The sequence below is a fragment of the Brassica napus genome, chromosome A3 (genome assembly GCF_020379485.1).
Source record: "Brassica napus cultivar Da-Ae chromosome A3, Da-Ae, whole genome shotgun sequence".
In the NCBI taxonomy this organism is placed as follows: domain Eukaryota; kingdom Viridiplantae; phylum Streptophyta; class Magnoliopsida; order Brassicales; family Brassicaceae; genus Brassica; species Brassica napus.
The window spans coordinates 563066-615160 of NC_063436.1; the positions used below are offsets into that span (position 1 = coordinate 563066).

Genomic DNA, 52095 nt, shown 5'->3' on the forward strand with positions numbered 1-52095 from the left:
AACACCAAACGTAAAAACCAAAACCAAAACGATTATAATCCAACATCCCTAGCGTTTGTTGTAACAATTCAGTGTCATGCATTGCATTAGTCACTAAAATGTACATCATAATTTCATTAAATTTACTTATTTTCTAGATGTATGCGTAAATGTATTATTTAATTATTATTTTTAACGGATGTCCTCGAAGGGACTAAGAATTTTTTTAATAAAAAAAAGGATTTTTTTTAACACTGGTAGCACATTCTGTGTATTATTCATGCGTAAATGCATATACTCTTCGCTTTATATATGTTGTTTGTTTATTGTGAGTGTATAATATATCTGAAGCACTTTCAAAACTCGCCAATTCCAAAACAATACGAGGATATGTTAAACCTTCACATAATTCTTGAGAGGGGCCTGGCACGATTCTACGACACGTAAACCAATTAAATTTAGACAGCGTTTATATATTACAAACCCCTAAAAGTGTAATGTTTGTGTTGATGCGGACCAGTGGACTTGGTCCAAGGGATAGTATGTCCCTTTTTTTTTTTTTTGGGATAGTATGTCCCTTGCTTCTTCTTTTTTCTTTGTTATTACATGAAACATGGCAGGTCGTCTCTTTTAATCGCAAGGTTATTGCATGTTGGTTTGTCCTTGAGATTCGTCCTAAACCGAAGTTGGCGGCTAGTTATTTGCACTGCTGGTTAATCACAAGGTTTGCGGTTTCGTACCGGTGAAACTGAATATTTCGCAGTGTACTTGTAGATCTATGTACCGGTAGATATATTTTTCATAATCAATGTGCGATTTGAATGATGTGATTTATGTGTACCGAATTCATGTCTTAAGGAAAAACGTTAGCTAACATTTTTAGGTGTATGACCCGACCCATATATAAGCGAAGTTCAAAATGATTTATATCCAAACACTTAACACTGGTACAATTTTTGGTAAATGACAAATAAATTTAGAAAAACCAGGGATGGAACAGAGCACGTGTTGATTTGAAAAACAAAAGAGGGCCGGTCCTTATACAGATAAACATACTATTGAAAGATGTTTTATCTTGAAAAAGATCTAGCTATGAAAATAACCATAAGTGGCTAAACACAACAGAGGCACACTGTGTCTTCCACTCTTACTGATACCCTAACACTCTATGTAACGTATAGTTCAGTCTCTTTTTCAGGCAAATACTAAAGTCTCTGCATCCCCTTGATTTGGTAGTGAATCATTTACCGACGTAGGTGTACTGTGTATATCCTTTTAAAAATATTTTTTTAAACGAACATATTAGCCTTGTGATCTTAGTTTCTAAAGTCTTGAAAACAATAATTGCATGCATGAGATTTGTTATGACACATATGTAGGTATTCTTATCCATGTAGCTCTTAAACTATATATACTTATGATAATTAATTTCTTAAGAAACAGACATTTCATAACGTATTATATACTCCACCCGTTCCATTAAGATAGACTTTTTTAAAAAAAAATTTGTTTCACAAATATGTATTTTTGTGTTTTCTATGAAATAATTATAAACTCCAAGAAAATTAATTGATTTTATTGAATTACTATTGGTTAAAAGTTATTGAAAATTAAAAATAACAGAAATCGATATATTTATTATGGTAGTTTAATGTGTTTTCTTAATATATATGAAAATATTAAAACATCTATCTTTGTGAAATGAAAAGAATATTAAACATCTTTGTTTTATTTATAAATGTGATTCATCAGCTAAACCAGACTGAAAAGACAATTTTTTTTTTTTTGAGAAAGGGCTTTAGCCGAAAAACCGATTAAAAACTATTTTTTACAAAAAAGTTATAGAAAATATTGAACACTAACTTACACATGCAAAATTGCAAACAAAACCAGTATATTTTTTTTTTTCAAACCAAAAGGTCCAAAACTGAATTAAAATCTACTTCGTATCATCACCCTTAATCATCTGGTGAACGAAGATGATATACTATTTAGTATTTTATTCATAAACAAGAATCCAAACTATATAGTAATCTAACAAAGTCCAAACAGAGTAGTAATAGTTTGCTAGATTTGTTGATATGATAGCGAATATACATGTAGAGAAGTAGTTGCTATGGGTTGAGGATACGTGTAACAGTACTTAGTTGCAAACCACTCATTTAACAACACGTTCTCTTTCTTGAGTGTACCGTTGAAACTAATTTATCCCACATGCATCTCTTCAACATGAAGCAATCATATCCATGCCGCAGTACTACTATGCACCCAATGACCCAAAATGGCCAATCCATTTTAATATTTCTTTTCTTTATTTGAACACTGGATGTAAGATGTAAATTAATCTTTACGTGGAATTAGTAGAAACTTTACATATATATATAACCATTATTATATATATTTTTAAAGCATTTTATGATTCTAATTTTGTAATTGCGTTGTCACCGCTACTTGTTTTTTTTTTTTGTACAAAATAACCGCTACTTGATTTTGATTAGTTGAAATTATACGTCCCTTATACCATGCATGTTACTTAGGCATAATAGTGACATAATACTAGGGCCGTCTAACAGTATGCGCAAGTAGAGCGGTCGAACATGATCCAAAATATAAAAATAAAAAATTTAAGTTTTTTTAAAAATATATTGATAAATTATGGTAAAAAACTTTAAAATTTTAGATATAATACTAAATTTAGAACTTACAATTAAAAAAAATTGGACAAAGTTATTAAATTTTAAAATGACTTAATAAAATGTACGATTAATAATTTTTTTGAACAGAATTTAAAATTAATTTGAGACGGCCCTACGTAATACCCAATAAAACTAAGAAAATACGATATTGAAAGAAAACTATTGTACTAGGACCTTGGATAAAGTCAGTACATATACCCATTTTCAATATATACACAAGTTTGCACTAGGCACCGCGGACACAGCGGACTGAAACACCGGCTTAGGGCCCCCAAATTTTTTAAAAAAATTTACATAAAAAAGGGCCCCTAAATTTGTAAAAAAAAAAAAAATTATAAAACCCTTACTAAATTGTTTTAGGCCTCCAGCATCTCAGGGACGCCCCTAGCACTAGCATCAACGTATATATTTGTATATACATTTTCACAATATCAAACACTGAACATATATATGATATGAATATAAATGGTTTGCTTCACGATAGATATTTGGAAGAAGTTTCAGTAGTTTTGAGTTATTATTTTTCACAAAACCAAGTCACACAAATTGTAAAAAAGTTTTTCTGATCTGAATAAATTTAACAGTCATTCAAAAAAATATATGAACTATGATAATATCACGTTCGCCGAGAGAGAAGAAGCGTCCAATTTTAGGCGGTCATCAAACTCTTGTCAATTTGACCAAAGAACTAAAAGTTATTTGTCCTTTTATAATTTCTTCTTCTGTTTCCACGTTTATCATAATATATCATATAAGACAAGCTAAATCAACTCGACGTGACCTATTAAACCATAAATAAGGGTTTACTGTATACTGTGTATACAATAAATCATGTTCTAATAAAGATTATACTTTTTCGGATTCAACTCATTTTTGTCAGTCATTATTCAAAGTACAGAAATTCAGAACATAAAAACAAACATGGCTAATTATTTAGAACAGAAATAAACATTTTATTAATTTTTGGTTTTTGCATTTGATAGGCATAAACGTGATTAACGTCTTCGAGCTGCAGTTTCTCTCTGGGCGTTAAAGAAGACAGCAGCGACAGGAAGACCAAGATCATACTCGATCGCAAATTTTCGAGTGTTGAAGTTATCTCTCGAAGGAATGTTTGGGAAGATAACACGTCTTTGCTTCTGCTTGAACAGAGCAAACACGAACCTGTGTATCCCTATGCTAGGCCTTGGCAACTCATAGCTCACCACCTCTTTTCCTATTATTTCAATTCAAATGTCTTTAATGAATATATGAAAATATTTTACTAAAGTATTATGTATCGCAAAATTCTTGACGAGTCCGTACCAAATGTAGCATCGGTTGTACCGGGGATGTTTGTTACTATCCTGTTTAAACATTTACAAAAAAAACATTTACAAGAATTAATTTCTTTATCTTTCTACTAAAAAGTTTAGGGAAATCCCCGTGTTGTGATGGAAGAGATTTTGACCAAAATAACTCAAGTTCATATAAAATCAGTCGAGAGACAAAAAACAAAAACATCATTAGGGTTAAAAATTCTAATGAAATACATATTGAATATTGGCCCAAAATGAAACGACAAACGAAAATGATCGTACCAATGCAGGTGCTCTTTTAGAAAGGGGTCACTAGGACCTGGAACATCAGGGTCTATCATCACCTGTTTTCGATTAAGTTGTGTTTACCATCAATTAAAATATTAAATAATAATGATAAAATTTAAATAACAGCATCATGTTATTTACAAAACATGTAAAAAATATAAGATAAAAAGAAAGAGACTTTTATATGTTTTGTCTTTTGACCATAACAACCAGCGTTCCAACATTAGTGATGATTTCAGAATAATCTTAATATATGCATATATACCAAGGTGAAGAAGGATCTGAGATCACCACCATGGATCTCAACCCTAGGCTTGGAGGAGACAGAGGAAGGCAAAAGCTCATGGCCGTTGGAGACTTGATTCTTGTTGTAGCTCACATTCATTTTAATTGTTGGAGTGAAGAAATCAAGAACATCTCCTACCACTCTTCCCATTATCAATGGCTCTATCACTCTAACTCCCATATTCTCCATTTTTAACTTATTAAGTTTCTTTCTGCTTCTAACTAAATGTGGGATTTAAAGTGAGCTAAGGGAGAGATTTGTAGTGGTGTGGGTTAACAAAGATGACCAAGACATCTATTTATAGGGGTTTTCCAACTTGGGAGAGAGAGACACTTTAGGGGAAAGCGCTCTCTCTCGTGTTGTATTAAGACATTTATAACTAATACTCCCTCCGTTTTTTAATATAAGTCGTTTTACAGCTATGAACGTAGATTAAGAAAACCATTAATTTCTTATATTTTCTAAACAAAAACATCATTAATTATTTACCTAACCACAATTCAACCAATAGAAAAATATAAGATATATTACCATTGGTAATACAACATTAATTATTAATAAATTTTACATAGAAAACCGAAAACGACATATAATTTGGAACAAAAAAATTTCTCTAAAACGACTTATAATAAAAAACGGAGGGAGTATGGTTTATGTTACTAGTGTCTTAAACCAATCAATAACTGAGTCCATTAATTTACAGAATCATATAATCTTTAGCGGCGTCAAGAACAAAAACCATTAAAAATTCGACCAAAAAAATCCTAGCTAGATATCTCTCTTAATAAATGAACTCAGGAGCTCTTTTCACTCGTCCATGATTAAGAAATTTCTATACTAACATTCTTATCGTACATGATTCTATTACAACTACGGATAAAATTATTGCCCAAAGGTCACTTCATTGTCCTAAGGTGGGATTTTGTTGTTCTTTTGCATTAAGAATAAACATAATTAAAAACAGATGGTAACTATTATGAATTTTTATAATACCAGTAATCATAGATCGTATAAGGCATATTTTAATAAGATGTAAACGTATGGCAAAGGAATATTAAAAAGTAACTAGATTCTGACCCGTGCTTTTGAAGCGCGGATTTATTTTGGTTATAAACAAATTTTGATACAAATTCGATATTTTGAAATTTTGAAATTTTGCATATTATTATGTTATAAAATCGTATAATTATTATTATTGTTATTATTGTTGTTATTACTATTTTAAGTCGTAATGTCGAGTAAGGAATTTTTTTAAAAAATTACATAAATTTTGAATTAGTTTATTTAAGATTTTTGTATGTACACTCTTGTATCTTATATATACCCAGACCCAAAAACTGAACTAAAACTAATACAAAAAAACAGGTTTAGGTTCTGAATGGAGCAAAAATTTATTAGGTGTTATTTTTGGACATGTGGATCTCTATTCGAGTTCGGGTATCCAAAATACCTAAAATATTTTATGTATATTTTGGTATTTCATATATGTTTTCAGTATTACAATTTTTTTTTTTAAGTTTCTAATGTGATTTTTGGTTATAGTTTCGGGTTTTGGTAAACTTTCAAAATTGTTAAATTATATTTTTGGTAATATAATAATTTTTATAAATAATGTGTAAATTCTGTACGTTTATATTAAGCATAAAATATGGTGTATAACAACAAAGCCGGATGTAGGTCTATTTTTTTTATTTAAGTATTTAGTTCAAATCTTGAGTTTTTTGAAGTAATGAGCTCAAATTCTATGATAATGCCCCATCAACTTTATAAGTTTTTAGTTGTGCTCCCAATTAAAAAATTTCCAAGATCTGTCACTGTATAACAATATTTCATAACAACCATAATGTTAGAGGTGTTAAAATATTTTAGAAAAGAAGTGTATCACATGAAGTCATTTGAAGTATTCAAAATTTTGTATGGTTAGAATAATTAGTGGTAGGATAAACATAATAGAATAGTTATACATTGGTTCAACAATCTTTTTATAGTAGATTTTAAGAATGATTCATTTTTATTAGTATAGATATATGTACATAAAATTTTATATGATTATGTCTCGATATAATTTTGGTTTTGGTGATGTATTTAGCTGTCGATTAAAATTAGAATGAAAACACTATAATTCTCATGAAATACTAATGTATTATATATGGTAACATCTTTTTGTTGACATATGGCAACTATTACGTAGAAAAATAAAAGTAATACTATCAATGAATATTTATGTAGTTGTCGTAGATGTATATTATGATATTCTAAGGATGTTTATGATGGTTGCACAAAAAAGGATATTAATGATATTTGAATTCAGAATTGTACATATGATAATTATTAGGAGATATTTAGGGAGATTATTTAGTTGGTCTACAAACTACTAATGAAAGGGTCCAACAACCTTTCCATAGGTAGATTTTTAAAAAATCATTCCCTTTTAATAGTATAGATATACCAATGCTTAAAAGAAAAAAATCGATCGCAGAATTTGGGGACTTCCCCACTACTGGAACGACAACGCATTGGATTTTCAAAAGAACACTAGTTATAAAAAACATTATCATTATAACCAAGACTTTACGTGAAGAAACGATTCTTAAAATGGAGATTGTACTGAATGATTTGTACATGTATAATGTAATTTTGTAAAGCCTTAAGAGTTCCACCAAAACAACAACAAAAATCGTTAGAAAATCATACAATGAAATAACAAGTCTTATGGAATCAACATAAAAGCCGTATAAAAATATAATTGTTACTTTTTTAGTGGAGACTCCAAATAAGAGTTTATATATACTTTTCTTATAGAAGCAAAATTAGATTGAGAATTTAATCATATTGAGAAATTGATCAGAATAAAGGCACAAAGCAGAATGGATGGCTTATATAAGCTTTGCACAGATCATGACATCAGATAAAAACAAAACATATATTTCAAAGAAGAACATCAACTAGACTAGTGGCCAACGTATCAATTAGCTTGATGAAGATTTAAACCAAAAGATGTAGCAAGAAACAGAGAATGCATTATAACCCCAAAACTACCAACTGAATCTTCTCCGTCACAGCGAAAGTTTTTGCTGTTGCATCTTCGACGGTCATCTGAAAATGAACAAACGGTCTTTTTGGAAATCTCGCATCTAATGTTTGAGTCACAAAATAAAACACAAAGCGTGGGGGCACTTCCATGACAAGTAATTATATTTCGGTAAGCCAAAAACACTTGTATACGAACGTCAAAAAAATTCTGTTTGGAAAGTTCAAACAGACCCGTTTCATGTCTAAGCGCATATGGTCAAGACGAACTCCACCCAGTGGATAAAACCATGGCCAGGCTTAAAATGGATCAAGCTAAAAGGCTACTTTGAAGCAGAGATTTGAAAATTAATACAATAGATAATAAGTTGGAGAAAATTAATAGAAAATCATATAATCTAAAAAGGCTTAGAACTTTCTATATCATTTCGGTTGATTAATCCAAGAGATTTTGGAGAGTGATGATGTACTGATGATTTCAAACAAAAATATGATGAGACGAGAACATAAATCAATCCATGAAATGTCTTATAGTAAAACAAAATTCAATTCGAAGGCATAATCACTAATCCAGACACAGAAAACAGAAAAAAAGAGAGATAAAGCAGACATGGTTCTGTCTTCTTGTTTCTACTGGAGAAGGAACAAGAACAAGACGAATCAACGAAGTCTCCTAGCTTCTCTCTCAGACTCGAGCAAGGTGAGGATATCGCCTTCTCTCACTGGTCCCTTAACGTTCCTCATAATGTAACGATCAGAGTCTGTAAACTTCACTCGTACCTGGGTCACCTGACCCCTGGATCCAGTACGACCCATCACTTTCACCACCACGGCGTGCTTAATCTGAGAATCCATTCTGATTCAATATACAACAAACATGAAAAAAAAAAATCAAAATTCACATTTGCTAGGATATCTTCAATCTGCTGATTATGAATTAAGACAAAACAAACTAACAATCCTTGTTTCTAATCGCTGTCTGAAGCGAAACTAAGTTCCGTAATCTAACAAACAGAGCAGAGTTCACTAATTACAGATTCGAGAGAAATGAAAAAAAGAAGACGACAAATCTCGTAAAGATTGCAATAATCAAATAGAAGATGAGAATCAGAAGGTTGAGATACCTAAAGACGACGGCTCAGGGAGAGGCGGCGGAGAGAGAACTTAGCGGCGATGCAAAAACCCTAATTTCTAGAGAAGCGAGAAAGTGTGTTCTTATCGTGAGGTTTTATAGGGGTGTGGATTGATCCGATATGGCCCATACAAAGCCCACTTAAATTTGTATGGGCTGGGCTTTATAGTTATTCGGGTTACACAACGTCTCGCTTGGCTCAGTGATTCTAGCCGGTTCTTTTAATTCAACGCGTGTTTTTAATTTAATAAAGGAAAATACGAGTGTAAATAAAGCAGATGGCGACGAAAAAGGCGAAAAAAAAACGGTTATTGATTCTACAATTTCTCACCACGCTTGAAGTGGTTGATGATGATTTCGTGGATATCGGAGGGCTTTCTGGAGTGATTGTAATCACGATATCATCTATCTCCATGATGGAAACTACCCCCCATCGTGATGTAGTGGTTTACTGGAAGTTTTTGGAAGAAGTTTGTTATAAATATCTCGATTTCATTGAGGATTTTTCAAACTTTTCCAACTTTCTCTCTAATCTCTACCATATTTGGAGAATTAAAATTCAAACTTTCCTTATGGCGGATTCGATTCGAAGAGCGATGCAAGATATTGATCTGGGGTTTCACGATGCTCCGATCTCCTTACCGGTTGAGGTGGTGCGACAGGCGGCTGAAGAGAATCGTTTTATCCTTATAGGAAGGCCGGTGATGCCCAGAAAGCAAAACTTACGCGCTCTTATTGCAACTATGCCGCGTAATTGGGGACTTGAAGGTTTGGTTCGTGGTCGAATCATCGAAGGGCGTCGATTCCAGTTCGTGTTTCCTTCAGAGGAGGCTATGGATACTGTGGTACGTCGGGGTCCTTGGGCCTTTGCGGATCGAATGTTGGTGTTGCAGCGTTGGACACCATTAATGGATATGGCGATGTTGAATTTCATTCCTTTTTGGGTTCAAATACGCGGAATTCCTTTCCAATTCATGAATCGTGATGTCATCCTTCATATTGCTCGTGAGGTGGGACAGTACATCCAGATGGACTACAATGAAGAAGCAGGGAGTCGATTGGAATTTGTTCGTGTGCGACTCAACTGGAACATAGGGCAGCCCCTGCGCTTTCAACGTCACTTTCAGTTCACTCCTGGAGTGAATACTCTACTGCGATTCCATTTTGAAAGGTTACGAGGTTTCTGTGAGAGTTGTGGAATGCTTACTCATGACTCAGGTGCTTGCCTCATTCACAACGGTGGCCAAGGGAATGATGGAGATGATGATAGCGAGGATGATGCTCCGGAAAATGATGCTCCGGGGGAGCAAGGTATCCCCAACCAGGGGGTTATTATTGAAGAAGTTCAAGATGGTGAAGCAGATCAGGAGGATCCAGTGCAACCAGAGATTGAGGGAAATATTGCGGGTATGGAAGAAGATGCTGATGAAGAGGATGAATGGAATGGACCGGGTATGCAAACAATGTACTCGAATGAGTTCCTTACTGATGAGATGTATAACCCGATCAATCCTTTTGGTGGTTCTTCTGTGAGAGAAGTGGGTATTAAAAGGAAAGCGTGGCTTACTGAGGCTAAGGGTAACAGTGGCAAGTTCCTGAATGCTGAGAGGGGACAAAGTAGTAGGAATGGGGAAACGAAGAGAGCAAGATCAGAGTCAAGAGTGCTGAGTGATCCGACTGAGGAAGATGGAGCAAAAGATGGGGAAAATGCAGAGGTGAGAGGCGCGGTGGGCCCAGAACCACCTCTTCCACCATGAGAGTAACGGCTTGGAACTGTCGAGGTCTAGGCATTGACTCGACAGTTCGACGCCTAAAGGAGGTAAATCGTAAATACCTCCTGGACATCATTTGCCTATCGGAGACAAAGCAGCAAGATGATTATGTCAGGGATGTGGGAGCTCAGCTTGGGTGTCTTAGTTCTGTAATAGTTTCGCCAGTTGGTATTGGAGGAGGTCTTGTAATCTATTTTAAGCAGCATGTTCAGCTTTCAGTACTTAGTGTTTCAGCAAATCTTGTAGATTGTAATGTTCATTATAATGGCAAGAGTTTCTACTTTTCTTTTGTGTATGGCCATCCTAATCCATCTCTACGCCATTACACGTGGGAAAAACTTACTAGACTGGGACTTACTAGACAGAATCAACCTTGGTTTGCTCTTGGTGATTTCAATGAAATATTAGGGAATCATGAGAAAGATGGTGGAAGAATAAGACCAGAGGCTTCTTTTTCTGAGTTCAGAAGTATGATGAGGACGTCTGATTTGGTGGATTTGCCTTCAATAGGCGATCGGTTTTCATGGATAGGACAGCGCAATCATCACTTAGTAAAATGTTGTCTAGACAGAACAATGGCAAATAGTGCTTGGTTTCATGACTATCCTGCTTCCCAGACGGAATTTCTTGAAATAGGAGAATCAGACCATCGTCCTCTGATCACATATATACGTTCAGATAGACAAGAACCCCGCAGAACTTTTAAGTTCGATAGTCGTATGATTGATAAAGAGGGTTTTCAGAACTCGGTGCAGCGTGGTTGGACTGGTATGGGACAGGCTCAGTTAATAAGAACACCGTTGGCTCAGAGGATTAACAGATGTAGACAACATATCTCTAAATGGAACCGTCTAAACAGAAGTAACGCAGAGGAGAAGATTGCATTACTCCGAGGTCGACTTGATAAGGCTGTAGGCTCAGTATTGACAACACTAGAAGAAAAGAATGCTCTCCGGGAGGAGCTAAATGAAGCCTATTTAGAAGAAGAAATTTATTGGAAACACAAGAGTAGGGTTCAGTGGTTGAGATCTGGTGACCGGAACACAAGCTATTTTCACGCAGTAACAAAAGCTAAAAGGATTCGCAACACTATAACTTCTATTCAAGATGAGAATGGCATTATCTGTCATGGACATCAAGAGGTGGCTGAAGCTGCAAGGAAATATTTTGAGAATCTTTATGCTTCAGAGCCGATAAATCACAATCTATATCCTGAAGTCTTTTCAGGTTTTAGACAAAGAGTTACAACAGAAATGAATCTTGACCTTACCCGACGTGTAACAGAGGAGGAGATTTATGAAGCTCTATTTGATATGGGACCTCATCGTGCTCCTGGACCTGATGGATTCACTGCAATTTTCTATCAGAAATTTTGGGAGGATTGTAAGCATGATTTGGTAGAAGAAGTCAATGGTTTCTTTGATACTGGAAGTTTCGATCAACAACACAACCACACAAATCTCTGCCTTATCCCGAAGGTTTATCCTCCTACTGGTATGAAAGACTTTCGACCTATTGCCCTGTGTAACGTCTCTTATAAGATTATATCGAAAGTGTTGGTAAATCGGTTGAAGAAACACCTACCAAGCATCATATCAGAGAATCAGAATGCCTTTATACCGGGAAGGCTCATATCTGATAACATAGTAATTGCTCATGAGATATTTCATAGTTTGAAAGCTCGTAAGAGACAAGCCACATCATATATGGCAGTAAAGACTGACATTACTAAAGCCTATGATCGTTTGGAATGGGGATTCTTAAGAGAAGCAATGAGACACATGGGCTTCGATGATCAGTGGATAAAATGGATTATGGCGTGCATCACCACTGTTAGCTATTCAGTTTTGATCAATGGTGCACCAGAAGGAAACATTATACCAGCAAGGGGATTAAGACAAGGAGATCCACTCTCTCCATATTTGTTTATTCTATGTGCAGAAGTTTTATCACATATGATGACAAGAGCAATGGAAACACGAACACTGATGGGCATCAAAGTAGCTATCAGAGCACCAGCTGTTAATCATCTTTTGTTTGCGGATGATTCTCTCTTCTTTGCTTTGGCTAATGATAAAGCTGCCAAGAAACTAAAAGAGATTTTTGGGAAATATGAAGAGATATCAGGGCAAGCTATCAACCTTGGAAAATCATCTATTACTTTTGGAAGTAAGGTACTTGCAACTACTAAGACTCGCATGAGGAATTTGTTGGGGATTCATAATATTGGAGGGATAGGAAAGTATTTGGGTTTACCAGAGCAGTTTGGGTCAAAGAAAAGTGAGATGTTTGCATATATTATTGATAAGGTGAAGAAGGTCACTCAAGGATGGAAGCAAAGACACTTATCACATGGAGGAAAGGAAATCCTGCTCAAAGCAGTGGCTATGGCTATGCCAATATATTCAATGAATATTTTTAAACTCCCCAAGGAGGTATGTGAAGAAATCAATGGTATTTTGGCACGGTTCTGGTGGAGTTCGGGTGAAAATAAAGGTATGCACTGGTACTCTTGGAAAAGAGTTTGCTTGCCAAAGAAGGAAGGTGGACTTGGTTTTCGAGATTTGGAAACTTTCAATCAAGCGTTACTTGGTAAACAAGTTTGGAGGATAATGCAGAATCCAAACTGTTTGATGGCACGCATTTTGCAGGCTCGGTATTTCCCTGAAGGAGATATACTAAAGGCTACAGTTAAAAGGAAATCCTCATATGCATGGAAATCTATCATGTATGGCAAGGAGTTGATTGTGAAAGGAATGAGACATCTTATTGGTGATGGCTCTTTTACAAATATGTGGACGGATCAGTGGTTACCGGTACATCCCCCACGTCCACCACGACCAATCACTGAAGTGGATGAGGCAGAGAAAGTCAGTATGTACCTCCATAGTAATAATACTGGTTGGGACTTGGACAAACTGAGACTAGTAGTTGAACCGGAAGATTTTGAGGTTATTGTCTCTCTGAAAATCAGCCCGGTTGCGCAACAAGATCTTGTTGGATGGCACTATACTCAAGATGGTATTTATACTGTTAAATCAGGTTATTGGGTGGCAATGCACTTACCTGAAAACACAGTGATTCAACCTACAAATGGGAATCAGCTACTGAAACAAAAAATGTGGAGAACAAAGATACCATCGAAAATACAACATTTTCTTTGGAAGTTATTATCTCGTAGTCTAGCTACTGGTAATAATCTCAGGAGGAGACACATTACAAGGGATGTGATATGTAAGAGATGTTTTCAAACAGAGGAAACAGAATCTCATCTTTTCTTTGATTGTGATTATGCTAAGCAAATCTGGCGAGCCTCTGGAATTGCAAATACAACGATTGATAATTCTAATGCAACACTGGAGGAGAGAATACAGGCTTGTCTATTTGTTAGTTCTTCAGTGCGGCTACAACATTACAATGACCTACCAATATGGATCTTATGGAGACTATGGAAAAGTCGGAATAGGTTAATTTTTCAACACAAACATACAGCATGGAACTTTATTCTTGGATATGCGAGGAATGATGCAAATGAATGGAGAAATATAGGAGCACATGCTATGGCAGACAGATCAAGATCATACCAGCGAAGAGAGGTAGAGGCTCTTAAAAGATGGGCTTTACCGCCCTCAGGATATATGAAATGTAATGTTGATGGTTCTTATATAAGTTCGGAACGAGAAAGCACTGCTGGCTGGGTAATAAGAGATGATTTTGGAACTTATAATGGAGCAGTACAAGCGGTGGGAGCAAAGGTTGGAAATGCTTTGGATGCAGAATTACAAGCTATATTAATGGCGCTTCAACACTGTTGGATGAAAGGTTATAGGAAAATAATCCTGGAGAGTGATTGTTTAAAAGCCATTCAGTTTTTGAGAGATAAGAATTTGTATTTCTCAGGCTACAACTGGATTAGAGACATCACATGGTGGTCCCGAAAATTTGAAGATGTTCGATTTAGTTGGATATCAAGAGAAGCAAACAAGGTGGCTGATAAGCTTGCAAAGACAAGCTCACAAACAATTTCTTTTATTTTTCATAATTATGTTCCTGTAACAATAACAAATCTTCTACATGAAGATTATGTAAACGTACATTTATGATTAATAAAGTATGATGTTATAAAAAAAAAAAAAGGAAAATACGAAAACCATTAAGGATTAGGATTCTTTTTTTTTTGGGTGCAAAAAGGATTGGGATTCTTTAAAAAGGAAATCTCCATACAGATTTTTCGCTATAAATATAGATATCATCGCACAACTTATTTCATAAACTTCTTTACATCATCATTCATATAGTTTTCATTAGAAAACAACAATGTCTTACGTTAAGGTTTTTGAAAGCATCGACAAAAACAAAGATGGTAAAATTTCATGGGACGAGTTCTCTCAATGGATCCGTGCTTTCTCTCCTATGATGACGTCTGAAGAAATCGATGAGATGTTCACAGAGCTTGATGCTGATGGTGACCGTCAAATAGATATTGTAGAATTTGCCAAGTGCTATGTGGTTGGCGAAAAAGAAGAAGAAGAAGAAGCTGTTCTGAAAGAAGCTTTTGATCTGTATGATCTCAATCGTGATGGGAAGATTTCACCGGGTGAGCTTCATGTTGTGTTGAAGCGTCTTGGAAGGAATAAGTCAATGGAGGAATGTGCTAGCATGGTTGGTGCCGTTGATGCAGACCAAGATGGTCATGTTAGCTTTGAAGAATTCAAGACAATGATGAATTCTGACAACAAAACGTTACTATGATTTTAACCTAGGTTTAATATAGTTATGCTTTTCTTTATCTGTTTATTAATTTGATTTTTTAAGCAACGACATCGTCGTGCATATGAATGATTTTGTTTAGATTTGAGTCGATCTCTTTTTCATCTAAAAAGAGTTCACATACTTATATATATACCAAACTAAACCTTCATCTTAACTTTGAAGTTTAAAGCTATAATGAGACGATGCTTTTTTTTCTAACACAGAATGAGAGGATGCTATAAAATTTCTAATTCATATTGGAAATAAAAAGAACAAGTTCTGGTTATTACAAACAGACCAACGTATAGAAACTCTGTAGAGAAAAAAAAAACATCTGAGAACAAACACATAACAAAAGCACGAAGTCATATCTCAATACTTAGCCATGTGGCCTGTGAATGCATGGATTGTTTCCCTTGTGGCCTGTGAATGCATCCATGCAGATTGGGATGAGTCCTGGATGAGCCGCCCATGTCCCATCATGTCCTGCTCTTACTTCTCTTAGCTTGTCTTTCCTCACTAGCTCTAACGCCATCTCATTCGCTTTCGGATCATCTCTTATCGGAATCTGAGCAGCCTGAGCATTATATAAACAAGCAAACTCAACATATATCAACTGGTGCATTCAAGCATTAATGTATTGACTTCTTATCTTGCACTTAATTCATATTGTAACATCGAGTTTTTTTTTTTCTGTTCTTTTGCCAATCCTACCAACAATCATGTCATGACTATAAATAAAAGACTCTATGTAAGATAAACATATTTTGCATATTTCCAAATTAATTCTTTCAAAAAGTGAAGAAAATATTTTCAGTTAAACTTAATGTAAGCAAAGCAAAGAAGAATCATAACTAAACTGTATCTCTTAATTTTCTTTTGTTCGTTTTATTCATTAATATAATTCGTTTGTATTATTTAATTTGTAATTCAAGCTTTGTACTGCAAAAGTGCAAATTAAACCAAGGAGCAATACAAAAAAAAAACAATCGAATATGTATGTGGTCTGTCAAATACTAACTAGTCCATTGAAGTGATATTTAAAAGGCTCTAAACAGAATGAATTGAATATTTGATTAAAAAAAACGTTTACAAACACTTAAAACAGATCTCATTACTACTAGTTCACACCCCAAGAACCCTAAACCCAACTTTGAAAACTCTGTAATCAAATCATTACAAACCAAAACCAAGTCAAACCGAAAAATAAAAAGCTCTTCTAAGAGCAAATTGGACAGAGAACCAAACCATTCTCATTACACACCAAACACTTAACAGTATTCTTCTTCTTCTCCACATCCCTAACCTTGCAGCTTCCATTACAAACATCACACATCACAAACCTCATCCCACCGCACCCACAGCAGCAGCCACCTCCCATCCTCTGCTTAGGCATACACTCAAGCAAAATTCCCAATCTACCCTCCTCCTCCAACCTCATCACTTCCTCAACGCTTCCTACCATCCTCCCCTTCACGAACACCGCCGGTATCTTCACCTGCCTCGTTCCCAAAATGCCCCTGATCTCCTCCTTGAAAACAGAGTGCATCGACACGTCTCTCTCCGAGAATCTAACCTCGTGCGAATCCAGCACCGATCTCACCTTATTGCAATCCTCGAACGTCTTCCTTATCCCTCGTAACGTCGTTGTGTAGACCACCACCGAGTCTTCTCCTCCCGGTGGACATTTCTCCGGGAAACTCTCGAGGATTCTCTCTGATCCTCTGTTTTTTTCCTCTGTTTTTATCACCATCTTGATCTGCTCCTTCTCCTGAGAGAGCTCTCTCTCGTAAGAAGCCACGAGCTCCGGATCGAACATTGGACTGAAACTCTTCCTCCTCTGCCTAGTAACCGCTAAAGGCTCTTCTGATTTGAGAGGGAAACTCAAACGCATCACGCCTCTCTTCGGAACCTGGTTCGGACTCTGTTTCTCTCCTCTGTTTTCTTTTCCTCTGAATCTCTTACTACTACCGTTCCTCTTCGGAGACTCCAGGCTCGATTTCGCCGGAGTCTTCCACGATTTCCCGAACACTCCACGAGATTTGGGGCTGATCTTTGTCGAATCTTCGAGATCTTTCATAAGCTCCCATGTGTTGATTATCTCTGGATGATCATCTCTCTGTGTAGTAGATAGTCTTGGTTTGATTGTTTCGGATTCGTAAGTGAGTTCCTGTAACTTAGGAGAAGTCGTTTCTGCTCGTTGGTCGAGATCGAGATGACCGTAAGTAGTTGAAGTAAGAGAGACAATGTGATCGCCGCCGTTGTTGACTCGAATCTCTCTTACCAGTTTCTTCTTTACTAGCTTCGAAGAAACACAACCCATCTCTCTCTTGATTTTTTACTGAGGGAAGAAACAGAGATTGAAGTAGAGGAAGGCAGTTTATTATTTCTGAATTTATTTACTTTCAAACGGTCATATTTTTTCGAACGGACATTGTGGAAGTGTTTTAAGTGGATCGATAAGACTTTTGTCGGAAGACCCTGATATTTATGTTTTGTTTTTTTTTGTAACACAACCCTGATCTTATGTTTTATTTAGTTTTTTACCGTATAACCTTTTCAAGTTACTAGCTAGCCCTCATTAAACTCCTATCTTATTTCATTTTGCCTCCTAAAAATATTTTTGTCTTCGAATTTTACCTGTAAAGTTTTTTATATATTTTCTCTTTGCCTAGATTTCTGCAATTGCAGACTGCAACGGTCTATTATTGTACGTTAAGCGACCGTTAACGCTTTCCAATTGTTTGTAGCAATGTGCATATGAATTTAATATATTGAAATTATAATAGTTGACCACCCTTTGGTTTATCAATACTTTGGTTGGGAACTTGGGACTACAGCCACATTTTTTTTTTTTTTTTGACAGCAATCTAGACATACCCACTCACTCACCATAGATTGCGCTTTAAATTAAAAAAGACTGAAATGATATCATGAGAATATATATATAATCAATTGCATATCTAATTCATAATGCCGCCATACAGAAAGGACCCGTGCTTAGCCTTTTTCTCATGTATATTACTCTATTGAGAGCAAGAGAAACACTCTATTGAGGGCAAGAATACTAAAAAAATAAAACATATAAAACTATTTTAGCTCCATTTATATATAAAGATGATTGATTTAACGTGCGATATCTATACTATTATTTGCGAAGTAAATTTTCACAATGGAACTCTCACGTTGAAAGTTATAGTGGTTAATATCGTTTATACCCTTACTGAATAAAATGTATAAATAAATTAAAAAATAAAAACGAAATTTAATTGATTTTGATTAGATAATTGATTAATATTAAGAATAGTAAGAATTATCCAAAATCTGAAAATATAATTTTTAAAAAAGATAACTTCTGTATATATTGTATTGTTATCTGAAAAAGTCTTTAAGTAAAAAGTTAAAAACATAAATTCTATAACTAAATATTAATTAAATAAAATTATTAATTATATAATTAAAAATAGAATATTGAATTATCTAAAATCTAAAAATATAATTTATATATATATATATTGTATTGTTATCTGAAAAAGTATTTTAGTAAAACGTTTAAAACATAAATTATATAATTAAATATCAATCAAACAATTTTTTTTAATTATATAATTAAAAACTATTATTTGCAAAGTAAATTTTCGCAATTGAGCTCTCACGTTGAAGGTTAGAGTGGTTAATATCGTTTAACTTTTAATGAATAAAATGTATAAATAAATTAAAAATTAAAAACGAAATTTTAATTGATTTTGATTAGATAATTGATTAATATTAAAAATAGTAAGAATTATCCAAAATTTGAAAATATAATTTAAAAAAGGGATAACTTTTGTATATCTATATTATTAAAACTGAAGTACATTTGAGAGTTGTTTGGGTATATGAATAGTAGGATTAATAAAAACTGTTTTGTTTGGATGCATAGATATAGTTAATACTTTAGATTTTAATTTAAAAATTCGACATGCTTTTTAAAAACGTGAACAAAACAAAATAAGGCATATATTTAATACTTTAGATTTTAACTTAAAATAGGATTAATAAAAACGGCTAGATTTTAACAGAACGTAATTTCCAAGTTAAAAATAAGGCATATATTTCAAAAAAAAAATATACACAAAATCTAAACTTAACAAAAACATAATTCCAACACATTAACTCCACATATATCGATCTTACAAACTAACATATCTAAACGAGAATCCTAATTACTTGATTCCCTCATTTCACACCTTCTTTATCCAATTTTCAAATAATAAATTATCAAAACCACTTTTAAGTATAACAACCGAATATTCTCTTTTTGTGCTAACAAATTTAGTTACTTAGGCAACTAATATATATCTTGCTTGATTGACTCCACAAAAATCGTGCTATCAAATTTAAAAAAAAATTCTTTAGATTACGTATAACCCACTATATATATAAACCTTCCCCTCATATTCTTCATACTCACCGTAGCAAAGAAAAAAAAAACTAAAATGTCTAACAAGTAAAGTAGTTTGGTTTTGTCGAACAAGCAGAGTTTAGTTTTTCTTAACCAAGTCAAACCCTTCAAAGACACTTGGCGAGTACATGTGAAGTGTCTTCACTCATGTAAGATAAACAACAACTCTGGTGAATCTCTCGAATGCGTTCTCGTGGATGAACAAGTAAGTTTGATTTTATATATATATATCGTCTCTTATATGTAATACTCTATCGATTTTGTTGTTTATACTAGCAAAAAATATCAATATCAGCTTTTATATTGTGTTTAGGGTGAGAAACTTCATGCTTCTGCCAAAAGAAATCAGATGTATCGTCTACAGCGCAACCTTCCTATTGGTGAATGGCGGTTTATTGAGAACTTTACAGTTACGAGTGCTGGAGGTCAATATCGAATAACTACCTCTCCAAATTACATTTATTATTTTATCTTTGTTTTTCTATTATTATTATTTATTTATGTGAAAAAAATTATTTTAAAAACCTTATTCCTACATATTTTAAAAGTATTTATCATATATTAAGAACAAACAGTTTCTGATGTAATATATATTGCCTTTTCAACATTTTTTTCATTAATTATAAATAAGGTTCCCCTATAATTGTATTAAGATAGATTATAATAATATAGATTTTAAATACTGTATAATAATTTGACAGATCTTACACATCGAGATACGAAATATATAATACACATGATTTTTTAACCATATTGAATTGATATATTTGGCTTCGTGTAATTTTCCATAAACAAATGAATATACATAAAATAGAATATGTATTTTTCATAAAGCTGTAAATTTGTTAAAATCTAAATAAAAGATTGTTTGTTCTCAACATTTCAAGATTACACAATACAGTGACGAAATACAAAGTTTAAACAGTAAACTTTAATAATACAAATTCGTTCAACTAAATTAAGATCTGCAAATGTTTATATATATATCATAAAAATATAGACCCGCCCAGTCGGGCGGGTTAAGATCTAGTATTGTATTGTTATCTGAAAAAGTCTTTAAGTTAAAAAATTAAAAACATAAAACTATAAAACTAAATATTAATTAAATAAAATTATTAATTATATAATTAAAAACCGCGTTAAAAAGTTTAACATTTAAAAAAAAACACATACTCTTTTAAAAATAGTGAAAACCACGTTAAAAAGTTTAACATTTTAAAAAAAAATATGAATCAATAATATTAATATAAAATTTTATCCGAAAAACTCAGCAATAAATGCATAAACAAAAAAACAAACAAACTCTAAACCCTATAAACCTAAGCATTATTTTAAACCAAATCCTAAGCCCAACCTAAACCAAACGCTAAACCTTTCTTACTACCTAAACCTTAAATCCTACCTAACCCTAAACCCTACCTAAACCAGACCTTAACCCTATCTAAACCTAAACCCTACATAAACCTAACCCTAATCCCTAACCCTTCCTACTATCTAAACCCTAAACCTTTCTAACCGTAAACCTACCTAACCCTAAACGTAAACCCTACCTAACCCTAAACCCTATTTAACCTTAAACTCTACCAAACCCTAAACCCTACCTAACCCTAACCCTACATAACCCTAAACCCTACTAACCTTTCCTAAGCTAAACCCTACCTAACCTAAAACGTTTCTAACCCTAAACCCTTTATAGCCCTAAACCCTACCTAATCCTAAACCTTACTAACCTTAAACCCTTTCAAACCCTAAACCCTATCTAACCCTAAACCCTACCTAATCCTAAACCCTTACTAGCCCTAAACCCTACCTAACCCTATAAACCCTACTAACCTTAAACCCTTTCAAACCCTAAACCCTATCTAACCCTTAACCCTACCTAATCATAAACCCTACCTAATTTTAAACCTTACCTAACCCTAAACCTTCCTACCCTAAACCCTTTCTAACCCTAAACCCTACCTAACCCTAAACCCCTTCTAACCCTAAACCTGACCTAACCCTAAACCCTGCCTAACCCTAAACCCTGCCTAACCCTAAACCCTACCTAACCCTAAACCTGACCTAACCCTAAACCCTACCTAACCCTAAACCCTGCCTAACCCTAAACCCTACCTAACCCTAAACCCTGCCTAACCCTAAACCCCACCTAACCCTAAACCCTTTCTAACCCTAAACCCTACCTAACCCTAAACTCCTTTTATCCCTAAACCTAACCTAACCCTAAACCCTGCCTAATCCTAAACCCTACCTAACCCTAAACCCTACTAACCCTAAACCCTAAACCCTAAACCCCGCTAACCCTAAACCCTATCTAATTCTAAACCCTATCTAACCCTAACCTTACAGAACCCTAAACCCTACTAACCATAAACCCTTTTTAACCCTAAACCCTATCTAATCCTAAACCCTACCTAGTTTTAAACCCTACCAAACCCTAAACCCTACTTTACCCTAAACCCTACCTACCCTAAATCCTTTCTAACCCTAAACCCTACCTAACCCTAAACCCCTTCTAACCCTAAACCCTGTCGAACCCTAAACCCTACCTAAACCTAAACCCTTTCTAACCCTAAACCCTACCTAACCCTAAACCCCTTTTAACTCTAAACCTGACCTAACCCTAAACCCTGCCTAACCCTAAACCCTTTCTAAACCTAAACCCTGCCTAACCCTAAACACATTCTAGCCCTAAATCTTACTAACCCTAAACCCCACTAACCCTAAACCCTTTGTAACCCTAAACCCTGCAAACCCTAAACCCTATCTAATTCTAAACCCTACCTAACCCTAACCCTACAGAACCCTAAACCCTACTAACCCTAAAACCTACCTAACCTAAACCCTACCTAACCAAAACCCTACCTAACCTTAAAACCTTTCTAACCCTAAACCCTTTCTAGCCCTAAACCCTACATAATCCTAACGCCTACCTAATTCTAAACTCTACCTAACCATAAACCCTACCTACCCTAAACCCTTTTTAACCCTAAACCCTACCTAACCCTAAACCCCTTCTAACCTTAAACCTGACCTAACCCTAAACCCTGCCTAACCCTAAACCCTTTCTAAACCCTACCTAATTCTAAATCCTACCTAACCCTAACCATACATAACCCTAAACCCTAATAACCCTAAACCCTACCTCCTAAACCCTACCTAACCCTAAAACCTTTCTAACCCTAAACCCTACTAACCTTAAACCCTACCCTAAACCCTACCTCCTAAACCCTACCTAACCCTAAACCCTTTTTGCCCTAAACCCTACCTACACTAAACCCTACCTAACCATAAACCCTACCTACACTAAACATTACCTAACCCTAAACCCTACCTAGCCCTAAACCCTAATAACCTTAAACCCTACCTAACCCAAAATCCTACTTAATTCTAAACCCTACCTAACCCTAAACCCTAACCCTAAACCCTTTTAACCCTAAACCCTACCTAACCCTTTCTAATCCTAAACCCTTCCTAACCCTAAACCCTGCTCAACCCTAAAAACCCTACCAAACCCTAAACCCTTTCTAACCATAAACCCTACCTAATCTTAAACTCTGATAATCCCGATAACCCTAAACCCTGCCTAAACCTAACCCTAAAACCCTACCTAAACCTAATCCTATAACCCTACCTAAACCTAACCATAAATCCCATCTAACCTAAAACTCTACCAACCCTAAACACTAAAAAATAATCTCAAAACTTAATGCTAAAAAAACCTAAACTCTACGGCTATATAATTTGTTGTTGTGATATTCAAATAACAAATTACATAGTGGATTTTAAATCTTCATCCATTATTTTAATTATCAAATATTTTGAAAGTTGTATTATCATAATGTTAAATTTTATTAAAATAGAATGAAAAACTATTATCATAAATAAATAAAGAATTTTGATGAAATCAATAACAATTAATTACTAATATTTCAAAAACCTATAAACTATTATAGCAGTAGAATCTCAAAAAAAAAAATTAAAGTTCTCAAACATTTATTTGCCAATAACCATCCTTAAATCTTTGCTCATTCAAAAAAATAATATTTTTTACATAAATTGAAAACAAGTTTTGTTTTTTGACCAGAGACCCAAGTTTAAATTATACCACTAAAATATTTTAATATTTAATTGTTCAGAAATATATATATTTATATATTCGAGAGTAGACAATGCATAGATGATACTAAATTGATCGCAAGAATTCTTTTTGGAAAACACAATATAACTAGTATAGTATAAAAAGAACTTTTCAAAAATTTATGAAAATGTTTGATAAAACACTTGGTTGATAAAAAGTAGTAAACATAACAAGTAATTAACTAACATTATCCGTCCACAACAAGCAACTAAAGTGCAAAAGCCGACAATACAACCACTAACAACTAAACAAACAATTACAGGGAAAACATTTTGAAACTTCAGATTCGAATTTATGGATGATTAAATAACTAATTTTGTCAAAATCTATATACAAAAGGACACATGAAAAGAAACAAAAATAGCCACGCAAACTAAAGTTTAAACAAACGGACCACAGATGTGTTAGTGGGTGTAATCATATACTCGGACTTGATGCCACTCTCTCTATTTCCTTTCACATGAGTTCTTAAAAATTTATGTTAACTGATTGAAAATTGTATTAAAGAATATCAACCCTTGGATAATCATGTCACAGTGTATTTGGTTTATGTATAGGTACATTTCTTGATCATTAAACCCTACACTTACATATAACTGAGTTGAGTTGATTAACCGAAAGTACCTGAACTAAACAGCATAAGTTTGCTTACCCATTCACACATTCACTTTAAGTGAAGAAGATCCACTTTAAGCAGCGTAAGTTTGCTTCAGATACTCTATGATTTCTGCACTCTCAAACATATTTACTCCAGTGTTTGGATCTTCCAGGTAAGGCACCTGATTTGTATATAAAAAAACAAACACATTTCAGAAGTCTCTCTATGTATATACATTGTATACGCTTATATATGCATGTTTTTCTCTAACCCACCTGAAAGTGACCAGCTTTCGTAAGCAATTCCTGCCGTTTGGGGCTGCCACGAGCACAACTGATGACGATAAACAAAAGACAGCTAATATCAACAAAAGACTATTGTTCCTTTGGTTTTGATTCTTTGAAACAAATAAAGAACAACAGCAGATAGTGGCTATTCAAAGACTTTTTATGTTCTTGTTGTTGTTGTTACCATACCTGCGTTGAATGTGTGGTAACTCCAGTTCTACGAGGACTTCGCGTACAAGCTTGCAAAACGGAGAACCCTGCAGAGCAATTCAAACAGAGATTGCAAGTTTAATAAGATTTTGGTTTTTGAAGATCGATGTAAAATGATAAGATCAAACCTCGTATGCCCAGAAAACGATTGGCTTAGGTGGTAGTTTTGCTGGTGTGTACAAGTTACCCTGCATGGTAAAAAAACTCAAAACCATTGCTTTACTTATATTCAAGCATTCAAATTTATAAGAAACACTTGATCTTTATAAATTTCGTTGGCATTGTCTTTTGAGAATATATGCCAAATAATGTAAATAGAGATTCTTGTTACCTTTCCTAGACGACCAAGCATTGCAAAGGCAGCTGTTATAGCCTACAACATGGACGTAGTTGATACTAATATGACTCTTGAATTTTTGAAGCAATAGGAAAGATAATCGGCAACATGTGCAAAGAAACTAACCGTTAATGGACCAAGTGACAGGCTTAAAGGAACTGTCCCATCTCCTGAACAAGTTTAACCAAACATTAGAGAGAAAAAAAAACAGTAGTACTACTTGAATAGTAATGATAATGAAAAGATGATGATATTTTCAAAAAAGCCATTGAGAAGCAGAAACCAACCATATTTCTCGGATAGATATTTGATGATTCCATCTGATTCATACATGGACACTCCAGTATTTGGATCAACCTACCATTAAAAGAGAAAATTGTATAATTAACACTGAACATCAATAAACTCATTTCGTAGTGACTAAAGTGGTGTCAATCTACTTTCATTGATGGCTTTGGTGGGAAGAATGGAAAAGAAATGAAAAAATCATTAGGATGGAGAAGGCAAACCATGTAGGGAAACTGTTGTTTGCCACCCATCTGAGTAACCATGGGGCGGAAATTAGGACTCCCTCTTGGGCAAGGATAGTAGAGAATATCAAGATCCAACACTGTAACCATTTCCCTGACCTGAAACTCCTCAACATTAGTAGACTTACCCTAAGTTATTGCAATACATCAAGAATATAATGATTCAGTAACTTGTTTTCATGGTACCAAGCAAAGGTTTTAAATAAAACGAAATCTTCAGAATCTTAGGCTAATTGCAAAAAGGTCTTAAGACAATAACATTGATTAAGTAGAAGTAGAAGAAGAAGAAGAAGAAGAGAGTGTTAATGTTACCTTCCGGCAAAAGGGACAGCTTCATTCACATACCGGAAACAGATGAAAAAATGAAATATTCATTCAATAATCAAGAGATAGTAGAAACCAAAACAGTCTAAATGAATAAACTAAACACAACACATACATACATACATACATACCCTTCAAACTCATATATCTCAATGGGTTTCGCAGGACGAAGCCCGAGCCTTGAGGTTTCCTTCACCGTGATCCCTACACATACCATCAATCAACCATTACAATAACCATCACAAGCCCACCTGAATAAAAAGTCCACAGCTTTAACTAGCAGAAGAGAAACATAGACTGAAAGAAAGGTTAGAACTTTGATCACGATTACCCCCAATTCGCAACGCATACTGATCAGCTGGGATCGCATTTTTGGACACGAAAGAAGCAGAGTACCCAGAAACGAAAACGCCGGTGCCGAGTCGGAGAAGCACTCCGATAGCTGCACCCAATACATCCAAGAGCTTCCCCGGTTTAACGGCGAAGCGTTTCGGCTCGGGAGGTTTGAATCCTGGAGGAGCAGTGAATGCAGAATCAGCGCTGGATTTGGTGGACACTGAGACAGAGTCGGAAGGTTTAGCGGAGGAGGCTTTGACCATGACTAGGGTTCTTCGGATTGATCTGCTGCTTCGAGGAGAAGAAACCGGAAGGAGAATCGAAGGTTGAGGGAGGAGGACACTGTTCGCAAGCATCCCCGCCATCGATTCGATTCGATTCTCTCTCTTCTCGTTGATGAACTTGAGGGAGGGGATGTGAAAATGTCATTACTGCGAGTTCTGATCTTAACAATTAATGGGCCTATCTTTGGGCCTTAAGCCTACTGACATCGTCTCTAAGGGAAAAGAGGTTTTTGGACGGTGTTTGACAATGTTTAGATATTTTCATATTTATTAATATCTAGTTAATATAAAATTTGAAATCATTAATATATTTAAGTATATAATTATGATTTAGATGTTTTCAGTATCTAAAATATTTCAGTTTGGATCGGATTCAGATCTGGTTATTTGAATATTAAAATTGTAGATACATCTAAGTCTTTATCAGTTTTAGTTTGTGTTTAGCATTACTTTTAAATCATGTTCGGTTCGGTTTTTCGGATCCAAATATTTTACCTATACTTATTTTTTTCATTAATATAAAGCAAAATAAAATAAATATAGAACAAATATTCTGAAGTTATTTTACATACATAATTATTGGACCATACTTTAAGAATATCAATCAAAATGGTTGGGCATCGTGTCAATATTGTTGAGCAGTAAATTTTACGTAATATATAACTAATAATGTGTACTTTCTTATTAAAAATATTCTTGGTAAATATAATAAAAATATGATACAATCGAGTGAAAAAATCTGTTTTTAATCGATTTCGCGAATTTTCTTTTTTTCTTTAAAGCTTTTTTTATTTCTTATTTTTTTAGCAATCTAATTATGTTTCTAATTCTTGGTATAATATGAAAATTCTGTAAATAAAATTAATATTTGGCTAAATTAGAGATCTGATTTTATGTGTGGTATTTTTCACCTCAGTTTTCTTAATTCATAACTAATCAAAATTATTTGTTGTATTTGTGTACATAAACCTCAATCATGACCAAGTTCGGAAAGGTATGAAACTTTCAATTTCTAAAAACTTTTTCATTCCAACATTTTAATTAATGTGAATCTTAATGATTTTGTAATTTCTTTCTTTCAACAATGATTTTATTCAACACATATATAACTTCAATTCACTAATACAAATGTTAAAATGCATGAACTAATAATGAACGGATTAAGAAAATTAGTATCTGAACACATTATATTGTACGATTATTTGAGAAGCATTCTCCTTACGACACGTTAGTTTTTTTTTTGAAAACAAATCTTCATGATTTCACTTCATAGTAGCAAACTTGTGAATATATATATATATATATATATATATATATATATATATATTTTTTTTTTTTTTTTAAAAAGGGTCTTTTTAGAAGTCTATCTCTTTTAATGTACAGGAGATTATGTATCTATTAGGTATAGTCTTATTTTGGAAGAAAATTATAGAAAATCCAACTTTTCTGAAGTATGTGAAGTAAAAAAAAGTCATATTTTAATTTGGTCAAAGATATAAATTGAAGTTATTTCCATTACAAAAGTGACCAAAATCGTATATAAATACGTTTCTAATCACCCTCACAATGAAAAAAACTTAGAAATGGAGAAAATTACAATCATTTTCGTTGTTCTTCTCCTAATCTCTTCATGTAAGTATTCCACAACTTTGTCATTTCTTTTCAGGCGTTAGATAATTAAATATATATGTGAAAATTTGTACATGTTTATTTAATCTAGATTTGCCTTTTAGTTGCAATATTATATTAATCGAACAACTACCAGAGAAAAATGATGAAATTTGTAACTATTTTAGATGCACTTTTTATACTACATCAAAAAGTGAATTATGAAAATTAAGCAAGAAATTAAGGGAAGAACATTGAAAATGATTATTACTAGTTACATTTTGTTTTTCTTCTTCACCTCCCTCTCCTTTAACTTAATAGAGGTACACAATCATCTGGTTTGGTTTGACTTAAATTTAATTCTTGGTACAAAGGCATGATAATGAGGAGTGAAGGTCAATCTCGATGTAACAAAGTTGAGGACTGTGATCCTCGTGGTTGCAAGGGCAGCGGAGTATATTCACGTGTAATATGTCAAAACCATATGTGTACTTGTGACCATGGTTCTCTTATTGGCGGTAATTGTAAAGGAGATGGTGACTGTATTCCTGATGGGTGTCCACCAAAGAATCAAGTAAAATGCAAGACTGGCCGCTGCACTTGTGTCCCAAAGTTGATTTAGTGGTCTACAATGACTGGAATAATTCTAGATGTATGTCTTTAATTATCTATAAATAATTGTAGTACTCCAACTAATAAAAAAAGAGATCTAAAAATAAGATAAAATTATAAGAATCAATTTGTTTTTTTAATGATACATGCACGTATTGGTATAATCGTATAATCAACTATGTGTGTGAAGGTACGAAATAGTTTTGGTTGCAATAGCCAAATTGTTATAATTTTTGAAAACGAAACAACTTTACTACATAAACTAATTTTTAGGCTTACTTTTGTCTTGGTTTTAAACATAAGTTATCATTAAAATAACTTAATTTTATTATAGATTTTTATGTAATAACATCTCTTGGTAAATAATGACAACATTTTTTCATCTTCGGGGACCGGAATGATTATCCCTGCCCGATGGAGTTAGGGTAGGGGGCTGGACGATAATAACTCTTCTGCATCCCCTGAGAACCGCCATTCCCGAGGAACGCCTCCCCACATTGAGAACTCTTCCAAGGGCGGTTCCTTCCGAGAAGGGTTGATTAGTCTGTTAGTTTCTTTGATCTTACAAGGGCACCGGTTTATGACGTACGCATACAGCCATACTCCGTCGTCTTGCACTTGGCAGAAGCACACATTTAGGCTTTCTACTCCCACACATGTCATGTACGAAACTCCCAGTCCCAATAAATGTTGTACATATCTTCATTAAAATATGGACTTCTAACTATTAATGGGCCTATATTTGGGTTTAAGCCTTCTGAGATACTCTAACGAAAAAGAGGTCTTTGGACGGCGCCTACCACGTACCAACAACAGAGGACTACTCACGTGACGTAAGTAGATTTGGTGGAGGGTAGCACGTGAGCCGACCAAAAGCATGGGAACGCAAGACTGAGACATCTAAATTCCTTTTGCCTTCGTCACTTGGGATCACGAAAGGGCTCTTTGTACTTTTCCAAAGAGAATGAAAAAAGAATCTCTGATTCTTTAGTGACATGTTTATGTTCAGAGCTTTTGGTTAAAGTTTTCCAAAAATAATTCTAGCCATTGAGATACCGTAAACAATATTTTTCTGCCACCACTATAACACAGGAAACGTACTCGATGCCTTAAGCAAAATTCAATGGCATGCTTATTTTGTCAAGTTTATAACGTTAAGCTATGGTTAATTGTCACACTAATTATAAGCGTTTGATGTCTATACTTTGAATGCGAATTTGTTGTTTTCATGTAACATAACATTTTACCATTCTATATTCCAAAATAATTTCTTAATTAGATAAGTTCAAAAAGAGAGCTGGTTTGGAATGTGATCTTTAAGTAGAACTAACTCCCTATGACTCATATAATTTATTAGATGAATTTTTTTTATTGTGGACAACGTATAGTTTTTTGGTTTCTAATTCCTTATATACAACAAATTTGTATATCCGTCATTATGGGAAAGCCCTACAATATGCTAGAACATACATTATATCATGTCAATACCGCATTATTTTACTGTGTGCGTTTATTGCTAATCGATCGTTGACCTTGAACATTACTAGTAATACATAAGATGAAAGTGAATCCATTTTGGCACAAACATTTGATAGTTCTTACCTCTACTCATTTCTACCGACCCACACCCACCAATTACGTATATACCATTTAAATGGTTTGCGTTGACCACAAATTCACTTCTCATCCTCTAGTTTTACCTCTACTCATTTCTACCGTATTTCTGAGAGACAAATACCTTATAAATATACAAACACAAATCTTGTATCCGTGGACCACCAACCCAAATATGTTTTCGTAAAGAAGGAAAAAAATCACATATATAGAGGATACATAGAACAATGAACAAAATGCACCACCCCGACCACACCACACCACCCCACCCACAATAAAAGTAATAAAAAGGAGAAGATGGAAGAATCAAACCGGGGTCTACCTGATATGGCACTAACCGCCAACGGGGGCACTAAAAAAAAACTCAAAAACTCTTATAAATATACAAACACAAATCTCCAAGCAAACAAAAACACAGAAGAAAAAAAAAAGTGCAAAGAAAGAAGAAGAAGATGGGAAACTGTTTAGTAATGGAGAAGAAATTGATAAAGATAGTGAGAAATGATGGGAAGGTACTTGAATATAGAAAACCCATTTGTGTTCATCACATCCTTGCTCAGTTCTCTGGCCATTCTGTCTTCGACAACAATACTAGTTGTCATCTTCAGCCTGATGCTAAGCTTCTCTCTGGTCGTCTCTACTACCTCCTACCAACAACAATAAACAAGAAAAAGACCAAGAAAGTGAGGTTTGCTGATCCTGAGGTGAAACCAGAAGAAAGATTACCAAGTGAAGAAGATGAACAACATCATGGTGATACTGATGAAAGCAAGAGCAACAGAGATGACAACAAAAGCATGAGTATTGTGAGAATGAAGATCGTTGTGCGTAAGCAAGAGTTGGAGAAGCTGCTTCACGGAGGGTCGGTCCATGAGATGATGTACCAGACTCTTGAGAAACAAGTTTTGCATACTGATGATGATGATAATCTTGAATGTAATGGAGGGTGGAGACCTGTGTTAGATAGCATACCTGAACCTGAATACTAAGAAGAATATAACAGATAGATAATAGATATATATACAAAAAAAGTCTTGAGTTTGTTCAAAGGACAAAAATTTTTGGGTTTTGGTTGTATATAAACTTAAACGCTATGTTATAAACTAGCCCTGGATGATAAAACTTTAATATTTGTTTAGAAGATAAGCGCTGGGTTATTTGCTGTTATCCTATGGTCTTGCATTACACGTTCAATAACTCAACAAATCGTTTGTTCATCCTAATTTTAAAACAGTAATGGAATGTCTATAATTAGAAATGACACGAATATTTCCCAATCAGCGTTTGCTTGCTCCCACATTAGTAATTTGTTGTGAAACGCAGCGTTTAGAGAAGAAAACAAAAAACTCGGCGTCCAAATAAAACAATCTGTCATTTTTTCATAAACTACTAGTTGTTTAACCTATTCAAACGAAACCACTATGCCGTTTCTCGCGTAAATCTTATTTTTCTTGTTGTCTCTCTCTCTCACGTTGATCCAAAAAAGTGCTTAAGAACAGAACAAACAAAAAAAAGAACAGAACAGAACAAAAAAAAAAAAAAAAAAAGCTGTCGTGACTCGTGATCTGCCATATCTCGGCAGTGTCGGAGCTTGCGTCAGCGTCACCATTATCTCCCTCTCTTATCTCGTCGCGATTCCCAATGCAATCTATGATTTAATTATTCTCTCTCTCTTTCCCTCCTCTGTTTCTGATTGCTTCTCTGTTCCCAAGTAAAGTCCTCTGTTTTACGTTTCCTCTTGCTTCTCGATTCAGGTAATTTCGTTATTTTCTGGGTTTACGATCTCGTTTTCATAGATTCATTGATATTAAAAATCTGGGTAAACAAAAATTTTCAGACTTGATTTAAAATTCCAACAATACTCTGTTTCTGTTTAAGACTCTGTTTCTCTCCATCGTCAAGTTTCTGACTTTTGTTACATTTGCAGTTTCTGATGGATCATATAAGCAACGAGGCCAATGTAGATCCCTTCTCAATCGGACCAACATCCATCATAGGCCGAACCATCGCCTTCAGAGTCTTGTTCTGCAAATCAATAACACAGCTCAGACGCGATCTCCTACGCTTCTTCCTGCATTGGTTCCGTACATTTAAGCTGGTTATTACACCCTTCGTGTCGTGGTTCCACCCCCGGAAAAACCCTCAAGGGATCTTAGCCGTCGTCACAGTCATCGCCTTCGCGCTGAAACGTTACACGAACGTGAAGATAAAGTCAGAGATGGCTTACCGAAGAAAGTTCTGGAGGAACATGATGCGAACTGCTCTGACTTACGAGGAATGGTCTCACGCCGCTAAGATGCTGGAGAAGGAGACAACAACGACTTCGAAGATGTTAAACGAGTCTGATCTTTACGACGAAGAGTTGGTTAAGAACAAGCTCAACGAGCTTCTCCACCGTCGCCAAGAAGCGTCCCTTAGAGAGATCATGTTCTGCATGAGAGCCGATCTCGTGAGGAACCTCGGTAACATGTGTAACTCTGAGCTTCACAAAGGCAGACTCCAGGTTCCTAGGCTTATCAAAGAGTATATAGACGAGGTCTCTACTCAGCTGAGAATGGTCTGTAACAACTCTGACTCGTTAGAGGATCTTTCTTTAGATGAGAAGCTTTCTTTTATGCACGAGACGCGCCACGCCTTTGGTAGAACGGCTCTGCTTCTAAGCGGCGGGGCGTCTCTAGGCGCGTTTCATGTAGGAGTGGTCAAGACTCTTGTCGAGCACAAGCTCTTGCCTCGGATCATTGCTGGCTCAAGCGTCGGCTCGATAATCTGCTCGGTCGTGGCGTCAAGATCCTGGCCCGAGCTGCAAGGCTTCTTCGAGAACTCGTTGCAGTCCTTACAGTTCTTTGACCAGCTCGGAGGCGTTTTCACGATCGTGAAACGCGTCATGACGCAAGGGGCGTTACACGATATAAGACAGCTGCAGTGCATGCTTAGGAGCCTCACGTGCAACCTCACGTTCCAAGAGGCTTATGATCTAACGGGGAGGATACTGGGGATAACGGTTTGCTCCCCGAGGAAGCACGAGCCGCCTCGGTGTCTTAACTATTTGACTTCGCCTCACGTGGTTATATGGAGCGCGGTGACTGCTTCTTGCGCCTTTCCTGGTCTCTTTGAGGCTCAGGAGCTAATGGCTAAAGATAGAAGTGGAGAGATTGTGCCGTATCATCCGCCTTTTAATTTGGATCCTGAAGAAGGTACTGAACCGTCTGCACGCAGGTGGAGAGATGGTAGCTTGGAGGTTGATTTGCCGATGATGCAGCTTAAGGAGCTGTTTAATGTTAATCATTTTATTGTCAGTCAAGCTAATCCTCACATTGCTCCGTTACTGCGTATAAAGGATTTAGTTCGAGCTTTTGGTGGAAGATTCGCTGCCAAGGTATGTATATGTCTCATACTTAACTCGGTTTTGTTCGGTCTTTGTTATAACTAGGCATAGGGATATCGTTCTGTTTTCGGTTCTAGAAGTTTAGGAACTGTTCGGATATTTACAAAATTCGGTTTGGTTTCTATTCGATTATTTTGGTTTGGTTCGGATAGAAAAGTTGAGAACCGGTTAATATCCTAAAAAAAATAGCTTTGTTCTTGCGGGTAATCTCGGATAATATAAATTAAAACATAAGATAATTCGGGTTTTTGAGTTTAAATATCGGATAATTCGGAATTTTGGATTAAAAAATATGAGATAATTTATATAAATTTTAATATTTTGGATAAAATAATATTCGTGTAATTTAGTTTATAAATAGTGATTTCAGGATATTTGGTTATTCATAAATTATATTCATAAATTAAATATAATTTATGTATATAATTTGTATTTTAAAAAGTTTGGATATCTATTCGGCTCTGGACTCTCTGTTCCGTTGCAGTTCTTGGATTTTTGGTTATTTTGAAATTAAATATAATTAACATTTTATGTATATAATTTATATTTAAAAAAAAATAAATATCTATATGGTTCTTGGTTCTGTTTCAGTTTTTGGATTTTTGGTTATTTATGAAATTCGGTTCGGTTTTAGTCTTTTCAGTTCAGTACAGTTTGATTCTTCCGGATAAATGTGTCAATGATTAGTTATAACCGTTATGCGTGTCTTGTCTTTGTAGCTTGCGCATCTAGTGGAGATGGAGGTTAAACATAGATGCAACCAGGTTTTAGAGCTAGGCTTCCCACTCGGTGGACTCGCAAAGCTCTTTGCTCAAGAGTGGGAAGGTGATGTAACAGTTGTAATGCCTGCCACTCTTGCTCAGTACTCAAAGATTATACAAAACCCTACTCACGTAGAGCTTCAGAAAGCGGCTAACCAAGGAAGGAGGTGCACTTGGGAGAAGCTTTCAGCCATTAAAGCAAACTGCGGGATTGAGCTCGCGCTTGATGAGTGTGTAGCTGTCCTCAACCATATGCGTAGGCTCAAGAGAAGCGCCGAGAGAGCAGCCTCGTCTCATCACGGTTTGGCTTCAACCACAAGGTTCAATGCTTCTAAAAGAATCCCTTCTTGGAACGTTATTGCAAGAGAGAACTCTACTGGTTCTCTTGATGAACTAGTCGCCGACAGTAATCTCAGGAACTTGAGTGATAGTGAAACGGAGAGCGTGGAGTTGAGTTCTTGGACAAGAACTGGTGGGCCTTTGATGAGAACAGCTTCTGCTAATAAGTTCATTGATTTCGTTCAGAGTCTTGATGTGGACATTGCATTGGCCAGAGGGTTTAGTAGCAGCCCCAGTTCTCCAGCGGCAAACACTTCAAGCATAACAGTTACTGAAGGTGATTTTCTACAGCCTGAGAGAACGAGTAACGGTATTGTGTTGAACGTGGTTAGAAGAGAAGACTTGGGAATGTCTGTCGGGAACCAGAACACTGAGCTGCCGGAGAGTGTGCAGCTTGACATACCTGAGAAGGAGATGGATAATAGCTCTGTATCCGAACATGAAGTGGATGAATGATGAAGAATACCAACATAACGGCTCGGTTACTGTATCTTCAGACGATTCAGGTTTTACAAGAACCGGTGTCTGGTATTTGAATGGAGTGTCACCTATTCATTTATTGTGTTGAAATATATCTGTAGATTTCCGGAAAAAAGAATATTGAATAATCATGTTCAATTTATTTACATAATTTTAGCTTATGAGAAGTGAGTGATATATACTAGCTTGAATAAAATATTCTACAGTACTTAATTAGCGTCTTATGATTAGAACTTTTTGTTTACAGAGAGAAATGATATGTGGGCTGAGTAATAGAATTCTATGTTTGTAATAAAATTATATTTGTTTTGGTAGAAATCTTGTTTCTGCTACCGAAATAAGTTTTTAGTTATCATTTTACATGTTGATTATCTTTTGGTCAAAGATATTAGTCCGTTGAAATGATGTTACTCCGTCAATTAAGTTATCAATTATATTGATTTAATCAATATCCGTATCAAGTTAGCTTATAATGTAGGATATGAACAATTTGATCAATATCCGTTTCAATATATATAACCAAATATATTTATTTGATCAATATCCGCTTCCAACTTTGCATAAGTATCTTAAAATCAGATCAATCTATACTATTAAAAGGGAAGAAGTTTTGAAAAATCTACTTATTCAAGGTTACTGCACCCTTTCATTTAACTAATCTATTATATTATGATGGCCTGTCTTATATTTCGCGTAACAATAGTCACCATAAATTACTCTAACAATATGTCAATATGTTTGTTTACTAGACTCACGTTTTTTGGCACCCGATAATTTTATATCCTTGCTTTTATGGCCTGCCTCATCCTATTTTTTTTTTCCGCCAAGTTATTTTTTATTAATAAAGGGAACTAAGACCAACAACAAGAACCGGGCCAAAGCCCGACCAACTACTAAACTTAAAGCCCATCACGAAAGGGCATACACCGGGTCTGCCTCATCCTATATCCTTGCTTTTTCTTAGTTGACATTATATTTTAGGATTATAATATACCTTATACACATAATATTATATTTAGTTGTAGTACACGACACATATTTAAATCCTCCTTCAATGTTTCATATTTACATCTTAGTTTTAAAAGCTTTTCTTTAACAATGGAGAATTTAGAATGCAGCCATCTATGTTTCATTACATGTCTTCTCCTCCTATATCAAAAATAAAAGGTGTCAATTACTTGAAAAGATTATACCTTATACCATCTCTATACATTATCAAAAGTGACTGACCATAACATTTTGAAAAAAAATCTACTTATAAAAAAATTGTTGGACTCTTTCACTACTACTTAACCTTTATTATACACAACCAATCATTTTTATTTATTACACTATTTAATTAACTATGGAAATATAATGTATATCTTCAAAATACGGGATCCATGCTGTTATGATTCCAGATATGTTCGTATATATTATATTTATTAAGTTGGTAAATACAATTATTACTGGAGTTATATATGTTGTTGCTCTTTTGACCTTACATGTCATGGATCATTTACCCTCTAACACATTATATATACTTTGTTTCATATTAAATATCATAATTAATGTGTTGTCTTATATTAAATAACATTAAACTGGGTAAATAACATAATGTGTTGTCCTATATAATATAGTTATATTGATGTTTTAATTAATAGTATTTTTATACGTGAATCCTATTTAATGTTTTTAGCGTATATAAATAGTGTACAATGTATATTTTCTTCATTTTAAAAAAGATTGTTGTACTCTTTCATTAGACTTAACTATTTTTTTGGTCTTACTTTATATTTCTCTAACTATATAAATACTTTAGATAATTTAAATGAATTCATTTATTATTCTCCCATAATCTTTTTTAACGCTGATTTATTATGATCTTACAATTATGATATGAGAAATATATTCTACCATAATCTATTATATAATTATTCTAACAAAAAAATTTCATAAATATATGACAAATTAATCAAACATGTTTACACATGACGTGATTACTACCACATATAGTTCCACTAATAATATAAATTTTTAATGGTTTAGTTATTTTTAATATAGGTTGTAATGGAGAATCCTCTGATGTATAACAATTTTTTTTATTTACGTGAATTGGAAACTAAAAGTATTAACGTTAACTATTCAACTATGAAACTTTAATTTAATTAATTACATGCAATTAATTATTAAGGTTTGATCTTACATTCTTATATATGAACTAAATGATTAATCTTACCATAAATAAATATCAAATGAGTCTAAACGGGTTGGAGATTTAAATGAAATTAGTAAAAGAAAACTGGTTTAAATAGAACATGTTAATGTACTTAACAAATTCTAACAATGCATATGATACGTTTTATTGAATTTTCACAAATGTAATATATTTTGCTCTTTAAATCGGGTAGTTTAGGTTGTTTGGAAAAAAAATATAGGATAAATAATTTTAGTTAATTATTTAAATAAAAATATTCAAGTCATTAATTTTTTTTTGCATAAGTTTTTTTATAAATAGTATTTTCAGGATATTTGGTTATTTAGAAGTTAAATATAATTAATTTTTGTAGGTATATAATTTATATTTTAAAATTTTAAGTACTCATTTGGTTCTCAGTTCGGTTTCTATTTTTTCGGTTCTAAAAATATAGAATATGCTCGATTATTTATGAAATTCAGCTTAATTTTGGTTTTTTCAGTTTGATACGGTTCAATGCACCCGGTAAATGTATCCAAACCTATACATTATCTTATATATAAATTATATAAAAATAATTTATTTAATTTCAAAAATAAACCCGCGCTTTTTAAGCGCGGGTCAAAATCTAGTACCTTCTTAAGATTTGATCAATATCATTGAAAAACTTTCTTTACAAAGATGACCAAAACCTTATATAAATACGCCACTCCAGAATTAAATAAAAGAGAACTTTGAAGAAGAAAAAGAAGAAATCTAATGGAAAAAATAACAATCATTTTCGTCGTTCTTCTCCTAATTTCTTCGTGTAAGTTTTCTAAAACTTTGTCATTTCTTTACGGGTGTTTTATACTTTAATTATATATATATATATATATATATATATACATATAACATAAATGTCTGTTTCTATAATTTCAGTTGCAATATTCTATTGATCCAAGATAGTATTTCTTCTTAGAAACCATGACATGAGAAAATTGACGAAATTGTGAATATTTTAGATAGTATACTTAACAAAACGTGGTATCTATGAAAATTGAGCAAGAAGCTAATAAGAGAAGAACAAAGAAAATGAGTATTACTGCTGATTACTAGTTACATTTTTCTTTTCTTTTCCAGTCCACCTTCCTTTAATAAAACATAGGTACACCAAAAAATTTGCCCCAGTAGTTCAGGTCTCTTATTCATAATGACAAACTTAACGGATGACAATCATCTGGTTTAATCTGATTTGAATTTGATATTGGTTTTGGTTTAAAAACACAGGCATAATGAAGAGTGAAGGTGGATTTCAATGTAACAAACCTGAAGACTGTGATCCTCGTGGTTGCAGAGTATATAGTCACCTAGTATGTAAAAACCGCAAGTGTACTTGTGGCCAGGGTGCTCTTATTGGCGACTTATGTACAGGAGTCCGTGACTGTGTTCGTAATGGATGCCCACCAAACAATCACGTTATTTGTAATCGTCATGCTGGCGTTTATGAGGGCGTTTGCCTTTGTATCCCAATTCCCAAATTGATTTATTTGTCCGGAACCTAATGATACGATGGTTTTAAATGTATGTATTAACTAGTATATAATAGGATTTATTTGTCCGGTACCTAATGATACGATGGTTTTAAACAATGTTCGAAACTACGCTAGGCGTAACGCGTGCGGTTGGGTAGGGCCTAGCCAGGGGCGGACCTAGCTTGTTGAAGGGTGGGGCATGTGCCACATACTGATTATAGGAAAGTTTTAAGTGATTAGTCTAACTATGGTCGGTCCGTAGGTTAATTGGTGACTTGTTGAATCGATAGTGCCATTGGATAAGTGTTACCCTCCCACTCACCATCTTGTATTCCCCAATGTTTTTTTTTCTTGAGCACCAAAACCCCATGTTCTTTTCTACTAACATTTTTCCCGTAGCCATATATATTTCTTTTAGTCAATTTCTTTTTTGTCCATGATTTATCAGTTAATTTATCAAACATTTTAGAACTGATTTTATACAAAAAATTCCAATTGTTTTTTTTAATTAGTTACTTTTCCAAGACTCAAAATTCAAAACTCTTTACAAGTTTGAGTTTTCTTTTTGAATAAAAATTTCATAACTATAACTTTTGTTATGTTTATTTTCATTTTTGCTATATTATTTATTTGTGCCCCATATAAATATTTTGTCTAGATCCGCCCCTGGGCCTAGCGCCGAATCAATTAATCGGAGATTATACGGGAATTAATCGGGGCGTAATTTTAGATTATTTATATACATTTATGGCTTTATATTTTAAATATGTAAACTAGGAACAATTATCTCGCATGGTTCAGTGGCTACACGCATTTATTGCTCCTTACAGGTCATGAGTTTGAGTAAAGGAGAGCTCTTTTTATTCCATTTTGTAACGTTTTAGGCTAAATGAAAGCGAAATGACGAAAATAACCCCGTCTCCTACCTTAAACCTGCGAATTTTCAGACAAAACTTCAGCCGCTGGTTCTTTTTTTTGTTGCGATTTTCATGGTTTTTCTTGCAAATCTCATAAGTTTCAACCAATATATAACAAATCTATTGTGAAACACTTAACTACGGACTTCAAATCACCAGAATACTGATTTCTTCAACTTTTCCGAGTAACTGACCGCCCAAAGCCAAATCGCGGCGGTTCCTGGCCGCAACGCGCTTTTCCGGCGAGTATCCGGCCGCCTAAGCCGCGTTTTCGAACATGGGTTTTAAATGTATGTATTAATTATATAGGAAGAAGTCCAACATCATTCAAAATCCATCAATGCATGTGAGATGTAACATCTGTGGACGTCAGTGTTAAAATAATTTTCTTTTGCCTTTAGAGAGGGTTAATTGTTTTCTTCATTCTTCTTCTAGTTTCTTCATGTAAGTTTTCCAAAAATTTGTCATTTCGTTTTAAGCGCTAAATAATTAATTACTAGGTGTTTTGCTCGCGATGCGGACTTAAACATTTTAATAATTTTTGAAAAGTTCTCTGTACACTATTTATTATACTAAAATAAATTTTAAAATAACTTAATATTATATTTTTAATTATATAATTAAAAATTATTTGATTAATATTTAATTATGTAATTTATGTTTTTAATGTTTTATTAAAATATTTTTTCAGATAACAATACAATATATATATATATATACTCCCTCTCTTCCTAAATATAAGATTTTTAGGTAGAAACACATATTAAGAAAACTACTTTTTGTCTAGAAAGTATCATTAAAACTATAAATTAATGGTATTCAACCAATTACAAAATAGACTATTAAAATATGATTGGATGCACAGTTTTTAATAAAGAAAAAGTTACCTAGAAAAATGAAAACATCTTATATATTGGAACATCAAAATTTTGCAAAACATCCTACTTTCAGGAACAGAGGGAGTATAATATAATATAATATAATATAATATAATATAATATAATATATATATATAGAAATTATCTTTTTTTAATTATATTTTTAGATTTTAGATAATTCAATATTCTATTTTTAATTATATAATTAAAAATTTTATTTGATTAATATTTAGTTATATAATTCATGTTTTTAACTTTTTACTAAAAGACTTTTTCAGATAACAATACAATATTTACAGAAATTATCTCTTTCTTAAATTATATTTTCAGATTTTGGATAATTCTTACTATTATTAATTTTAATCAATTATCTAATCAAATAAATTAAAATTTCGTTTTATTAATTAAGAGTATAAACGATATTAACCATTCTAACTTTTAACGTGAGAGCTCGATTCCAAAAATTTAAGTTATCTTTTTTTTAATTATATTTTTATATTTTGGATAATTCAATATTCTATTTTAATTATATAATTAAGAATTTTATTTAATTAATATTTAGTTATATAATTCATGTTTTTAAATTTTTACTAAAAGACTTTTTCAGATAACAATACAATATTTACAGAAATTATTTTTTTTTTTAAATTATATTTTCAGATTTTAGATAATTGTTACTATTATTAATTTTAATCAATTGTCTAATCAAATAAATTAAAATTTCGTTTTATTCATTCAGGGTTTAAACGTTATTAACCACTCTAACTTTTAACGTGGGAGCTCGATTCCAAAAATTTACTTTGCAAATAATAGTATAGATAGATAGATATATGTAAATATTAATTAATACATGTTTCTTTGACCTAATTTTGCGTTTATTTGCAAATATTCTTTTGATCTAAGATAGGCTTTTTTTTGTAGACACAAGGACCAGATAAAAATGATGAAACTTATGAAAATTAAGCAATAAATTAAGACAATAACAAAGAAATGAGTATTACTAGTTACATTTTGTTTTTCTTCCTTTTCACCTCCCACCTCCTTTGACTAAATATAATTACAAAAATATGCCCCAATAGTTCAGGTTTCTTTTCATAAACTAAAACAATAGCCAATTGTGAGATGATAAATAAACAAAACAACTTTACTACACATATTAATTTTTAGACTCAATTTTATCCGTTGATAGAAAAACTCACTTTTATCTTTAATCTAAACATAAATTTTCCTTAATATATTTTACGTTTATCTTATATATTAAAACAGAAGTCACAACCTTGATTCATGTGTGATTTTTTTTAAAATGGACCTAATGAACCTATTCATAGAAACTCATACTATATTTTAATTCAGACTAATAATAAATAGAATTTCTAAAATATTTTAATCATAATATCTTTTGATATCTTTTCATTTTAAATATAAATATATTTATTTTAAAATTCTAACAAATCTGTTTAAAAAGATTTTTACAAGATCTTCATTTTCGAAATTATATTTAAATATTTTCACTAATTTCGAAATTAGTTTAAAATATTATTATGCATTAATATATTCAGTTATATAAAATGAAAAATAAAAAAAAAATATGATATTTGATTTATTATATAATCATAATCAATCATATTAAAATAAAATTATTATATTGAGCTAAATATAATAAAATTGTATTAAATTTATATATTTATATATTTTATTTTTGTAATTATAAAATATTTATGTTCAAAAATAAAATCTAATATGTTGGTAAGATGGGTTAACATTATCAAACTATATAATACATGTATAAAAATTAACATGTATTTCTTTAAAGTTAATAATATAAAATCTTTCTAACTACTTTAATCATAATATATTTTCATTTTAAATATAATATATATTTATATATTATATTTTAAAAATTATAATAAATCTGTGTAATATTTAAACAATAACTTAATGTATTTTAAGTTATCCTTTAGAAATGAAAATATCCTATTTTATCTACTTTTATAGTCATGATCATGTTAAAATATAAGTATTATACTAAAATAAATATGATAAAATTATATTCAATTGATAAATTTATAAATTTTATTTTCATAAATATAAACTATTTATTTAAAATATAATATGATGATAGAACGGCTTAGAATTAACAAACTATATAATACATGTCTAAAAATTAATATATCTTACACTTTTATATATACAATAATAAATTATCTAAAATGTATAAGCATAAAAATATTGGTAAAAAAAATCCAGCTTTGAAATACGGGTCAGAATTTAGCATAAATTAAATACAAAATATTTTTTAAATATATTTTCTCATGAATATATTAATTTGCTTAATAAGTAATTGCAAATACAATAAGATAAATATATATATATATATATATATATATATATAAGAAGTGGCAAATACATAAGGTTTAAATAATTAATTAATTATAACATGTAAATTATAAAATTATTGTATTTGAAATAGTTATATAAATATTTAAGTATATGATTAACATTAAAAAATATATACCACTTATGTTCTAAAACAATAATTTATGTATAGAAAAGTAAAAACAAACACCCGTGCGGTTGCACGGGTCAAAATCTAGTTATAGTTTAAATGTAATAACAAATCTCGATAAATAATGACAACATATTGGAAAATAAAAAATAAATTCATAGGTCAAACTTTATCACCCCATTCATGCATAAGCCTAAGGGTACCGCTTGGATTATGACGTAACCATACTCCGTCATCTTGCACTTGCCAGAAACACACATTAGGCTTCATACCCCCACATAAGTCATGTATGAAATCCTCAGTCTTAATAAATGCATTAAATCGTATATGATGCACATAATCAGGTCCCTGCATAAATATATATATATGTGTGTGTATATAAGCGGAGAGTATTTGACTTAAATGCTCCCAGGCACGAGTTTCGAGGCTAGGTTCAAAAAGTCAACATCTCATCCCTCCGCTGCTTAAACAGGCCAGCACCGCCGTGTCCGTACTTGCTCCGCTGCATTTATTTCGCCGGTGAAGTTTGGTGAAGCTGGTTTATTACTCCTTGAAGCACAGGCTTACCCCCTACGGTCTCTGTTTTGGCTTTAAATGAGTCATAAGCTGCAGATCTGGTTGAGAGAATGCTTCCTGTAACGAAGTAACTTTAACGCTTTGACCCTACAAGGTTGGGTAGTTAAGGTTATTCAAGCTTCCTGTGAATCTTTTACTGTGGAATACAGTTTTTACCTCATCTCTGAGGAGTTACCCGCTCTAGGTTCTTACTGCGAGATCTGCAGTTATATCTCTTAGACTTTACAGAAGAAAACAAAAAGACATCGGTGGTAAGATGTCTCTACGCAACTCAAGGCATGAAAAGGGCAAATGGATAGCTGACCCCACCAAATCATCTCGCCGTCCTCCTATCCAAATCCCACAGATAAACACTTCTGCGCTGATACAGGAGAACAAACTCACCCTGATTGGTCGAGTTACTAACCCCGCCATCCAAAAAACTCGCGCACTTGTGGATTTCTTTCTACAGCACTGGCGAGTGGCGGGTAAAATCACTGGCAGAGACTTAGGCCCCAACTTATTTCAGTTCAAGTTCGAGACTGAACAAGATCTTCTATCGGTCCTCTCTGAAGCACCTTTCCACTTCAAGCGATGGATGCTGATTCTTCAAAGGTGGGAACCGATAGTCTCTGACCACTTCCCCGCGCTGATTCCGTTCTGGATCACTATTCACGGAATTCCCTTGCACTACTGGACAGATGTAGCCCTGGAGGCCATTGGGAATGAACTGGGACCAGTGGAAACGTATGATGTTGAACGCGGGAGGATTAGGGTCCTGATCAATGGGTTAAAACCATTAGAGATGGCGCTGGAAATAAGCCTAGCAGGGGAAATCAAACAAGTGGAGCTTGAGTACGAGAACCTACAAAAACACTGCTTCCTCTGTCACTCTCTCTCTCATGAAAAGGAGGTATGCCCATCTCGTCGGACCCAATCAAACTTGAGCTCTGCAGCTCCATCAAAAATGGGAATCTCTCAAGTCCGAACTATGGACCGTTTGGAAGCTGATAAACGGAGACTAGATGCGAAGAAGCATAACTACTTGGGCCACCAACCCACAGAACAGGGAAGACCGGGATTTCCAAGACAATGGCAAAGTAGCTCCACCCGCTCGTATGATTGGAACCAGGACAAAAGCTTCAGATTTAATTACGGAGCCCGGCGTGACCCTTACTTCAAACAGAGCTCACTCTCTTCCGATAGAAGTAACCCAGCTTCACGACTTCCAGTACGAGATAGACTTTCACTCCGTACGGAAGAAGACTCTGTTACAAACAAGGACTCTCAGTCTCGCCACCATACTCGAGCTCAAAGATCAGAATGGAGACCGATCACAAGGAGCCCCCAAAGCGGAATTCCAATCCCTCTGAACTCTTTGGGCTCTCATACTCCATCCCCTCGGCCTCCTCGTGAGGGAGACGTAAATCACAGACTCGCATCATCTGCCTCAAAACAAGCATCAGGGGAAGGTAGTAGACCATCACAAGAGAGAAGGTCAGCGCTAGAGCGACTGTCACTACCAAATGAAAGAGTACCTCTACTCCAGGATGGGGTCCCAAATGCGGAATCTGGCAGACTTCAAGAGGTCCCAATTCAGCAGTTAGAAGAGGTACTACCTCTGCCCCAATCTGGGGGAAGTAACCTACCTTCTAGCTCAAGAGTTCCAAGTAGGACAAGGGAAGAATTCGATCCATCTCAAGATCGATCCCCCATCCGCACCCTCAGTGAAGATAGGGTACATGTCTCACTCAGATTGGGACCGCTGTTCCCAGACGACGAAGATGATATACAAGAACTCGGTCCTAGGACAGGTAAAGACCTGGTAGCATCATCTGCTCCGCAACCACCGCTGGCTAAAAAGCGGGGTCCGAGAAGTCCACCTCAGGGAGTCGCTGTTAAAAAAAGAAGAGTTACAAAGGTACAGAACTCCCCCAAAAGAAGAGGAACTACAGAAACAAAGAAGAGTAAAACGACTCAGCCGAGATCCTCAGGAGGACAACCGCGAGTTAACATTATTCCACCATCGAGGAAGAAGGGAACGGATTTTCGGTCCGCTCCACCTCCTCTTCCTTAGTCAATCTGAGCTGGAACTGTCAGGGTATTGGGAGCGACCTGACAGTTCGTCGACTCCGAGAGTTCCGCACAAAGGACTCTCCGGAGATCATGTTTCTGATGGAGACAAAACAGAAGGATGAGGAGATTTACAAGATGTATAAGGGGACAGCCTTCACAAATCACTACACCGTACCACCCGAGGGACTTAGTGGAGGCTTGGCCCTCTCCTGGAAGGATACAGTGCAGATTGAAATCTTATTCTCTTCAGCAAATGTAATTGATACAAAAATTGAGTTCAATGGAAAAACCTTCTTTGTGTCATATATCTATGGAGCTCCAAATAGAGAAGATAGACCAAAGTTCTGGGAATCATTGTCAGAAATAGGAGCACAGCGGAGTGCACCATGGCTTCTCACGGGAGACTTTAATGATTTGCTTGACAACTCGGAGAAAGTAGGAGGCCCGTTGAGATGGGAAGGCTCCTTCTTATCCTTCAGGAACTTTGTGTCCCTCAATGGCCTATGGGATTTACAATTCTCGGGTAACTCCCTCTCGTGGAGAGGAACGAGATACACACACTTCATCCAATCTAGACTAGATAGAGCAATGGCAAATATTGAATGGATGGAGATGTTTCCTGCTGCTAGAAGTGAATACTTGAGGTTTGAAGGGTCGGATCATCGTCCGATGTTAACTCATTTTGACCAACACCTCAAGAAGAAAAAAGGCTTGTTTCGGTATGATAGGAGGCTGAGTGAGAAACCGGAAGTTCGCACCTTAGTGGAAACAACCTGGAACTCCTCTAGCACAGACTCAGTCTTGACAAAGATCAGCCAGATACGACGTAACCTGATCGAATGGGCGAAGGTACAGACAGCTGCAGCAAAAGAACATATACTCTCCCACCAAGTGCTATTGGAACAGGAACTGTCAACTGCCAACCCCAATACTGCACGTATCGGGGAGCTGAATGCGATCCTAACAAAAGCTTACGCGGAGGATGAAGAGTTCTGGCGCCAAAGGAGTCGTATCCAATGGCTAAATGGAGGTGATAGGAATTCGTCGTTCTTCCATGCGGTCACCAGAGAACGCAGAGCCTGCAACAAGTTCTCCATCATCGAAAATGAGGCGGGGCAGGGTTTCTTCGAGGAGAATCAAATAGTTCAGACGTTTGTACAATTCTACCAGCAGTTATTTACCTCCGGGAACACAGATGCGAGATCAGTGGTCGAAGAAGCTCTCTCACCGAAGGTTACTGCTGCAATGAATGAGAAGCTAATAAAAATCCCCGATATGGAGGAAATTCGAGCTGCAGTCTTCTCTATACACCCGGGAAAGGCACCAGGGCCAGATGGATTCTCGGCGGGGTTCTATCAGACGTTTTGGGATGTAATTGGGACTGATATCTTCCGAGACGTGAAGAGCTTCTTTGAAACAGGCCGAATGAACCCCCGTCAAAATGAGACTCACCTCAGGCTCATTCCAAAGACCAAGGGAGCAAAGAAGGTGTCGGACTATAGGCCCATTGCACTGTGCAATACACACTATAAGATAATTGCAAAGATCCTGTCTAGACGGCTCCAACCTCTGCTCCACTCTCTGATCTCGCCATCGCAGTCAGCATTTGTTCCTGGGCGAGCGATATCAGATAACGTGTTAATCACGCATGAGATACTCCACTATCTGAGAAAATCTGGGGCAAGGAAACGGGTGACCATGGCGGTAAAGACCGACATGAGCAAGGCATATGACAGGATTGAGTGGAGCTTCCTTCGTGAGGTACTGAGCAGATTGGGCTTCCATGACACGATAATCTCGTGGCTAATGGAATGTGTCTCATCGGTGTCATACTCCTTCCTGATAAATGGAGGACCGCAAGGTGCTGTTAAGCCTTCGAGAGGCCTCCGACAAGGTGACCCGCTCTCACCGTACCTGTTCATCCTTTGTACGGAGGTACTCTCAGGACTATGTCGACAGGCTCAAGAAAAAGGAACCTTACCGGGAGTAAAAGTGGGGCGGCACTGCCCTCCCATTAACCATCTCCTCTTCGCGGACGACACCATGTTCTTTGGGAAGTCGAATGCCGCTAGCTGCTCAGCCTTACTCTCTATCCTCCAGAAGTATGAGATGGCTTCTGGACAGTGCATAAATCGTGGGAAGTCGGCTATAACTTTCTCATCAAAAACCTCTCCTGAATGCAAAACGAGAGTGAAAGCTGAACTCAATATAAACCAAGAAGGGGGAATTGGAAAATACCTTGGTTTGCCGGAGCACTTTGGAAGGAAGAAAAGGGACATCTTCTCAAACATCATTGATCGCATTAGACAAAAAGCCCAAGGGTGGACAGCGAGGTACCTCTCGGGAGCAGGGAAGATGGTGCTGTTGAAGGCGGTTTTGGCAGCAATGCCTACCTATGCCATGTCGTGTTTCAAGCTTCCGAAGTCTTTATGTAAGCAAATCCAATCTGTCCTCACAAGATTTTGGTGGGATGTTAAACCGGAGATTAGAAAAATGTGTTGGGTCTCTTGGGATAGGCTTACCCTCCCCAAGAGTGCCGGAGGACTTGGGTTTAGAGAAATTGAAGAGTTTAATGATGCACTGTTGGCAAAACACACTTGGAGACTGCTAAAAGACCCCTCCTCCCTGCTGGGACAAACACTCTTAAATAAGTACTGCCGCTATGAAGACCTTCTCTATGTATCAGCTCCAGGCTCTGCCTCGCATGGTTGGAGAGGGATTCTTGCAGGTAGGGAGATCATCAAGAAGGGAATGGGTTGGGTAGTAGGTAGTGGAGAAACTATCAAGATTTGGAGTGATGACTGGTTATCTACGGAAAAGCAAGAACGTCCTGTTGGACCCCCAAATCTCGACGCTCAGAACCTGACAGTCAAAGAACTTTTCCAGATAAACTCAGCGGAGTGGGACTCAGAGAAAATAAAACTCCATTTACCTCAGTATGAGGGCGATATCTTAAAACTAGTGCCTAGCTCCCTGGCGATGGATGATGAGAGGGTCTGGCTCCCTGAAAAGTCAGGAGAGTACTCAACTCGTTCAGGCTATGCACTGGCAAAGATGAACAAGGGTGATACCATTGAGACTTTCAACTGGAAAAAGTGCGTGTGGAATGTTAAATGCTCGCCCAAACTGCAGCATTTCTTATGGAAAGTAAAGTCAAATGCACTGGCTGTGGGAGAGACACTAATCAAGCGTGGTATCCAAACTGAAGGGAAATGCAAGCGGTGTGGAGCTAGTGAATCTATTCTCCACGTTATGCTTTCCTGCCCTTATGCACAAAGGGTTTGGAGACTAGCCCCAATCCTAACACCTCTCACGACAGGGAGTGATGAGTCGATGGCGGAAGTTCTTCAAACATGCACTAGGATGATCAATCTACCTCCCACTGGTCTGGTAACTCCCTTATACCCATGGATTTTTTGGGTCTTGTGGACTAGTAGGAATCAGTTATTGTTCGAGGATAAGTCTTTCTCGGAAACAGAGACGATGCTCAAGGCTATTAAGGCGGCAGTGGAATGGCAGGAGGCAACCAATCTCCTAAACACGACAATGCCACCTACCAAGAAACCAAACTCTGTTTCAACTAAAGACTCTCCCCCTGTGAACTTAACGCCACAAATACCAGCAAATACCTCAGCTCTGTATTCAGATGCGGCTTGGAACAGCACATCTCTGGCAGGAGGCATGGGATGGGTAAGCACAACAGCTGACGGCTCGATCCTGTTCAAAGGAACTGTGACTCGTCGAAATGTGGCCTCAGCTCTCGTAGCAGAGGCGATGGCTCTTAAAACAGCACTCTTGGAAGCTGTCTCTCATGGTCTAACTGACATAATCTGTTTCTCAGATTCTAAGTGTCTAATTGACCTCATCACAGGAAAGAAAACTGTGGTGGCTCTGCAAGGATTACTCCATGACCTCGGCGTGTTGAGTGACTCTTGTAACTCTATCTCTTTTTATTTTATCCCTCGGGGCTGCAATGAAGCTGCAGACACTCTAGCTAAAAATGCTCTGTTTTGTATGTCAAACAACCCTTCTAGGGAAGCTCTTTCTGTTGTAAACTCTGTTCTTTAAGTTGAAGTAAGAAGGTTTGACCAAAAAAAAAAAAAAAATATGTGTGTGTATATATGGAATAACATAATATATATATATATATAGCGTTATAAAATAGTCTAAATATTATAAGTTTGGATTATTGAAAATAGACAAGTCTTGCTTTCAAAAAAAAAGACAAATCTAATGAACAAAAAATATAAATTATAGCAAATTATACCTTCCATAAGTTGCACCATATCAAAGTTTTTGGGTAGATTATGAATTTAACTTCCATTACGGTCTTGAAGCGAAGAAATTCAAATTTGGATAATGTATTTTTGTCTCTACAATAGACCATTAGTGTTTGGTTAGCTGCAAGTTCATTTTGAATATCAATGTTAAAATGCCTTAAGAGTAGGATAGAGTCTATTCTGTGGATTGAGATGAAGACTATCAGGAAAAATACTAGAATTTCCCTCATCTTTGTATAAACTTTCGTATATGAATGAATACATGTATATATACAAAAAATAAACTCCATATTTTTTTAATTTTTTAATATTTCATATGAAAAGTTTGCTTTTACAAATCTGTCTGTTCAAAAATAATCACGAATGCAGTCAATAATTGAAAGAACAGTAATCACATTTAGATTATTTTCTATATTTTAAAGATTATTTTGGATGTTATCAAATATTTTTACTAGATTTTCTATATTTTAAACATTATTTTGGTTGTTATCAATTATTATTATACCTTTTTTACTTTCGAAATAATGATGTATATATCAACTTGTATATCTAGTTTTACTAAAGAATAATCCTAATTTAGATTGTATCCTATAGATAGAGTTTCATTTTGTATTTATTGGACCATGACTTGAAGTGTATGACTTTCAATCTTATGATATTTCATAATCGTGGACATTAATTAAACGTAATATACTAATATCATTAGATTAATAGATTATGTCTTAATAATTTACTAGGTATTTTGTCCGCGATGCGAACTTAAACATTTCATAAATTTTTGAAAAGTTATTTGTACACTATATTCATTATACTAAAATAAATTTTAAAATAACTCAATATTCTACTTTTAATTCTATAATTTATGTTTTTTAACTTTTTACTAAAATACTTTTTCAAATAACAATATAATATATATATAGAAATTTTCTTTTTTAGTTGTATTTTTAGATTTTGGATAATTCAATATTCTATTTTTAACTATATAATTAAGAATTTTATTTGATTAATATTTAGTTATATAATTATGTTTTTAACTTTTAACTAAAATACTTTTTTAGATAACAATCCAATATATATAGAAATTATCTTTTTTTTTAATTATATTTTTAAATTTTTGATAATTCTTACTATTAGTAATTTTAATCAATTATCTAATCAAATAAATTAAAATTTCATTTTTATTTTTTTAATTTATTTATACATTTTATTTATTAAGGATATACACGATATTAACCACTCTAACTTCTAACGTGAGAGCTCGATTCCAAAAATTTACTTTAGTTATATAATTATGTTTTAAACTTTTAATTAAAAGACTTTTTCAGATAACAATACAATATACATAGAAATTATCTCCTTTTTAAATTATATTTTCAGATATTGGATAATTCTTACTATTATTAATTTTAATCAATTATATTTTCAGATTTTGGATAATTCGTACTATTATTAATTTTATTCAATTATCTAATCAAATAAATTAAAATTTCGTTTTTTATTTTTTAATTTATATATACATTTTATTCATTAAGGGTATAAAGGATATTAATCGATCTAACTTTTAACGTGAAAACTCGATTCCGAAAATTTACTTCGCAAATAATAGTATAGATTTTAATCAGATAGATTTGAAATTCGTTTTTATTTTTTGACTAATTTATATAATTATT

The 52095-nt window shown here is 34.5% G+C and overlaps 8 protein-coding genes across 8 annotated transcripts; 4 read left to right on the top strand and 4 right to left on the bottom strand.

Annotated features, from left to right (window-relative positions):
• Nucleotides 1–3450: 3450 nt before the first annotated feature.
• On the bottom strand, nucleotides 3451–4828 carry LOC111200907 (protein TERMINAL FLOWER 1). The gene is made up of 4 exons (XM_022692441.2): nucleotides 4527–4828; nucleotides 4256–4317; nucleotides 3981–4021; nucleotides 3451–3891 (listed from the first exon to the last, which is right to left on the bottom strand). The coding sequence occupies exons 1-4, from the start codon at nucleotides 4734–4736 to the stop codon at nucleotides 3671–3673; spliced, it is 534 nt and encodes a 177-aa protein (XP_022548162.2). The 5' UTR covers nucleotides 4737–4828; the 3' UTR covers nucleotides 3451–3670.
• Nucleotides 4829–8084: 3256 nt separating this feature from the next.
• Nucleotides 8085–8727, bottom strand: LOC111210087 (40S ribosomal protein S28-1). The gene is made up of 2 exons (XM_048768200.1): nucleotides 8702–8727; nucleotides 8085–8433 (listed from the first exon to the last, which is right to left on the bottom strand). Exon 2 carries the CDS (start codon nucleotides 8430–8432, stop codon nucleotides 8238–8240), a length of 195 nt encoding a protein of 64 aa, XP_048624157.1. The 5' UTR covers nucleotide 8433; nucleotides 8702–8727; the 3' UTR covers nucleotides 8085–8237.
• On the top strand, nucleotides 8415–10702 carry LOC106398711. Its single transcript, XM_013839221.3, has one exon. The coding sequence runs from the start codon at nucleotides 8988–8990 to the stop codon at nucleotides 10464–10466; it is 1479 nt and encodes a 492-aa protein (XP_013694675.1). The 5' UTR covers nucleotides 8415–8987; the 3' UTR covers nucleotides 10467–10702.
• A 4010-nt stretch (nucleotides 10703–14712) lies between these two features.
• LOC111214532 (probable calcium-binding protein CML32) lies at nucleotides 14713–15408 on the top strand. Its single transcript, XM_022717467.2, has one exon. It carries the CDS (start codon nucleotides 14799–14801, stop codon nucleotides 15231–15233), a length of 435 nt encoding a protein of 144 aa, XP_022573188.2. The 5' UTR covers nucleotides 14713–14798; the 3' UTR covers nucleotides 15234–15408.
• Nucleotides 15409–16289: 881 nt separating this feature from the next.
• LOC106428494 (uncharacterized protein At3g28850-like) lies at nucleotides 16290–18094 on the bottom strand. The gene has a single exon (XM_013869263.3). It carries the CDS (start codon nucleotides 17554–17556, stop codon nucleotides 16453–16455), a length of 1104 nt encoding a protein of 367 aa, XP_013724717.2. The 5' UTR covers nucleotides 17557–18094; the 3' UTR covers nucleotides 16290–16452.
• A 6199-nt stretch (nucleotides 18095–24293) lies between these two features.
• LOC106428483 lies at nucleotides 24294–26865 on the bottom strand. Its single transcript, XM_013869255.3, has 11 exons — nucleotides 26436–26865; nucleotides 26236–26308; nucleotides 26093–26111; nucleotides 25760–25879; nucleotides 25538–25607; nucleotides 25377–25420; nucleotides 25245–25286; nucleotides 25042–25101; nucleotides 24893–24960; nucleotides 24692–24749; nucleotides 24294–24597 (listed from the first exon to the last, which is right to left on the bottom strand). Exons 1-11 carry the CDS (start codon nucleotides 26803–26805, stop codon nucleotides 24508–24510), a joined length of 1014 nt encoding a protein of 337 aa, XP_013724709.2. The 5' UTR covers nucleotides 26806–26865; the 3' UTR covers nucleotides 24294–24507.
• A 2090-nt stretch (nucleotides 26866–28955) lies between these two features.
• LOC111214533 lies at nucleotides 28956–31950 on the top strand. Its single transcript, XM_048768220.1, has one exon. It carries the CDS (start codon nucleotides 31011–31013, stop codon nucleotides 31545–31547), a length of 537 nt encoding a protein of 178 aa, XP_048624177.1. The 5' UTR covers nucleotides 28956–31010; the 3' UTR covers nucleotides 31548–31950.
• A 141-nt stretch (nucleotides 31951–32091) lies between these two features.
• On the top strand, nucleotides 32092–35684 carry LOC106428475 (triacylglycerol lipase SDP1). The gene is made up of 3 exons (XM_048768213.1): nucleotides 32092–32312; nucleotides 32486–33934; nucleotides 34663–35684. The coding sequence occupies exons 2-3, from the start codon at nucleotides 32492–32494 to the stop codon at nucleotides 35497–35499; spliced, it is 2280 nt and encodes a 759-aa protein (XP_048624170.1). The 5' UTR covers nucleotides 32092–32312; nucleotides 32486–32491; the 3' UTR covers nucleotides 35500–35684.
• The last annotated feature ends 16411 nt before the right edge of the window (nucleotides 35685–52095 follow it).

What these genes read in the sequence shown, in the direction of transcription:
- LOC111200907 (XM_022692441.2), bottom strand. Translation starts at nt 4,736, where the DNA reads ATGGAGAATATGGGAGTTAGAGTGATAGAGCCATTGATAATGGGAAGA. An exon ending in CTAAAAGAGCACCTGCATTG is followed by an intron (nt 4,022 to 4,255) that starts GTACGATCATTT and finishes ATGTTTAAACAG; the next exon opens with GATAGTAACAAACATCCCCG. An exon ending in TACAACCGATGCTACATTTG is followed by an intron (nt 3,892 to 3,980) that starts GTACGGACTCGT and finishes TTGAAATAATAG; the next exon opens with GAAAAGAGGTGGTGAGCTAT.
- LOC111210087 (XM_048768200.1), bottom strand. Translation starts at nt 8,432, where the DNA reads ATGGATTCTCAGATTAAGCACGCCGTGGTGGTGAAAGTGATGGGTCGT.
- LOC106398711 (XM_013839221.3), top strand. Translation starts at nt 8,988, where the DNA reads ATGGCGACGAAAAAGGCGAAAAAAAAACGGTTATTGATTCTACAATTT.
- LOC111214532 (XM_022717467.2), top strand. Translation starts at nt 14,799, where the DNA reads ATGTCTTACGTTAAGGTTTTTGAAAGCATCGACAAAAACAAAGATGGT.
- LOC106428494 (XM_013869263.3), bottom strand. Translation starts at nt 17,556, where the DNA reads ATGGGTTGTGTTTCTTCGAAGCTAGTAAAGAAGAAACTGGTAAGAGAG.
- LOC106428483 (XM_013869255.3), bottom strand. Translation starts at nt 26,805, where the DNA reads ATGGCGGGGATGCTTGCGAACAGTGTCCTCCTCCCTCAACCTTCGATT. An exon ending in ATATCTATCCGAGAAATATG is followed by an intron (nt 25,421 to 25,537) that starts GTTGGTTTCTGC and finishes AAACTTGTTCAG; the next exon opens with GAGATGGGACAGTTCCTTTA. An exon ending in CGAAAGCTGGTCACTTTCAG is followed by an intron (nt 24,598 to 24,691) that starts GTGGGTTAGAGA and finishes TATACAAATCAG; the next exon opens with GTGCCTTACCTGGAAGATCC.
- LOC111214533 (XM_048768220.1), top strand. Translation starts at nt 31,011, where the DNA reads ATGGGAAACTGTTTAGTAATGGAGAAGAAATTGATAAAGATAGTGAGA.
- LOC106428475 (XM_048768213.1), top strand. Translation starts at nt 32,492, where the DNA reads ATGGATCATATAAGCAACGAGGCCAATGTAGATCCCTTCTCAATCGGA. An exon ending in GTGGAAGATTCGCTGCCAAG is followed by an intron (nt 33,935 to 34,662) that starts GTATGTATATGT and finishes TTGTCTTTGTAG; the next exon opens with CTTGCGCATCTAGTGGAGAT.